Source organism: Akebia trifoliata, chromosome 13 (assembly GCF_017979445.1).
Source record: "Akebia trifoliata isolate Shusen 1 chromosome 13, ASM1797944v1, whole genome shotgun sequence".
NCBI lineage: Eukaryota > Viridiplantae > Streptophyta > Magnoliopsida > Ranunculales > Lardizabalaceae > Akebia > Akebia trifoliata.
This window is the reverse complement of record NC_141387.1, coordinates 17656348-17728436: the sequence shown is the minus strand read 5'-3', so window position 1 is coordinate 17728436 and position 72089 is coordinate 17656348. Positions and strand designations below refer to the sequence as shown.

The window sequence follows — 72089 nt, the reverse complement described above, 5'->3', positions numbered from 1 at the left end:
AACATTGAAAAATGACTTAAAACGTAAAAAATCATATCCGAAGGCAAAACGGTAATTTTACAATTTTAATTATTAAAATTTTTATAATTAATAATTAAAACATTAATTAATGTAAAGTGAAATCCTAATTAAAATCATGTCAATTAAGTGAAACTTAAGTCAAAACCCTAAAATCAAGTCAATCAAGTAAGACTTAAGTCAAAATCCTAAAATCTAGTCAATCTGATAAGAACAGAGTCAAACCCTAAACCTAGTAGAATTCTAATTAAATTCTAAAACTACCTAATAGAATTCTAATTAAACTCTAAAACTATCTAATAGAATTTTAATTATGCACTAACTCTATCTAAAATAATTATCATTAAACACTAACTCTATTCAAAAGAATTCTAATTAAACACTAATTCTATCTAACAAGGAACCTAAAAAATTTCTATAAATAGAGAGCCTACATTACCTAATTTCGTAAGTCAAAATAAATCCTAGAAAAAGTATATCAAAAATCTTCCCTAGCCTCCCCTAAACCCTAATTTTGTAGTCCTAACTCCTAACCTAGCATCCATACCCCAACTTTAGCTCAAAAAACACCTAGAAACCCTTCAAAAATATCGAGAAATTGATAACAAATTAGAAAAATTCAGATATAAGAAGGAGGTACTTCATCGTGGAGATCTAAAGTGAATCCGGTGACAGAACAAAGCGAGGAGTATTGTACGAAGAGCTGTTCTATCAAATCTGAGGGAACAAAACCGTTGCATTCATAAAGGTAAATATTTTTTATTTTTTTATTGGTTAGATTTTTTTAGCAGTGTAGTCTTCTTGAAAAATAGTAGAGACCAGCGTTTGCTGGACAGGATTGGTGCCTAACACCTTCCAATCCCGTAATGTGATCCCCGGACTCAGTATTTTTTTTAGTAGATTAGTAGTTTTCCTTATCTGTTTAGAGTCAATTTTCGGTTCCTAGACCGTAATAACTAGGTGGCGACTCCCAAACCTCAAAGGTCAAAAGCGGATCCGCACACCCCGCGGATCGAAGGCACTTTCACCATCGTTTCTATTCTCTCCATCGACAGACCTCTTACGTACAGACTCGTTTGATTCACAGAAGCTCTCTCGCACCTCTCTCTCTCTCTCTCGGACACCTCTCTTTTTGTCTCACCAGCCTCTCTTTGTTATTTTCCTTCTCTTCTTCGTCTTCAAACATCTCACACTGCTGCGCACAACTGTTCGATCTCGCACTTGAACAAATCCCCCTCTCGCAAAGTTCTCTCTCTCTCTCTCTTCTCAATAGAGCCTCACACAGATCTTGAAGTTGCAGGAGTTTGACCTCTACGTCGCTCTCATTAACCTTTATAGGTCTATATCTCTCTTTCCATCGAATATTATTTTTATTTCTATTTTTTGGTGGATCGAATATTATTTTTCATTTGGGATTTTTGGTTTACAGCATGAGATTTACCTTGTATACCCATCACAATATCGATCTCCAACTCAACCCACTAAGATCTAAAACCCCAAACGAACAATAGATCCAATACATTTATTTTCTTACTTTAAAAACTCAAATCAATCCTTCAAAATCTTTCTCAAACACATTAAAAGAGAATTTTTGTCCATGTTCGTTGTTTTTCCTTCATCTAATCTTGCTTATAATATTCTCAAATCTATCAATGGCCAATTTCCACTGCCAATGTGTTTTTCCATTATAACTTTGTATGTGTATTTCAAATTAGCAATATTAATATTTCTTATTGTTAGTTTCTTTTTTTTTATTCATTCCCAAATTATTATCTTGGATTATATTTTAGGGATAATTATCGAATCAACCAAATTTTGGATCTTTTTATAAAGGGATTGCTTTAGAGATTAGTTCGTGTCATCTTTAATTTCTTGGTTGTTCGTCTAATTTCTTCGTTGATTCCTCCCTATATTTGTTCAACATTTGTGAGATATTTGGGATAAATAAATAATTTGAATATTATATGTTTGATTCCCTTTTTAAATTCAATTTCAAGTCCTCACCCATAAAATCAGAATAAGCTATTGTTCATTGATCATACTTTGTATGGAAGTAGAGAGAAAATAAGATAAAAGAAGATGCTCTATGACAAATGGAAACAAATTACATTTGAATATATTTGGGTTATTTTCCAAATCATATACACGAAGAGATCGAAAACCTATTAAGTCATTAGCTCAAAAATACTCTAAAATGAGAAAGAAGAGATGGTAAATAACTTCACAATAAGTCAATGACTACCAACACTTGATAAATCTTTTTCAACAACCATCACCATTCAATCAATGAGCTCAAAGTTCATATTAAATATTGTAACCAATCACATATTCCTCATTCAAAGTAACATTCGATTTATGGAGAATATAAGAATATATGATATATTATAAAACATAGGTTTTAATGTTGAGAATATTGAACTTTCATAAATGCTTATGTTCTCATTTGATATTCTCACCTATACTATATGATTAATTTGTGTAGGGTTTGGACACTTCAAATCTAGTGTTGGTTATAAATGACAAATTAAAGCTAGTGGGTTTATTGGCTTGTAAAATCCATCTTTTCGTTTTAGTGATCGGTGTCGTAATATATGTGGGTTCTTAGAGCAGTGAGTTCATTTTATCATATTGTTAATATTGATGAAAAATAATAGAAATTCTTTTTAAATTTTTTAAATGGGGGTGAAGGTGCCTTGAACTTTCATTATTGCTTGTTTATATATGGTTCAAAAGCATGTCTATGCCCGACAAGGATAAACCTTGCTTCTTTTGAACTTAATAAGTTTAGACTATTGGACTAGATCTTGAAGGAAAAAACTTTAAAGCAGGCAACCCATTTCTTAGACCAACATATTGGGAATTTAGAGACTAATTTGTGAAACCAAATGTGGAATGATTGTTATAAAACAGTCAGAAGATCGTGTTTCTTTTTAGATAGAAAATATTTAAATCATTGAAAAATTGATAGCAGAATAACATGATTGCTAGGTATGAATATTAATTATTAGAATCCTTATTATTGTGTATGATTACTGGGTACCATATTACTTGAAAGTTGGTAATATGTTTAGACTTATATGTTCTTTCAATGGAGTTGTTTTGTTTTTATAATTTATAAATTTATAAAAATAATTACACACGCAAACACACTCACACACAACAATTATTGTACTTTGTACAGTCAAAGATTGAGAACACAGGGTTCCCTCACCATGGGACTGAGAACTGTGCGTTTTTCCGGCTATCTATATGATAACCTGACATTGCCTCCTGGTTTCTCTCTTTGATTATACAATGTGCAAAAATTATAGGTTGAAATGGTATAAGTAATCAAAAAGTTTACAGTTCTATTTTTTTTTCTTCTATAAATATAGTAGTTTTGGATTATTGTTCAGCCAATGAATCATGTTATTGCCTGTATTTAAATTGTGTAGTCATAATACATGGAGTCATTTTATATTACATGATAAATTGAAATAGAATATGACATGTTCCGTTCTACTGACGTTTCTTGTTATTACCATTATTAGATAGAATATAACAATTCAAAGAGTGCAAAAGCTAACTGGACATCCAAACAACATGAAGTTTGGGTCGAGATCTGCTATGAATTAGTTAAGAAGGGGAGGAGACTGCATAAAATGTTTGACAAGACCGATTATGATTTCTTGGTCAAGGAGTTTAATAAAAGAACTAATGTTTATTACGATAGAGGGCAAATGAAGAACAAATTGGATAAACAAAAAGGCATTTAGGGACGTTAGAATAAGATTTACATGAATACTGACGTCTCTTATGATATTGATAACGACATATTAGATGCAAGTGATGAGTGGTAGGATGGGTGGTTAGAGGTACATTTTTTTGTTAATTTGTTATTTTATTTATTTTAAGATTTTTGTCTATTTATGTAAATTAGGGTTTTTTATTTTTTTTATAACATCATCCAATAGATGCAATCTTTTGAAAGCAATCTTTGAAGTTTGCGAAATAATTGAATTTCATCTTTGGAGGTACATATGCCACTGGTAGCTGGATGTGGTCGTTGGCATCTGGTACAATGTCATTTGTATCAGCACCTCAGGATGAAAATCTTGATGCGGATGATCTAGATGATGTCATGTCGACCCGGCATCTAGAGTCTCGGACACCACTAGACTTTACTCCTGATGATGCTGATGAGTTTAAGGATGATGCTACCCCTACTGTACCCCCACCCATATATCCCACTCGACGTAGAAATGGAGATATTCTACCACTTCAAAGTCGTAGGCAGAAGATGACTACTGCTATGTGAATTGGCCAGTCATAGGAAAAGTTCACAGATGCAGTTCACAGTCAGACATCTGCATGTAGGCATCCCACTCATGTTAAGAAAGACAGTATTCAAAAGTCGATTGAACTCTTAGACCATCTACTAGATGTACCTACCAACAGTGCTCTTTATCGTTATGCGTTGAAGATGTTTATGAAGAACAAACAATTCAAAGAGATTTTTTGTGGGTTACGATCAGCAGAGGTTCGTCTTAAGTGGTTGGAGGGTGAGATGTCAGATTTTATGGTTAGAAGAGACTTTTAGACATGTTTTATAAGTTACTATAATATTCATATTGTAAAATCCCGAGTTTTCAATTCGTATCTCGAGAAAAAATAAATAATGAAATTTTGAGAAAATCTTGAAAGTGGGACTTAGGGGTAAAACTTTAGGATGTTTCTGATCATTTTTAATGAAATTCGACCTCACCATTGGATTCAAAATGATCGAAAAAATATAGTTTAGCCTATAAGCACGCTTAAGTATGAGTCCGAATAGAAAAGTTACAAAATTCTCGATTATCGAGTCGAACTAGGCTAAAATAGTGACTTTTTACTAGAGAAATAATTATTAAGATTTGATTATATCATTGGGTTTGCAATGAAAAATTATTAAATATGGACTATTTACATGTCATTTTTGGAGATCAGGGAGTCGAATTATCGTCAAAAATGAAAATGACGTCAATTTTATGGGTCACCTCAGGTCAAAAATGTAAACTTTTGTTAGAGAAAGAATTTGTAGAAATTGATTATACCATTAGATTCGGAATAAAAAATTATGCGAGATAGAATATTCATTCGTCACTTTTGTAGTCTGGTCGATCAAGTTATTGTCGATCAAAACAATAGACGAAATACCGATTTTGTCCCAAATTTTATATAAATAAAATTTTAATTTTGTTTATTTCTTCGTCTTCTCCAACCCATCCAAACACAGCCAACGTTTTTTTTTTAATTTTATTTTTTTTAAAACTTCCACCTCAGATCCCTCGCAAACGGCTCGTCGTCGATGACTGACGCAGAAGGGAGAAACGTCTGCGCCTCATTCTCTACAAAACCTACCCAATATTTTTTCGTTTCACTTTCTTTTTCACCCGATATCGTCAAAAATCAACCGTATTTATATACGAGGATTTCGTAACTTCGACCTCGGATTTCATCTGTTTCAAGGTCGAATCGTCCTATGCCGCAGAAGGGAGAAAGAACGACGACATCGAGATTTTCGAAACCACCGGACTAGTTTCAAAAATTAGCTACCTTGAAGTACGAGTCACCTCAATTTTCGCGTCAATCGCCTCGATTTCCATGCACGTGCTTCACTTCTGTCGCTTAAAGATTGTAAGGAACTCTCAATTTCTATTTGTAATTGTAGATTGTGAAAATTGCATTTAAGATTTTATCGAAAATTTTTTGATGTATTTCCAAAATATAGAATTCTTTTGTTATTTCAAAATTCACGCCAGAAATTGCATGTTTGATATGTTTAATTGTATTTTTTAACAAATTATACGTGGGTAGGGTATTTTAATAGGTTATTTCCATCAGTTGGGTCTTGTGTACTACTCGGACCCCATTCTGATATAAAATTTATATTTTTTCAATATTATTGATAAAAAGAAATTCTATAGTTGGAAAATATGATTTAATATTCAATGAACTCATATTGAGTTGATGAATATTAGAAAATGGATATTTTATTGAAGAGATTGAAAACTGTAAAAAATCAAAAAAAGGGTATGAAATAGTAAAATGTCAGAATCACACCCGAGGGGTGATGTCTGCACTTTACATTGTTGTGTGGTGTGTAGGTTAGTGAACGGATATCCAGGGATAACGTTACTGGTTGCATGTTTATTTAAATTTCTGTTAGCGCGAGGCGCTGCTTACTTTTCCATTCTGTTATTTATTTTAGGCTGATTGACCACAGTTGCATGGTAGAAAACTAGATATCCATTCTCAATCTTGTATTGTTAATTTCTCTTTTATTTTTAAATGAAAATAATATATACATGTAACTATTTTGTGAGTTGTTAAAGAGTCTGTGAATGCTTGAAGGGATAGTGTGTCATATCATCCAGAGTAGTGTACTATCCTGGGATGTATGGTAGGGACCACCAAGCTCATACGTGGTATGGGAAGCGTATGTGAGTGGAGTCATAACTGGAATCTGGGTTTACTCCTCTCTATCTTTACCAGTGAACTTGTAATGTAAAGGTGGTCGTACACGAATGGTTTGTATATTTGGGAATCACATGCACGCCTGATAGGCATAAACGAAGATGATTAGTCAGCGATCAATAACAATCTATAGTAGTCGAACGTTCTGACACATTGAAAAGAGACCGATTGATTACGATCACGTCAAACGGCTAGTCTGAACCGGATAAATGGCCAACCAGTGTGGTAAGTGCAGCGACTAGCCACAAAATCATGAACTAAAAGCTAGAGAAGAATTGTAACATCATGTCCCAACTAAGAGCGATCTAATCGTAAATCCCAACTCTATAATTTAAATACTCCACCATTGTATATTATGTATATGTTGTCTTATTTTGATATATAAAATGAAATGCATGTTTAATGTTTCCATTTGATCAATTAGATTTGTATAAAAAGATAATGTTATAGTGAGTACTGCTGATTGATGTAATGTGAGTTTTAAAATATTTAGTTACTCATCTCTGGCTATATGTACCAGTTAATCGTAGTTTTTTTGTAAAATTTTGCATATTTTAAAATGATTCAGTATGTTTATTCGTTAATGTTAGGAGAGGTTATTGGCAGAAATTGTTTGCTTCCTTACTAGATAACCATTGTTACTCACCATTTCCTTCTTCATTTTTTAGTTTCAGATCCGGAGCTTGGCAAAGCAGGTGTAGAACACGAGTGAGGACTATCTAGTAGGTCAGATAGATGACCAGAGTCCGTTACTTGGTGAGTATTTGAGCTATACTCCCCTAGTGGTGTCAGTTCATCCAGGTAGTCTTATTGATTTTATCCTGAGCTTTAGGACTTTTGTTAGAGTGAAGAGTTTTGTATAATCTTATATATTAATTCCTTCTTCCGCACTCTGATCTATCGTACGATATTAGATGTATATAGGCTTCTACTAGTATTATAATTTGTTTATTTATATGCAAGATTGCATGTCATTTATCACGTACAGGTTGAACGCCTTGGAATGCTAACATAAATAGAGGAGACCATGCCGAAATTTTGAGGTGCCACCTAGTACATCGAGATCTGACATGGGATTTTGTGTTAGCATTTGGCGGAGTGCCACACATATGAGTCTTATGATGCATATATATGGTGCAATATACATTAGTTACTTTTTGCACTATTATGGTACAATATACTCTGAAGTTTGGATAATTTATTTTCTGTTTGATGGATATCTGATTTTCTATTGGATGTATATTATATTTTCTATTAGATCGATATTTGATTTGTTGATAGATGGATATTATGATTAATATTTTCTGTTAGATGAATATTTTATTTGTTATTAGATAGATGGGAAATGTTCAGCACCCTAAGTTTTACCACACATTTTAACAAACGTTTTTTGTCCTACATGGGTTATAAGTTTTGGAATGGGCTGATTTTTGGTGAGGATGATCTCTATGATTAGAAGATCATCCTCCCCAAAAATCAGCCCATTCCGAAATGTTTAGCCCCATGTTTACACGTTGAAAAATCGTGGACCGTCCATTTTTGTAAATCATTTTTGATGGGGTTAGAAGTTTTGGAATGAGCTGATTTTTGGTGAGGATGATCTCCTCACCATAGAGATCATCCTCACCAAAAATCAGCCCATTCCAAAACTTCTAACTCATGTAAGACAAAACACGTTTGTTAAAGTGTGTGGTAAAACTTAGGGTGCTGAACGGGACCCTAGATAGATATATACCACTAATATGGATTCATAAGCAGGTCATATGAATTCAGATGTTGATATCACGAATACTATCGATTCAGCTGATATGATTGATACCATCGATTCAAATAGTGATGCCACTAATACTGTCAACTCAAGTGTTTTAAGTATGGTCACTACATGAGGCGTCCTAGGTTCCTTATTTTATTACAAGAATTTCTTATATAGGGAGCCACATAATAATAGTCAGTTAAAGGGGATTGACTTTGTGCGGGAAACACTAGATGACAATCGTGCGACATGTCATGCATTATTTAGAATAGAACGACACGTATTTATGAATTTATGTAGTATTTTGAAAGTTCGAGGTCTACTGAAGATGGAACGTTACATTACTATTCAAGAACAACTAGCGATGTTCTTATTGATAATAGGATATAATCAAGGACAAAGATTAATTGCAAATAATTGTGATCACTCAATTCAATCGATTAGTAAGTATTTCAATATAGTTTTTTTGACTATAGTAAATTTGTCAATATTCTTAATTATACCTCCCGACCTCAATAAAGTCTTTTCGCACATCCGTAACAATCTTCATTTTTTGTCATATTTTAATATATATATATGAAAAATATTTGTTTCATTAATGTTTATATATTAATATACCTTAAAAATATGTAGGATTGTATTGGAGCAATAGACGAGATGCATGTTAGTGCATTTGTACTAATAGCAAAACAAATACGATATTGAGGATATAAGGGACTCACACAAAATATAATGATAACATGTTCGTTTGACATGTTGTTTACTCATGTGGTGATTGGTTGGGAAGGGTCGACTAATGATTCATGTGTCTTCCTTGAGATAGTGAGCACTCCCAATTTAAAATTTTCATATCCTCCACCAGGTTTGTATTTAAAAGTTTGTCAATTATATCTATTTATATTCAATTTTAGAAATTAATATTTTTTTTTATAATAGGTAAATACTATTTGGTAAACACTGGGTACCCACTCATGGATGGTTATCTCGTACCTTATTAATGTGTTCGATACCATCTACAAGACTATATGAGATCACGGACAAATAGTCAAAATGAACTATTCAATCATTTACATTCTTCACTTCGGAACGTGATCGAACGAACCATTGGGGTTTTGAAAGCAAAATAGGTAATCTTGAAGTTGATGCGTTCATATAATTTGGACAAACAACGAAACATTGTTGTTGTTTGCATGGCATTGCACAATTTTATCAGAAAACATGTGATTGTCGATGAAGAATTTGCTCGATTTGAGAAAGAAGGATCAACGGGAGTGGAAGAAGAGGACATCACTAATCAAGAGTATCCAGTTCCCCATTAGTAAGTCGTCAGAGTCAACAAACAATGAAAATACATAAGGATTTAATAGTTGATGTCATTTTTATTGGCAATCATTGATATATTTTCATATTCTATTTTTTACTTTGTATTTTAATTATAAATACTATAAAACGATGTTGGAATAAAGATTATACTGGTTTTAAGTATATTTTGAAGATTTTATGCTTATTTATTTATTATCTTTGTGTATGATGAATAGCATTGATGGCAAACTATACATATCCACCATCTGGTCGAGTGATGACATTAGTCACAGCTAAAACAAAAGAAAATTATGGATGATGTTTTATAGGTGTCTATCTTGACAAGTAATATGGCATTGATATTCATGTCGAGTGTGTATTTATATTTGTTAATATTGATATTAATTCATGTGTTATTTTACTTTATAGAGACATGCATGGTTTTTTGTGTGGGTAAATGAAATTGACATTATCAATGATAATGTTTTTCAAGATAAAATAACAGAGTCAAATAAGAAGAATGAAAAATATCTTTTGTATGCATTTCTTAGATGTATATTTTTCATGTTTTTATTTATTTCAATTTTACTTATTATATTAAGTATGATTATTATGTTTCAATGATGTCAGAATCTAAATTAGATGTTATGTAGATGTGTTATGTATATACGATGTAATGTGGATGTGTTATATACAATGTAAATTTTGGATTGCATACTATGTAGGTATTTTATTTATCAGGAAAATTTCATATGTCCATTTTTAAGAGGAGATGTTGCCGAAATTTCTATAGAATTTTATTATATTTATATGTATTTAGTGTAATTATATATTTATAGGGGTATTCTGATAATTTTTTATGCATTCTACGTATATTATGTTGGATTGCGTATTATGCAAGTATTTTGTTTATCAGGAAAATTTTATATGTCTATTTTTAAGAAAAGATGCTGCCGAAATTTCTATAGAATTATAAATTTCTCTATATTTTTTTAGAATTATAAATATTTTAAAATTAATACAATTATTTTTTTAATCTTTTATATAATTTTATTATATATATATATAGGGTAGCGTTCAATGGCAAACTTTTTGGTAAAACATTTTTCAAAACATGAGTTAGAAGTTTTGGAATGGGCTGATTTTTGGTGAGGATGATTTCTACGGTGAGGAGATCATCCTCACCAAAAATCAGCCCATTCCAAAACTTCTAACCCATGTTTACAAGCTGAAAAATCGTTGACCGTCCATTTTTTGTAAACTATTTTTGATGGGGTTAGAAGTTTTGGAATGGGCTGATTTTTGGTGATGATGATCTCCTCATCGTAGAGATCATCCTCACCAAAAATCAGCCCATTCCAAAACCTCTAACTCATGTTTTGAAAAATGTTTTGCCAAAAAGTTAGCCATTGCACGCCCCCCATATATATATATCGTGTAATAATATATTTATAGGGGTATTCTAGTAATTTTTAATGTATTCTGGGTGCACTATCAACCTTAAGGGTATTTAGTCATTCTATCATAATACAGCAGATTCTTAAAGTTGTATCAAACAGTAATTACCAGATTCTGGTCAACAGCACAACACTTTTACAAAGCTCTACCAAACAAGTTTTTTAATGTTTCAGCTTCTGATAGCAGACGCTGACAACAGATTCAGGCAGCTGAATCAATCAGGGCCTAAGTTTTTTCGAAAAGACACAACCTGTAAACACCCCAATTTGAATAGGCCCCCACTTGAAATGACTCAAAAATATCATTTTTTCCAATAAAATTTTTCAATGGGTCTAAAAAGATCAAATCGTCAAAAAGTGGGATTTGATCAATTCAAATGCCCCCAAGACCCCTAAAAGTCTAACAGACCCACAAATGACCCACAAATGAGACTTGGCATATCCCTCACTTTCTTATCTTTCACCGTTCCGTTCTTGAGTCCGAAATTACCCCAAGCCTACCAACCCTCAATTCCTTAAATCAATAATTTTTCACCTTACCCAATTTAGCCTAACCCTAACCCCATATAACTCAAATCCTAAAACTCACCCACCTTTTTAAACCCATTAAACCCCACCATAAATAAACAAAATCCAACAACCTAAACATTTCCAAAATCTTAAGCCCAACATATTAAAGCCCATAATCCACAACCCTAGTCCACAAATCATTATTCACTTCAACTAATCAACCTTTGATCATCAAATGGACAGTTTTTCTCAACACAACTCACCTCTCAAAAATCATTCTACCCAACCTAACTCATCACTTTCCTTTAACAAAATCACCCCCATACTCCATGTTATGTACCTAATCTATCACCTTTTTCTAATACAACTACCAACCCACACTTTCTTTCATCATTTATTTTAAATTCATTCTCATAAGCCATCCTACACCCTTTCTTTCCAATCAACTCACATAAATAATCCATCTCCATAACTTTTTGACACTTGTCACCGTCCCCTTCACCCTCTCAAAAGCTAATCACCTAACTCCTCACACAACTCATTTTCTTAACCAAACACCACACCCCTCATCCTATCTAACACCCAATCCCAAACACCACATCATTTCATCTCACCAAATACTCAACCCAAATGGGTTAGGGAGGATCCAAACCATTTGGATAAAAAATCATCCATTTACCTTTATTCCACAAATACTCTCATTCCAACTTTAAATTTCACACCACTCGCCCTTAAATCCCATGCTATTATCTACTCTTTTACTTTTTCACCCCACCCTACCTTCAAAAGTAACATTCCATCCTTATAAATACCCCCCTCACATCCTAAAAATGGGTACCAAGTCTAAGTCTAAAAAAGAAAATTAATTATATCAACTCTCTACTCTACTCACTTCATCTACTCTAAGAAAATCTCCATTCTCACAATTCTACTAAGGACCTACGAAGAAGAAGAAGATAAGAAGAAAAAAAATAAGAAAGGAAAGGCCCGACCCTCAAGGTAGGGTGAACATAAATATTGCATCCCCCTCTCCACTTCCCTCTTCTACCTCACCCATCACCTCTTTAATTTTTTTTTTAGAAAGACCGCTAAGATGTGATGTTCCCCTTCCCCTATCTCCAGTAGATTGGACTTTAATCCAATTGAAAGTATACGGGTTATAACCCCCTTAAAAAGAAAATGTTTTAATCCCGCCAACTTGTTTTGAGGCAATTGATATTCAGGTCCTTCTCAACTCATGAGAATGTACCACAACTATTAGCCAACACTTTTTCAAAACAAATATATATTATTTTCAAGGCTAGATTTATATAAAGATCATCTCCTTCAATGAGATAATCTCTATAATCTAAGACGATAACAAATGGTACAAGTTGTCCACTATTCGACTATTTTCTTTTTTATTTATTTCATCCAAAAATAACCAAGTTATTTTGAGGTTACCACCAATAGGTGGAGAGAAAGGGGTGCTTAACACCTTTCTTTTCCTCTAATTGAATCGTTTACCTAAATTTTAGGCGGATTGGTGTTTTATCTGTATGAGAGTTACTAAACACTAAAAACGACACTTTTTCTAAAAACGTATTTCAGGTGACCTATTCACACCATTTTACAAAAATGAATGGTGGCGACTCCAAACCTTCGTAAAAGTGATATTTGGAAATCGAAAATCATGCATCTACACAACCGATAAAAGTACATGAATTATTTGAAGATGTAAATGCCTCCTTTTTCTTGGGTTGTTTCATATCTTTATTCGACCACTAGAAGTCCCCATATGTTTGTCATTTCAAAAATTTGCAGGTAAAACTATGAGGTTGTTTTGATGTCAAATTTTTTTGAACTCCTTCACAACAACGAATTTTATAAGATTCCCCAATCCAAGGGCATTCTCTGAACTAGTGGTTAGAATCTCCACTTGCAAAACACTGATAACAAAAATAGAAAAAAACATTGAAAAGTAAGAAATTCAAAATTTTTTTTATACCCTCCTATAAATATGTATATTAGTTTTACCCCTCGTGCATTAAAGAATGAAACATGTTTTTTTCTTCATTTTTTTCATGCAAACCTAATTCTTACGTCATAATAGTTAAAAAAAAAAAAAACTCACCACAAACTCCAAATCTCCACCCATTACACGATATATGAGATCTTTGAGTAGATTTAACTCAAAATCGAGGAACAAGATACCGATGGTTTAACACTCATGAAAATAATGAAGATGCAATTAATTAGGGTGCTATTTAGTGTGATAATGATGATAGGGGTTGTGATAATAATGGTAATGGCGAAACCGATATTTCGTCTGCTAATGAAGTTGAAGTAGAGTTTATTTAGCTTTCAATCGAACAATTAAAACGTCTTTAATCGAACGGTGGAGAAAAGTTTAGATAATTAAAGTTTATTGAGTAATTGAATGGCATTTTGATAATTTAAATATAACAAGTTTAATTTCGATACTCAAACTTATGTCCATAAATAAAACAGACATCATTAACGGTTTTAACCAAGTCAATGACAGTCAAGGGGATAGACATCATATTGTATTTGGCGGGGTATCATCAATTCCTCCAATTTTATAAGGGTAAGATTAAATTAAAATTTTCAAATACTTATTAGTAAATTTACTTTACTTTAAGCTAAAATAATTATTTTTGACCAACCCTCAGATTTTCTCTCTCTCCCTCTCAACAATTATTACTTTAATCTAAGTATGTTTTGTTATTTAAATTTAGATCAGAATTCAGAGACGTATTTATATATAATTTTATTTCCTCCAAACGCTCTCCTACACCGTCCCGAGATTGCAGGAAGTGTGGTCTCTCTCTCTCTGAGCCCCTCGATTCAAAATCTCTGTATATCCATCCATCCACCATTAACATCTCTCTCTCTCTCTCTCTCTCTGTTTCTTTTGATAAGTAAAATTACCGTAAGTTTTTCTGACCCCTCGATCATTTTCTTCATCAGATTTGCTGCATCTAGGGTTTCATTGTCTTATCTGGTATTTATTTTATTCTATATAGGTTTCAGGAGGTTTTTTGGTGATTCAGATTCCCAGATCTGAATTTTTAAGATTTCTGAAGGCGTTTTCGTTTTTACAACTCTGCCTTTTCAAGATGTTTTGGCGTATGGCAGGATTATCCACTGCGTCTCCTGTAAGTTGACATTCTTCATTCTATTTTTTTTGTTTAAATAAATTTATCAAGATTCGATTGTGAATTTAGGGCAAAAGTTTGGGTAATGTGTGGAATTGTTGATTCTGTAAAAGTTTTGTTCGATGGATGGATTTATAAAATTCCATTTTATGTGTTTTTCTTGGGTGTTTTTCGGTTAATTCATGATTTTGTGTCTAAGCATCAGATTGGAATTATGGCACTAAGAATTGAACTTAATCGCCAATTTGAGCCTAGTTTTTTAGGAATTAGTTTTCGGTGTCAATGGAATTTTAATCCAACGAGAGATAAGAATACAACACATTGGGGGCGGGAGACATTAAAAGGATGGGAAAAAAAAAGAAAAAATCTTTCGGCTCGCAGGGCTTCATAATTGTCAACTGGCTTGTTTTGGTCCAAAGGGTTGTGTTGTTTGAATCCCTTATTGGGTTCTTGTCCAATTATTAGTTGAACATTCTATTTTTTGTTTGAGATAATTTGGTACTCTTTTTTTCTTTTTTGTGCCATGTTCTGTCTGAACTCTCCCATTTTCTTTTTCATTTTTTGATTGATGTATTTTTCGACTTTCTTGTCTGGTCAACCTTTTCTTCCTTCTTAGGATGGATTATATTCATTTGATTATTGGCAGGGAACTATTTTACAGAAATTGAAAAGAGTTACTTGTTTTGATAAGAAGTAAATCAGGATAAGGGAACTTTTTATCAGAGTCAATTTCCCCTTTCTTAGAAAAGTATCTTGCTTTCCACAATCCTAAACGCTTCCCCAAATAGAAGAAAACTCTTGTACAGAAGGAGCCCTCTCCTAGGGGACTAACCTAATGTGCTATTACTTGGGGCATTTGGAAAGAAAGAAATAATATAATTTTCAAGAAGGTTCAATCCTCTCAAGACATTATCTCAGCGGTTCTCGGGTTGTTATTTTTCCTAAGCAAGATATTCAAAGAATTCAAAGGGGTGTTCTTCAAGGACTTTCTTGTCCGGTGGGCTAGCATTTGTATTTTAGAGTAGTAGTTTGTGGTTTTTTGTTTTGTTTTTTTTTTTTGGGTTGGTCATCTCGACCTTCCCTTGATTTAGTTTTTTTTTTGGTTTCAATTTATCAATAAAAAAAAAAAAAAATTCCTCAATATTATCAACCATCCCAATGCCATATACTTTACTCTTTTAGAGAGATTCGGAACTAATCCAAATATGGCTTCAAGACATCAAAACAAACCAACAAGAAATCTAGCTTGATATGGATACCCCTTCATTAGTACCAATGTGTCATTTACAAGGAGACCTAAATATAATATGCTCACTCAAAAGCTATTTTTCGATTGCTCTAGTATTACTTGAAATCTTATCACATCATATTTAGTAGTAAGCTTTTCAATCTATCATACTTTTGTGGTGTTTGCTGTTCTCCCAGGTGGAGACTATTCTGGATAAGGAAAATTATACATTGGAGGAACTCCTTGACGAGGATGAAATAATTCAGGAATGCAAAGCTCTCAATGGCCGACTTATCAATTTGTAAGAGTCTCACCATTTTTTTCTTCTTCTTTTGCTTCAGTCTTCTGATGTTGCTACTTGTTTCCTTCATTTGCTTGGTCAATTTGTTTTGAGTGCATTTTTTCTTTTACGTGGTTGTTGTAGCTTGGCTATGCACTTCTTATACATTATTTTATATAATGTGGCTCAGAATTAGTGGTATAAAATACATGAAAAAGAAGAGAAGAAAAAATATAAAGTAAAAGTAACTGCCTCCCAGTCAAAAATTCGATATGAGAATGGTTCAGGTATAATTCGACTTCAATACTCTAAAACACTTTCAATTTGAAAAGGTTCAAAAAGTCGAGAGTTTTTAATAGGAATTGAATTGGACAAAAGTTTTAATTGTTTTGTGTATCATTCGAAAAATTCGGGTATAATTTGCAAATTATGACCTGTCTAAACTTTACAGCTGGCGAGCTCTCTCTCTAGCTCTCTCTCTCTTTGTTGCTTTTCAGAGCCATATATTTTCCATTCCCCAAATTGGTAGCTATGGGTCAGATGTGAGATCTGCTTGTTTGCTACCTGTTTTATTAGGAGATTGAAGTGTGAGAAAAGAGAAAAAAAGACCACTGTCTTCTTTTCTCATAATAAATCCTTGAATCCACAAGGCAAAACAAGGGAAGAATTCTATAGATGAGTTGAATTTCAATTGAAAATCTGAATATTAATGAAGCAAAACTCTTCTTACAATAGCTTAAATAGAAAATCAGACTGACCTTATTGCCTATTAAAGGCCCTATGATCCAAACTAGTAAATATCCAAAAAGTAGTAAAGACCAAGAAATTTATCTAAGTACGTAAATAACTCTAAGAAATAGTATATTCCTAACTGAACAAGACCTTCAAAACCCTAAAAATGACAAAGCATAAGACAAGAATTTACTAAAAATAGTAAAGGTCAAACTCATGCCAAAATTTTACATATGAAATGACCTTTTCTTCAGATGTGTATTAGAGAAAATATTGTAGGTCTTGTTGTTGGCTTTCCAAATTGGTAGTATAATAGTGATTTTGATTACCACTTGCAACATTATGTCTGTTAGAAGTAGTGTGCGTGGAGGCATTGCTATTTGCTCTTTTGGCTTTGTTTCTTCTGATCCTACCCAACATCAGTCCCCTTCACTTGAAAAATACTCATCCTCAAGTTGTTTGCTTGTTGTGTTAATAGCACGTGATCCAATGTGTGTTTAGGAGCACAACCATATATAATCTTGAATGAAGGATCGCTTCTTGATTGATTCATCATCTTGTTGAAAGTCATTTTTATCTTTGTCTTCCTTTCTAATCTTACATTATTTCCTTTTTTTCCTCTCTCTCTCTTGATGGGTAAGTTAGACTTGAACCCACGACCTCAAAGTTGCTTTGCAATGTGTCAAACCAACTGAGCTGTTGGTCTAAGCCTTAAATTTGTCATTTTTAATAGGTAATGCACCCCTTGTGAAGCTTTTGATTGTCTCTGTACTCGCTTAGGGGCAAGGTTAATTCTTCTTTCTTTTTTCTTAAAACATAAATATTGTACTTGCCTCTTGTGTAGCATCAACATCATATTGCCTTATTTGCCAAGTAACATGTAGCAAGCTTCCTTGTCAATGGTGCAGGGAGAAGGGTGTCTTTTTGTCTTCAACTACAATTTTTCACCATGGCCTTGGACATAATGTTCGTGTTACTGCCTCAATTTATGATTAATCACAGATCCATTTGAGTATACACTTTTTTCAAAAGATGTTGAGTTGTCGTGGATCTGTTTTATGATTATGGATGTACATCAATTTTGGACAATAAGGGAATACAATTTTATTTGATCTGTTTTAGTGGTTAATGGAGGTGAATGTGGGTTCAACGAGATTTGAAACTAGATCATAGGATCAACTCTCCTCAAGCTTTTACCACTTAGCTAAGGGGCACCTTTCCCTATCATCTTCTAGAAAATTTTACTTCTAGGTTTAGCATCCCATCAAATTAGCCATCCGACGTTGGGCTTATTGATTGGATTATTGCCTAGACTGTCTTTTTATTACGAGGAGCTCCAGGAAGTGGGAGTGTCATTCAAAATTGAGAAATTAACCTATTTTACGTTTCAAAGTAGGAGCAAGCTTATGAAGCGGGAGTGGCATTCTATGTAGAAGCTTCTTGTTACTATGGGCTATTTGCATCGATAACCCTTGGGTTATTTGGTATAGTGTACACGTTCCTATTATAATCCCGAGCATTGACTATTGATCCTTGTGGCTTGGTAAACATGTTGAGGATGGCGAGAAGAGGTAAAACGATGGTGTTACCGGCACCTGCGAGACCAAACTTGGACAAGTTGATCAGAAGACTTTCGAACTGGGAGTAGAGAGCATTCAACTTTTGGGAAAGAGGTAGGAAGGGTGAGTCGACTCTAGTTTTCTTGCTGAAAGAGATTATTTGGTTGGTAGAGCTGTTGTTGGAGAAAGCAATGAGCTTCGTCACTTTTTAAGGATTTCACATTGTGATGAAGCTTTATGGAATCTCCTTGAGAATTCTTGAAGGAGTTGGAGGTGAAGGTTGGAGAAACCTATCATCAAAGTTGGAAGCTCATATTGAGTCTTGGGAAGGTGTGTTGAGAGCTAAACCTTTGGACCTAAATGGCATGGGAAAAACCACCAAGAGGGCAAGGAATAGGTGGACTTTGTCGACTCTGCTGGGAAGGAAACAAATGTTCCCAAGGTTCAACAACTGAAGCAAGTCAATTGTTGGGGGGCCTACAGGTGGTCCAAAGGGAGAGGATTCCTTCTGGCTTAAAGAGGGTCTAGTGGGGCCAAGAGAATGGTCATGTGACATAAAGGAAGTTGGCAAAAAGGGTTCAAGGTTTTTGGAGGTTGGAGCCTAGAATTGACTTCGGTAAGTGGAAGTGGGCTTTAATTTGTGAGGCAATGAATCTGGAACTTATCTGGGGAGATGTGGAGAATTGTTTATCTCAGGAATTCCTTGGGAATGAGGGTTTTACTTTGATCCCCTTCGAAACAAGTAGAGCTATGTTATTCGTAGGCTTGTTAAATTGTTATAGGCTTTTGTTGAAGAAAGGGTCCTTATTGGTGAAGAACCAACAAGTGTTATTTTACTCTTGGTTTGCTTTTTTGCAATGCCTATGTTATTAAAGAGAATGTCGGTCCCTGTTGGCTGTAAGTGCAAGGATTACCTTTCCACCTTTAGAAAGAATCGATGTTTAAGGAAATTGGAGATCAGTTTGGAGGCTTAATTGAAGTGGACTCGAAAACGTTGTTGCACCTAAATCTAAGGAGGGAGGAAATCAAAGTGGGAGGAGGCTTCTTCAGCTTCCCATGTTGGTTGAAAGTCGTGGGTAGGAAATTCTTGTATCTGGCGTGTCTTTGTTATCACGCCCCAAAAACTCGACCCGAAACCCCATGATTCCGAAGTTGAATCCAGAGGCATGATATTTAACCCATAACATGATAATCATATATAAGACACAAATGATATTTAAATATCATAATAAAAATCGTACTTGATTATTACTCAACAAAATTTAGAAATATCCTCAAACCTCGACTCACTTAGACATATTTACATATCAGAGTAACAACACATACTGTGTCATAGATACAAGAGAAAACAACATTGGAAGACTTTTAAACCTATCTCTTTTCAGTAACTCAATAATAATACCTATAATCCTCCCCCGAAAGTTTGGACTGATAATCTATGTAGCGTTGGACCTGAGCTTCCTTTGAAGGATCATCTAAACCAGATGTGCCTGAAATTTGTGTTGTCGTAGGGGTGAGTAACAGGGAAGTTACCTAGTACGAGAATCTTACAATTCTAAATAATAGTATCTTACATGTAGTTTAAACATTCTAGGAATTTGTAAATCATGCATGTTTGATATTCAGCACATAATTGAAAATAATTGAACACCGATATCAGAAAACCTAGTAGGAAATTAAAACACAATTAAAAATCTGAAAAACAATTGTTCATAATACAATATCAAATAATAAAGTACTATAATAGAGAGTTGAAGGTCACGGTTGATGTAAACATCTTAGTTAAGATACAATTATTCCAATATTTCACCAGTGTGGAACCCTATCGTTAGTTCTTGATTTTATGGCTAGCCTCTGCCACATTTGGGTAATCATTTTCTATCTCAGGTTAGCCGTTGACCAAGGCCTTAAGGAACGAGTCAAATCAAGTAGGTCATTCTTTCTTTACTATTCTAGACTATTAATGATCATTAACAAGCCATCTTCATCTATGTTAATCTAGCGTATATGTGATTCTCGATAATCTTTATCAATTATACAACTATCTACATCTCTATTAAAGATAGAAAGAAAATTCTCGGATTCCTGTTGTGATGTGTTCTTATACATCCCATAATACTTAAGAACTCAAATAACGCAACTATTATCCTAGAATAACTCATCGTTCCAGAAATGTCACAACACATTATTTTTTATAGGTTTTCACAATCTCTTTAATAAATCACTTAAATACTACATATAGGTACTTGTTTTCTTTTCAAAATGTATTGAAAGTAAGACATACACATGTCTTAAACACCTAGTCTACTCTTAAATGTGAAGCCTCATCTCTTTTTTCCTTTTATTTCGTTGTCTTACACGACATACGCCGAAACAAATCTCTCATCGTGACTTATACAGTCTAATGACTGAAGCATTTCTCCTCTTCGTATATTACATGACAATTAGTCGAAGCATCTTACCAACTAGGAATTTGAAAAACACGACAATCAATTGAGAACTCGTTCTCATATTTTATTTTAAATAAAATACTTTTTTCTTACCCAACTTTTTAATTTGAAAATTACAACATCTAAAATCAGCAAATTAAAATTTGTAAATAAAATTCTATACATGTATTTGAAATATTAGAATATATGTAAAGTATATAAAATAAAAACAAAACAACAAGTTTATAAAGAAATGAAAACATACTCTATACATGTATTTAGAACTACTAGAGCACATATAAAGTATGTACAAAATATGCAAGTTGTATGTGAAAACCACTTGTAAAGTTGCTGAATTTTCTTTTTGGTATGTACCAAATACATATGAAATACGTATAAAGTATGTAGAAAAATAAGTGGAGTACAGAAAAACAACATGCTTTAATAAATAAAAATTAAAGGAACATATGTAATACATAAGAAAAAAAATCAGCAACTTTTAATTCTAAATATATGTAATACATATCTAATTCTATACATTCTTTTTAACAACTAAAACATATATTAGACATTAAAAAAAAATCAATGAAATACATATGTATATTTTGACAACCAATTCACTGCTTTAGTTTAAAAGATCTTGAAGAAAAGCCTAAGCTATTATAAAAATGTAAGGGCCTACCTCAAATCAGTATCTTCCTTTCCTTACTTTCTCTTAGTGAATGGGGAGAAGATGAAACACAAATATCAGATTTCTCTAATTAGAAGGATGATGGGCTGGATTTTAAACTTATTTTGTTAAAGGATTTAGGTGCTGTTTGTTAAACTGAAAAAAATAAGTGCTGAATAGCATTAAGCTCTGAATTTAAGTGCTGAAAAAGTTGTTTGTTTAGAGGCTGAATCATGTTTGTTACACATTGCTGAAACTGGTAAATTGTCTTTTTTACCCTTACAATCATATTATACATTGTTGGCATGTTTCAAATGCCTATTTCTTATCAAACGCAATAAAATATATTTTCTTATAAAATTAAAGTACAATTCCTTTTAAATAATAAGTAATACTCAAATTTTCAATTTATAAATAATAATTTCTATTTCTAAAAGTCCACAAATTTCAAAATAATAATGTCATACAAGTCACCAAAATTTGAAATAAACATTAAAAGAACTTAATTTTGGATGAACAATTTTCGATGGAAATGAAGGATGTGTAATTATAAAAGCACCCTATGAATTAATGAGGGCAACCCACACCATAGCCAATTTTTTTTTTTTGTCTTATATGGGTTAAAGGTTTTGGAATGAGTAGATTTTTTTGAGGATGATCTATATGGTCTAGAGATCATCCTCACCAAAAATCAGCCCATTTTGAAACTTCTAATCACGTCAAAAATGGTTTCAAAAAAAAAGAAGGGACAATTTACGATTCTTGAACTTGTTTTGATAGGGTTAGAAGTTTCAGGATGGGCTGATTTTTGGTGAGGATGATCTCCTCATTGTAGAGATCATCCTCACCAAAAATCAACTCATTCCAAAATTTTTAACCCATATAAAACAAAATAATTTAGCCATGGTGTGGGTTTATTAGTTTGTAGGGTGCTTATATACTTATCCATAGGATATAAGAGATAATATCCTTTTAAGTATAAGGGTATACTTGTCCGTGTCCAAAAAAACGAAGGGCATACTTGTCCGTGCTGAAAAAAACGAAGTGCTTACCGCTTCAACACTTTTTTTCAGCATCAAAATAGTGCTGAATTTTTTTCACTTATTTTCAGCAATAAGCATTGAAAATATAGAGTAAACAAATGCGCTATTTTGACAAAAAGTGCCGAATTTTTTTTTTCCAGCAATAAGTGCTGAAAAATAGTGCAAACAAACATCGCCTTACTTAGATACTCAAAGTTTTTGATGTAAAAGTTAGACATCAAAACTTCACCCATATAAATGAAAAAAAAAAAAAAAATCTAACTCTATTAGAATCTTCTAAGTATATAGACTTTGGTTAGTTTGACTTAGTCAAAATTGGTTGACTAATGCTTGACCAGGTTGACTTGACATGAGTCACACAATGGTTGACTGGTATCAGAGCGTAGCATTAGTCTGTATGGGACATAAGCATGTTCAGTCTCAGGAGTTCAAATAAAAAACCCCAGTGAAATACATATGTAATTGTTGACAATCAATTCACTACTTTAATTTAAAAGATCTTGAAAAAAAGTCTAAGCTATTATAAAAATGTAAGGGCCTACCTCAAATCAGTATCTTCATTCTTTTCCTTTCTCTTTGTGAATGGGAAGAAGATGAAACACATATCTCATATTTCTCTAATGAGAAGGATAATGGGTTGTATTTTAAGCTTATTTTCTTAAAGGATTTACTTAGATACCCAAAGTTTTTGATGTAAAAGTTAGACATCAAAACTTCACCCCATATAAATAAAAAATAAAAAATATCTAGATATTTACCAAAATAACCAAAATATCTAACTTATTAGAATCTTCTAACTATATAGACTTTGGTCAGTTTGGCTTAGTCAAAATTGGTTGACCAACACTTGACCAGGTCAACTTGATTTGAGTCAACAATGGTTTAGTAATTTTCAAAACTGATTTACTTAGATACCCATCGTTTGGTTTTTCTTTTTTTTTGAAGCGGCGTTTCAAGAGTTGAAGACTTGTTTGACTACTGCGCCAGTATTGATAGCACCAGTTCTAGGAGAAAGCTTAGTGATAAATGTAGAAGCTTCAAGCATAGGTTTGGGTTGTATTTTAATGTAAAATAGGGAGGTAATCGCTTATGCTTCAAAAAAGTTGAAAACACGTGAGAAGACTTATTCAGCTCGCGATCTTGAGCTGGCATCCATTGTTTTTGCCTTGAAGATATTGAGACATTACTTATATGGTGAGAAGTTTGAGCTCTATTCCGAACATAAGAGTTTCAAATAAATATTCTCCCAAAAAGAGTTGAATATGTAGCAAAGACATTGGATGGAGTATCTAAAAGACTACGATTTTACGCTACATTACCACCTTGGTAAAGCGAATGTAGTAGCAGATGCACTAAGTCGTAGAAAAGAGAATATTCTCACTCAGATGATGTTGAGTGAATGACACATGTTGGAGTCAGTTATAGAGTTTGTATTTGATTGCCCAACGGATGAAGATGGACAACACAGTTATTTGGCACCATTGAGACTTCATAATATATTAACATAGAGAATTGTAGAGACTTAGAGTTCGGATGCAGATTTTGTAGAGTATTCTTTGAAAGCAAGAGATCCAGAGAACCAAGATTGGAGTATTCATGCAAATAGCAGTATCAATTTCCAAAACAGATTGTGGATACCGACAAATGAACAGTTAAGGAAAGACATATTGTATGTGCTATTGGAAGTAGCGCTATAAAGATAAGCAAAGGTGTTCTTTTGCTTTTAGGAAGTCATGTTTACCTGGTAAGAAGAAGAAGGTTGTGTGGAATTGCCAATTTGTTAGGTGCAGCTTTGTTGGCTGCCCTAGATGCTAGCCAAGCGAGGTTAGAGAATGAGTTACAAGTTCTATTGCTAGAGGGTGGGATGAGTGGAAGCAAAAAAGAAAAACAATAAGCATTTGAAGGAGATTGTAATTGAGGAGGAGCTGGGGGGGGGGGTTTGTTTTGTCCAGGAATGTGGTAGATGATTTTACGTGGGTTTTTACGGGTGTGTATGGACCAACAAGTGATCGGGAGAGGCAATGTTTTTGGGAAGAGTTAGATGATGTGTGGGGTTACTGGTGTAAGCCGTGGTGTATATAAGGGGAGATTTTAATGTTATTAGATTTACTTTTGAAAAGCTTGGGGGATAATTAGGAGAATGAGGAATTTTGAGGATTTAGTTAATAGGAATGAGTTACCGGATATTCCTTTTTGTGGGGCAAAATTTACTTGGTCCAATCATCAGAAGAGGCCTATAATGAATAGGTTGGATAGATTTTTGGTATCTACAGATTGGGAGGAACACTTCAGGGATATGATTCATGAATACTTATATCAAAAAATTTGATTCATAAATCTATCTTGAATTCAGGATCTGATCATTGTCCGATATCTTTGCAAGTAAGGGTTGTAAAAAGAGGTCCTTCTCCATTTTGGTTTGAAAACATGTGACTACTGAAAATATCGAGCTTCATATCGTGTCTAGTCTTAGAGGGGAGCTGAATAGGATAATTAAATTTTTTTTCGATTTATCCAATTTTAACTTAGATTGATAATTTGACTATGTATTCTAAGTCATTCACCTAACCTCAATTTTACATTCATGTCTCTAATTTTCATTTAATGCAAATATACTTAAAATAAAAGCATTCTTTTTGTTGTGTCATTGAATGGTTCATTCATACAAGATTTACCTATTCGGCATTCATGTTATCTCATGACATTCAAGGCATTCAAGTGTAAATTGTGGAATCATAAAACATGCATGAGACATAAGACTATAATTGTTCGGCCATGTGCCTACATCCATTCTCATGACTTATTTTTAGTTTGCAATGCAATTGAGGTAAATATTCATGGTATGTCATATATAGCATAATATCCATTCATGACATGCATTCATCTAAGTATAAGGTATTTTCACAAACACAAGACAAACAATTTTATAGTGGTTCAGCAACGTGCCTACATCCATTCCCAAGGTCACCTTTGCAAAGCTCTTGGTGTTCACTAATCAATGAGGTTTATGGTTCACTTCGAACCGTACATATAATTTTATACCTAGGCTAAATTCTAAAACTTTAAGATAAAAAAAAATGCATCCTTTCGAAATGTTGTGAATTTTGTACTTCGGAAACTCACGAACCTCTACCTTGTCAAGTAATCACATACAAGGTTTTTGAGGGTTGAACCAAGTAACCACATACAAGGTTTTGAAAATACAAAACAAAGTAAACAAGGATTCACTTTACACTTTAAGGTTTGCCAATGACGATATTGAGTTCTTCAAATCCTTGAGCTCACGAGTACGTCTTGATGGTTGGATCTTCCAATCAAACTTTCGAGTTCGTCAGTTCTTTGTGATTACTCCTTCCATCTTCTTCTTTTGCTCCTTGTTCCATGAATGTACCAATGTGTGTGCAAGGAAAGGTTTCATGGTTGAAGTGGGATCAAATGAGAGATCAAGATAGGTTTAGGGAAGGCTCACCTAATGCTAAACTCTTATGGAGGTTGCTTGAGTTGAGGGTGCATTCAACTAAGACATGATCCTCTAATGTTGTAGAGAATGCTCTCTAATAAGGGAAAGGGGAGAGCACAAGTTCTCTAGGGATTGATCCCAACCCACAAATGAACCCAAGAGATGAATTTTAAAGGCGTTTGGAAAACAAAAATTACCTTATGGTGGTGTCGGTGGCTCCAACAGTCATATTTTTGAATTTTCGGACTGTTGGAGTGATTCACCCGGTGGCCCTGGTGAAAGCTGAAGCTTGCTGTCAGGGGCCCTGGTCATTTTACCTGGTGGCGTCGGGTAAATTACCAAAATACAATTTTAGACCATTTTGGCTATTTCTTGCTCTTGGAAGCTCCAATGAACAAACTTTGCGGGGATTTTGTAGATCTTACTAAATAAAAGGTCCCCAAACTTTCACCAAGGGGTGGACCATGGCCTATGTGCGTAAAATTACCAAAATACCCTTTTAGCCATTTCGGGCCAAATTGAGCTCTCAGGAAGTTTGTTGGTTAAACAATTCGGGGATTTAATAGATCTTGCCTATATAAGATCCCCAAACACTCATTAAGGGTGGGTGATAGTCTAAGGGTGGTCAAATTACCAAAATACTCTTTATGACCATTTAAGACTCCCAAAAGCTCCAATGAATGAATGGGTCGAGGTATAAGATTTCCTTATCAATATGAGCCGACCTAATAATCATTTAGGTGTTGGGGAATGGTCTAGGTGGTCTCATTACCATTTAGGTTTTATGCATACATATTAGGAGCGTTTGTCAATGTGGTTGAGGTTGAGCGGTTTTATTGGGGTTTTTACATGTCTTCAATTGTAAATCAGTTCGACATACAACTTAAGTCTCGGGATTGACAAAATGTGAAACTAACAGCTCCAACATCATAATTTCAAGGAGATGATTCAAGGTTGGTGGAGCGAATTAGTATTCTTGGGCTGAAACTGAAAGAAAAGTAAGGAAAGGTTAAAGAAGTGGAATGTTGAAATGTCTGGGAGGGTGGAGTTGAGGAAGAAAGACCTTCTCAGGAAGATTGCGATTATTGACTTGAAGGAAGAGAGTACCTTTTTGACAGGGGAAGAGAGGATGAGAAGAGTTGACTTTAGGACAAGCTTTCAGAGGTTGGTGTTGATGGAAAAGATAAGCTGGAGTAGAAATCAAGGGTGGAATGGTTGATGAGGTGGACAACAATACAAAATTCTTTCATAGGATGGCAAGTCAACATAAGCAAAGAAATCAAATCTCAAAGATACAGTGTAATGGAGTTTGGGTGGAGGGGGGAGGAGAATGTGGTACAAGTAGTAAATTATTACAATAATCTCTATTCAGAAGTGTATTGGTGATGACCAAGAGTGTATGGACTTGAGTTTGATCATATTTCAATTGTGCGGAGGGAGTGGTTAAGAAGAGGTGTTTGGAGTGATTTTGAGTTGTGGTGATAAAGCATCGGGCCCATATGGTTTTTCTATGGTTGTTTTTTAAGAATTGTTGGGAGATAGTAAAAGGAGACTTGATGGAAGTACTACTTGACTTTCACAGCAATGTATTCCTAGACTTCGGTTCAAATTGTACGTTCGTCACATTGATTCTGAAGAATGAAGGAGTTGAGGACATTGCGGATTTGAGGCCAATTAGTTTGGTTGGATCAATATACAAGATAATTGCGAAGGTTTTGGCTTCGAGACTCAAGTTGGTGCTTTCTTGGAATATCAACTCAACCCCAAGTGCTTTCATCAAGGCGAGACAAATTATGGACAGTGTTCTTGTGGTAAAGGAATGCGTAAACTTTTCTTTTTTTCTTTTGAGTTTCGAGAGTGAGAGAGTGATTTAAGTTGAGCCTTGAACTTTGAGAGTAATAGTGTAAAGTAGAGATTAGAGAATATTTATAATTATGTGAGAATGTATTAGAAACTGTAATGAGATTTAATAGTTGGAGGCTTTGTGAGGGTAAGAAAGAGATTAGAAGGTAGAAGAGATGTTGTAAAAGGAGTATGGGGTAGAAGTGAGATATTTATAAGAGAAAAATGACTTTATGCTTAAAAAAGAAGGAAATCTGTGTCCAAAAAGTATGCCATCGCATACTACAATATACCATCACATATTGTAGTATGCCATCACAAACAAAAGTATGCCATCGGATATTGTGTAGATAGCATACTCTTGTATATGAGATGGTAGCATATGCAAAAAATAGTTTGGAAATGGCATATGCGATCGCATTTGACAACATTGGTTTCGAGGCGACTTTAGGTTTGGCTATGAACTTTTGTAAGAGTAAGGTGTATGTGGTTGCGGAGGTGCCAAGAGCTCAATGGTTGGTGGCTTGCTTGAGTTGTTAGTTGGGGTCATTTCCTTCTAATGACTTGGGTTTGCCGTTGGGAGCTTGGTATCAGAGTGAAGCAGTGTGGGATCCAATGGTGGAAAAAGTAAGCAGAAGACTCCTTTCTTAGTAGTCTAGGTACTTACCAAAAGGGGGGAAAGCTGACTCTCATAAAGAATGTGCTGGCAAGTATTCTTGTATTTTCTTTCACTCTTCACTATGACTAGAAATGTGGAGCAGCTTTTTCGTGACTTCCTTTAGCATGATAAGACTTGGCAAAAGAAGTTCCATTTGGTGAGTTGGAAAAAAGTTTGTTGTTCAAAGATAAATGTGGTCTTGGAGTTGGAATGTTGAGGACGATGAATCAAGCCTTGTTAGGAAAGTGGTTGTGGAGGTTCAGGTTAGAGGTGAATAGTTTATGGAAGAAGGTGGTGGAAGCAAAGTTTGGGGAAAATTATTTTTGGTGGGAAACAAAGGGTACTCGACTTTCTTTTGGGTGTGGAGTTTGGAAGGGTATTCTTAAAGTTTTGTTGGAATTCCGTAAGAGAATCAAGTTTGTGGTGGGTTCAGGTGGGAGGGTCTGTTTTTGAGAAAACATTTGGTGTGGGGACATTTCTTTCGTGGAGAGATTTCCCCAATTATTTTTGTTATCCACAAAGAAGGGGCTGCCAGTGGTCGGCTTTATGAATCAAGAAAGGGGAGTAGTAAGTTGGAATCTGGGTTTTAGAAGGAACATTAATGACTGGGAGTTAGAGAGAGTAGCTCTATTGTTGCATTGTTTGGAAGGTGTGAGGGTCTCCAATGAGGAAAGAGATGGGAGACGTTGGGGGAGGTAACTGTTTAGGAGTTTTTACTATTAGTTTGTTCTATGAGTCTTTGGAGGGCAATGACTCTTGTTATCCTAAAAAAGGGGTATGGAGTCGGAAAATCCATTCGAAAATGACTTTTTTTTTATTTGGTGTGCCACCTTGAGGAAAACCCTCACCATGGATCAATTGATGAGAGGTGGAGTGCAGGGACGGAATATATGTTTGCCATGCTTAGAGAATGAGGAATCCATTGATCATCTTCTTTTGCATTGTTCATTTTCGAGAAGTATTTGTTATGTTTTCTTTGAAAGATTTGGTATGCAGGTTGTCTTCCAACGAATGTTTTGCCCTTGTTCCAAAATGGCAGGAGTGGGGTACCACATTTCTTGATGGGAAGAGAGTGCTTTCGAATTTGGCACCGTTCGCTATTTGTTGGACCATTTGGAAGGAAAGGGATGGTAGGTGCTTTGATGACACGGGGCGTGATGCATCAGATGTGATTGTGATGACTCTTGCTTGTATTTTCTTTCGGTACAAGGTGATTAATGAGTTTAAGGGAGTTTTTTTCGATGATTTGTGGCTAGATGGGATTGGGTTTATACAGTTCCTTTTACTTTATTATGTAGTTTTACCTTTGTAGGGTAGTAACAATACACCAATAGCCTAATTGGATGTACAAACCCTAATGTAGGGTAGTAACACAATACTGAAAAACTATCGCAGCATGTGATCAAATCCCTATCGCAACATGTGATAAAGGGAATAAGAAACAAAAGACCCCCAAAGAGGAGAAGGTCTGACAAAGCTGCTCTAGGTTTGGTATTAGGGTTTAGTGAATAAAGAGAAGAAGAAAACGAGGAAGGAGGGGTGACAAACGAAGAGGGGAACCAAGGAGAGGGAATGAAATTCTTTGGTTCTGATACTAAGAAGAATTGAGAAGAATAATTGTTAAGTCTCTTTTTGAGAGCTTGACAGGAATTTATATTAATAAAAGAGAAAGAAGGCAAAAATGCCCTTACACATAAGAAGCAGAAAAATAAAAGTTGTTACTAAAAACAGCTAGGACTAAAATAACTAGATGTCTGATGTCTAACAATCCGCATAATCATATACCCAACTGCATCTGTAGACAACTCATCCATAGACTCATAGTGAGAGAGTTCCTCCCAGCGAGACTGAAGGAATCCAAAGTAGTCAGCTATACTCTGAGTCCCTTAGGTAGCTTGGGCGATGTCTCGATAAAGCTCGTAGATCTCGGGTTATTCCGAGCATGCGTATATGTCTGAGTGAGGGCTGACCACAACGAGGAAACAGTCTCATGATACATGAACATTGTGAAGATGCGCTACTCCATGGAGTTAGAAAGCCATCCAAGGATAGTGCAGTTGTCAATATCCTATTGTTCAATTTTGGGATCAATTAGGGGTAGTTTATTAATGATGCCCAAAAGCCATCCAGATTTCCCTTTACTCCCCAAATAAAACTAATTGATCGATACCAGGATTGAAAATTCTGACCATCTAATAGGGCACTGGTAATGTGTTGGGCTGAGAGGTTTGCTCCAAGAATGGTGTTGTAGTCTTTCCTTGGTCTCTTGATGCGATGTTATTGTTTAATACGAACAAAGTAGTTGAAACTTTGGTTTTAAAGGAGGTCACTATGTTCCCAGAAACACACAAAATTGTTTTAGTCGCAAAATCACCAAACGGCCAAGTAGAAGTCACCACAAAACAACTCCCTTGTTGCTGTTGTGGGTCAGAAAAGGTACCTAGCTACTATCGCATTCACTTACATATCACCTTATTGCTGTCGTAGGTCAGAAAGTGGACTTGGCTGCTGTCGCAGAGCTTCACGTAACCCTTGTTGATGTCGCAATCACTAAAACGGTAGTCTGCTGCTGGCGTAGGTCTCCAAATCAAGTTTGTTGTTGTCGTAGGGCTTCACGTAGCCCCCAGTTGATGTTGCAGACACCTACACAACAATCTGCTACTGTCTTAGATGCCACAGAACCCTCTTACTTGCTGTCGTAGGTCAGAAAGGGGACTTGGCTATTGTCGTAGGGCGTCACGTAGCCCCCAGTTGATGTTGCAGACACCTACACAACAATCTATTGCTGTCGTAGATTAAAAACACAGCAATCTACTGTTGTCGTAGGTTAAGAACACCTTCTCGGTGACTGTTGCTGTTGCACTCACCTACACAACACATTGTGGTTGTCGTAGGTCACCAAAGAACTCCGTAGAACAGTAGCAAGGGTAGGAAAAAGAATCCTATCGAAGGGCAGAAAAAGCATAGTGCAGAATAAGAAAAGCCTTATCGCAACATGCGATAAAGGGAATATAAATAAAAAATGAAAGAGCCCCCGAAGGAGAGACCTTCTAGGGAAGTTGCGGTTTGGTTATTAGGTCTCAAGATCCAGAGATGTCGAGAAGGGAGGAAAAGAGAAGAGTGATGAGAGAAGAGAGGAGAGAACCCAAAAAAGGGTGGGACGTCCTCCAGGGCTCTGATACCAAGAAGAACTATAGAAAGTAATTGTCGAGTCTCATAAAGAGAGCTTGACAAATAAATATATTAACTAAAGTGTGAATGGACATAAATGCTATTACATAGAATTAATAATAAGAAACTACATTATTTCCAATAACACAATGGCGAAGTAAAGTAATTATTAATGACAAATTTTCAGATCCAATCTAGATTTTTGTTTTGTATTTTGGTAAGTAAAAATTTTCAATAAAAAACAAATCACAGGCGGTTGAGGGGACCAACACACAAAATGATACAAACAAAACTCAAAATCTCGAACAATGGGACTAATCAAGGACTAAATTAAAAACCCAATCCTATTTCACCAGTGTCTTTGAAGGACTAAATTACATACCTGATTCTTTCTAGATCCAGTAGCAGATGTAGGATCATAGATCATGTATCAGAAACCGATCAACATACTTTAATGCCTCACTTTAGCTCTCATGACACTTTTAGTTTCATTAATAATTATTCTCTCCTTTGCATCAAGGATTCAAATCTTGTACTTTTTGACGCTTGATATTGTGTTTCCCTTCTGTACATTTTTTTTCCTTTCACAGTCTACGAGAAAGAGCTCAGGTGGAACTACTTCTTCGATACATTGTCGAAGAAGCTCCTGAAGATGCTGAAAAGAGACGCACTTTCAAGTAATTATTCATGTATTCTTTATTTTTTTGTTTTTCTTATCTTTTTTGCTTCTAGAAACAACTTGATGCATTTTTTGTGTTGTGTTATTGTTATATAGGTTTCCGTTTATTGCGTGTGAGATATTCACTTGTGAGGTTGATATCATACTCAGAACCTTGGTAGAAGATGAGGAGGTCAGTAGTTATATTGTTCATCGCCAGTTCTTTGATTATTGAAGTTATGTTTATGCTGTGTTAAGACCTTCCAGAATTCTATAATTGCTTCTTTACCGAGCTTCATGGACTTTCCCTCAGTTGTACTTGTATGTTGTGGTTGTTCATCTTCTGTAGTTGATGAATTTGTTGTTCTCATTCTTGGAGCCGAATCACTCCCATAGTACGCTATTGGCTGGGTACTTCAGCAAGGTATCACATCCTTGATAATAATCTTCTATGTTAATTGAATTGATTAGAAACTTGCTTTGTTCTCATGAAATGAAGAAAATTCCATCTAAAATTTTATATTTTTTATATGTTCCTTCTTGTTTCACTCGGAAATTAAGCATATTGATTTGTTTTTGCAAGGTTGTCATATGCTTAATGATGCGGAAGACGGTCCCTTTCATGAATTTTGTTCAAGTAAGTCAAGTACTTATTTTTCTTATCCGATGACAGGTTTTCTTTTCCATTTCAGCGGGTTTTAAATGATTGGACGTGCCTTTTCCTATATGACTTATTGCTAATAAAATATAAAATCTAATCGAACTCACTTTTCCCTTTTAAGTACGCATCACTCAAATTTTAACCTGCATTTAAACACCTCCTTTGAGAATTTTTTTTATGAGCTCTTATTTATTACTGCATGAATCTGTTCTTTAATATTCACTAACAAATCCTAATCAGGGTTAAATGAAATGATACTTATAGGTAGGGTATAGCGATGAGTACCTCCACTGAAATACAAGAAATGCGCAACACCTAAATATGAATAATTGCACACTAAATGAAGAAAATAGTTGGTTCCCTAACTAAATGCATGAAGAATTTTCATAATTGTATGCTACATAATTACCTACCAACACGACCTTTTAGTTAGAGAACAAAAACTAGTAGTTGTTGATCGCCCAAGAGCTAATTGTGGGTATAGAAGGATAGTGACCCCTCCTAACTGCTTAGATTGTTCAGGTTCTGCCCAACAAGAGCAGGCCCTTGAAAGAGGAGGAAGCACTAACAACACCTTAGCATTTCGATAAAAGAACCAATAACTCTTCATTCGAGTAAGAGTAGCCCCCACGCCTCACATAAAATCTTTCTGACGCACTTCGGCTCAGCAAACCTCCTCCTTTATTATTTTTTTGATAAGTAAAGGGAATTATTAATAGGGAAGAAAAGAGAATGTACAAAGAAAATGGGGGACGAGATATCCAGCCCAAAAAGAGAGAGTAGATACAAAGAAAACCATACCTATCGGACTAATCCGCCAAGTTACAAATCCTATCCCATCTTACAAGAAAATTTTCAAAAAATACAACTCTAAATACCTTAAAAGAGTTTCCCCTAATAGAACAAAAGAGCTAACACCTAGTGCACCACACTATTTACATCTCATTCTACCCCTGTGAAAATCCTTCTATTTCATTCTTTCCAAACGGCCCAAAAAATCGTGAAATGGGTAATGCTCCACAAGATCCTCTTTGTCCTGCGAAAAGGGTAGCCCCAGTGTGCCCAAAACTCAAACAAATAGCTTATCGAGTTAGGGAGGCAGTTGTAGGTGCCAAACAACGAGAGAAAGTGATCCCAAATATGTTGAGTGAACTTGCAATGTAGGAGAATATGGCTAGAGGACTCCCCATCCACTTTGCACAAGACACAAAATTTTGGAGTGATCATACCTCTCATAATGAGTTGATCCAAAGCAGGAAGACGCCCCAAGGGAGCTAGCCAAATAAAGATAGAGATCTTTGTAGGAACTTTAGTGCCCCAAATAGCTTTGGTTGGAGAAAAAATCTGCACGACTTGAACCCTCATCGAATAAAAGAACGAGCTGAAAAGGCCCCATCTTTGGACGCCACCCAAAGCCTTTTGTCCTCATCATGAGGACTATGATGAAGCCCCTCTAAACAGCCAAATAAGCTTCCCAACTCTTCCATTTCCCAATCATTAAAGTGTCTCCTAAAATCTAGATCCCAATTAATCAAATCTTCTTTTCCTTGTCAAAAGCAAGAAATTGTTTTTCCTTCTTCGTAGAAATTGTGTAAAGAGAAGGGAACCTTTCCATAAGCGTGTCCGCACTGCACCAATGGTCTACCCAATAGCGCACTCGGTTACCTCTTCCCACCTTGAAATCTACAAACTTTCTAAAGGTAGGTAAACCTTTAAGAATACCTTTCCAAACCCCGCACCCATAGGGATCTTTTGCATCTTTGCTTTCCCACCCATGCTCCTCACCATATTTGCTACATATAACTTTTCTCCACAATTTATTATTCTCCTCCCCAAACCTCCACAACCATTTACCAAGGAAAGTGGAGTTCGTTTCGCCAAAGCTTCTCAACCCAAGACCACCTTGCTTTTTTGGCTTTCAAATCTTTTTCCAACCAAGCATATGGAGTTTCTTTGAGCCATCTTTGTCATTCCAAAAGAAGTTTCTGCAAGTCTGGTCAAGTTTCTTTTCCACGTTATGGGGTTAAGAGAATAAAGAAAGGAAATAATTTGGAATGAGCCCAAAGAACTCTTAATTAGTGTCAATATGGGCGTGAATTCTCTTCCTTCCAATGCCCCAATAAATAATGAAGGGGCAATACCCCACAAGAGTCTTTTGAGTGCATCAAATCCAACTCTAAGAAACAATCAACTCTCAATCAAAGTCCGCAAAAACCAAAGCATTCACACAATTATTCCAAACGAAGACAAGTAGCTCTAAATTTCATTAGTCAATAACGTATGTATGAAAAAGCGTTCCATTGACTTCCCATCCTTCTTGCATATAAAATTAGCAGTAATGGCACCTCTTCGAATGATGTTGTCCCTAATGAAATTTTCCTTCAAATAACAAACCAAATGAAGAATTCTTAGGGTCTTCATCTCCAAGGGTTTTCTTACCTTTCTCCTTCTCAAGGATGTTGAGAACTATGCCTTGAACATGGGACTTCAACTTGGCCATAATTTTGTTGATGATTCTTTTTTCAAACTTCTCAAATTGAGCTTCTAGATAAGATTGCGAAAACATCACTTGCACCAATCATCTTTTGTGGATCGTAGCAAGAGCTCTGATACCATTTGACGTAGCGTAAGTATACGAATCAATAAATTCAAAAGGAATTAAGAGATTTTGTTCAATGGAACATACATACAGAGGTCAACTAACTTTTTATTCACTTTCACTTCCTAACGAGATCAACACCTAATTTAAAAGTCAAGAGAGAAACAACTTTAAGAGACTTCTTCACTCATTGGGTTTAATAGAACTGAATATGAATTAGCTAAAGATACTCATAAATATTCTTCTAAAATATCCCTTTGGATCAACTAACTTAAACATCAAATCAAGCTAACACAAAACTATGTTTCTTGATAGATCTAAATCATCTAATAATACATGATGGACTGATAAAACTATTCCATCACAATTATGATCAATAATCATCAAATTTTATAAAAATTATTCCTTGAGGGACATAATAAAATTTTCTTGGCATTATAGATGAGTAAAAGATCCTCTCCAAGTCTCGTAAGTTTCACTTGGTAAAGAGTGTTCCAACATTTAAAAATCCAAACTGTAACCTCATTTAAGCATGGCTCAACATTTAGAAATCATCCAACTAAGCTATGATTAAGAACACCTGTTGCTCTTTCACACCACAATCTAAGAAAGAATAGCGACTATGTTGTTAATTACTTCTCTTGAAGTGCCAACTTAGCTAAGTGGTAAGATGTGTGGAGTGTTGTTCCCACGTCTTGGGTTCAAAGGTTCAACCCCTCTTGAACCCAATTCATTTGCTAACCACTAACCCTATGCCTATTAAAAAAGAAAAAAAAAGAAAAAGAGAAAAAGAGAAAAAGAATAGCGAGTGGAGCTGTCCAAGAAATGTTGATCGAAGTTCCACCACCTTGCAACATCTTTGTAGGAGTGCTTAGCAGATGGAACATCTTTATCCCTAGGATATTAAACCTAGGAAAACTTCTAATGAATAGCAGGTAATCTCTCACTAAGATCATGAATCATGTCTTAGTTACATTCATCAGCAGAATTTAATCCGATAGCATGAAATTGATCTGTATAAGTTGCGTTATAGCCAATGACAAGCCTGTCCAACATGAGCATGGAATTGATCTACGTAAGTTGGGTTACAGCTAATGATGAGCCTTGTCCAAATGATAGCATAAAATTGATAATCAAAATTTTTATTGGTGGAGTAATTTGTCTGTCTTGATATCAGGTCTTTGTTAATGCTTGCTTACATTTGCTAATGATATTGAACTGACTTTTTCTTAATCTAATCTAGGCACATCAGGAAATTTTTCATCAGCTGGTTGATCTTATTGGAATTACATCCATCATGGAGGTTAGTAGTGGACCAAATCTCGGTATATTACATTTTTAATTTACATGCTAACACTATGCATAGCTTTATATTTTCTAAATATGAAAAGATATTCAATTGGCCATTCCTCTTTCTTATATTAACCCCTATCCTTCTCTCCTTTCCTTCAAACATGTTTTGTTCTTTATTTCTGCACATTAAATTGGTCTAAGGAAAACTGCACATAGTTTGAATTCTTGGGTATTATCAACTCTTTTTTCTCATGGTTTCTGGATTTGAAAGCTATAGTTGATACTTGGGAGTTGTGTTTGAAAAGACATTTGGGTTGAACACTTGAAGGTCCGCCCCAAGGTGAGGTTCCAAGAGAAGGCCTCAAGGCATACCCCAAAAGTATATTAGCAGAGCCACAGATCTCAAGCAGGGAGGTGCTCATGAAGGACACCCCTCATATGTCGAGGCGTGTTCTTATAGGAAAAAAATGAGAAACTTGAATTAAATTTCATCTTCAATGCCATCCAACAAAAACCAAAAAAGTTCAAACTCCAAACAGAAATTTTAAGGAGAAAATCAAAATTAGAATTTTATTTTTAGTAAGTTAAAAATTTATTAAAAAAGGGGACGAGATAGCCCCGAAGAACCAACGTATCGAAAAGTATCCATCACGATTAATAAGAGAAAAATCAGTTGATAAAGAAGAAAAGGCAGTGTTTGAGGGATGGTGAGTATTTATATTTTGGTGACAATTCTGTGTGGGTCTTAGATAGAGTTTGCTGCACAGATGTCAGGATCGGATTGGTGGCATTATAGGTGGCAGTGGAGGTGTCCCCACTGTTGTTCATCTTAATCAGAGGTGAGCTTCAGTTCTGGACATTTGTGTGAGGATTTCAGCCTTTAGGGACATCACTTTCTATATGTTTCACCACTCTAATGTCTTTGCCACCGTGTATTGTGGCTTTGCTCCTCTGACCACCATCATCATTGATGTTGTAGTAGAAGAAACGTTTCAAGAGTGTAGCAAAGAAAAAATAGTGGAGCAACAAAACGAAAAAAAAAAAAGCGTTAGTGTTTTTAATTTTATTTTAGAGTCCCCGTTGCACAACCTAACTTGGACAAAGTGTTAAATCTTTTTATGGATATAAATCTGTCATGTTTTTCATTATAAATTTGTTTTAGACCATTCCTGTTCATGTTCACCACTGAAAAATGGAGCTGAGTAGGCAATCTTATACTTGATTTATAGTGACCAAGTTTTGTTCTTTGGCTAAATTGTTTAGATTGTTCAGTTTTTAATGGTTTCTTTTTTCATCTTTTTATTTTTCGATCTTATGTATTTCTATTGGTTGCAAGACCCCCATTGCTAATATTTTTCTTTTGTAAGCAGGTTTTAATTCGTCTAATTGGTGCTGATGAACATATGTATACCAATTACATGGATGCTATGCAGTGGTTAGAAGATACGAATGTCCTTGAGATGATTGTGGATAAGTTCAGTTCGTCGGTAAGCATCAAGAATGACCTTCCCCTTGTCTGATAATATTGTATCCCCGCCACAAACATGTCTTATTCACTTTGAATGGACTGCACAACACACTTTTCTGGCTTCTTGGACCTGACTTATAAACCTTAGTGCAATTTTATTTATGTGCATGTTTCTGTGTAGCAAAGCAGTACTAGGATGTTAAAATATAAGGTTATTCTAACAAGGTTATTATGTTAGAATATAGGGTTAAACCTATTAACGTAATTACCCTATGTTCTAACACGGAAGTGAAGTTTTAATGCACCATTCGATGGCTCACTCTGGGATTCCTTAGAAAAATGTCAACCTGTGAGTTGTTCAATGGCTTAATTCTGAAATAGATGCCATAATTTTTCTTTGTCTAAGATGATGGGATTAACAGTAGAGGAAGAGAGGATGGCTTCTTCAACACTCTCCCTCCCTAGTTTACCATATAAATACACATGTAGCTGTTCTCCAATATTACAATCATGTGCATTTTTTCATTTCCACAGTTGTAATCTGGACACTGTAAGTAAAATTTTGTTGGGAAAACTATTACAGGATTGTCCTGAAGTTCATGCAAATGCAGCAGAAACACTTTGTGCTATAACTCGATATGCTCCTCCTGGACTTGCAACCAAAATTTCCAGCCCAAGGTATTTTTTCCATTTTATCCTCACGTCTTGGTTGGAGATCTGTATGATGCAATCAGTTTCTTCTCCTTTTATTTTTCCTACTTATGCAGATAACATGAAATAAATCATTTTTTTAAAAACATATAATGTGATAAATCATAATTTTTTTACTTAGTTTTCTCTTTCAGTTTTGTAGGAAGATTATTTCGTCATGCATTGGAGGATTCAAGACCTACATCTGTTTTGGTTCACTCATTGTCTGTATGCATATCTCTGTTAGACCCTAAGAGGTTAACATCAGGTCCATACCACACATACAGAGGCCAGCTAACTCAAGGTTCATCAATAAGTGCTAATCCAGAGACAGTAGAGGGCATGTTGGGGAGCCTTGGTAATAAAGTTAGCTCTTTTTATTATTTTTTTCTTTGTTTTTTCCTTTTTTCCTTTTATGATTATGATTTCTGTCCTATATCTGATATTGTTATTATTCTTGTGAACTTCAGAAGCAACTTGCATTTGATTGAAATTCTATCATCTACTTTGTTTATCTTATAGCTTAAAGATGTTGCCTCCAAACCCTTTTTCTTGCATCTAGTGGTAACTGAAATCTAATCAACTGGTAGTAATAGCACCCTAATATCTATAGCATGGTAACCGGAGTGGAAAAATGAAGATTAACATATCATAGAAAGTGTTCTTATCCCAACTGAGAGAACCAATATACATTTTATTTTTTGACAGGCAGTTGATTATGCTCTAATGCACCTAGAGAGTTTATTTTGTGAAAGAAGTCCCAAATGGATGTATTGCCATATTTAAGGACATGCATGAGAGAGGAAATGAGTTTTCAATTGCATTTGGTTGCTCATATCTATTTGCTCTACTTATAGATGAACTAATTTCTCATACTCAAGAGCAAGTCACTTGGTGTATGTTATTTGCAGATGATATAGTGTGAGTTGATGAGAAAGAGAGGTGGTAATTCTTACTAGAACATTGGAGAGTTGCTTTGGTGTCCCATGGTGTCAAAATAAGTACAATCCAAACAAGGTATGTGGAATGCTAATGTCGTATCCACACTCGTGGAGAGGTCTATTCGGTGACCAAGAGATCCAGATTATTGGCAGTGAGAATTCTTGTCCGGAACGGAGGCATTAACATGGCTAGGGGGGCCAAAGTGGTGTATGGGCGGTTTACGTACACGATGACTTTTGCAGTGGCTGATTTGTTTTTTCACCTACGATCGATAAGGAAGGAGACAGAAAAAGGAAGGAGGTGGTGGCAAAACTTATGGGCCAGATGGAGGTGATGACGGGGGAAGCCAGAGGGAGAAACGGGTGGTTTGAGGGTGAGTCGTTGGAGCCGCTGAACCTGCCGAAGAAGATAAGTGATAAGGGGCTGGACTCATGCTTGGTTCCCAGCCCACAAACACAAGGACACTTAGAGGTAGATAACGGCCTCTTGGTTCAACCATTAGATAAGGGAAAGGAAAATTTTGGTTACTTAGACCAACAAATAGATCTGGAAGGGTTGGATGCAGAGATTTTTACTGAGGCTATGAGATCAAGGCAATCTTTGGATGTTGAAGGGGAGGTGCAGTGCACAGTTTTTGAGGAGCACCCTCTTCAAACATTAATGATGAAGTGATGTTGAGGCTGTATCAGAAGGAGCTTTTAGAGGCTTTAGAGTTTGGGGGTTGTGTGAATTCGGGTTCAGGAGTTGATTCGGTAGATCAAGGCTTTTTGTCACCTCGATCTGGTGTAGACACCTTTTTGGATTCTGACTTTGATGAATCTTTTGTGAATAATTCCGTTGCTAGTTCTTCGCTGTTGGAGAGAGAACTTTTTACGAATAAGTTTTTGAGTTCTGTAGCAGAGATGGGGTTTCCTTGGGAAAAGTATGTTAGGACAAATGTCAGTAAGACTGGGGCTGTTAGTTTTGTGCATGACAGCTCACATGCAAATAGTTTTGGAAAAGGTTTTTCTATGAGACGTTTAAAGGTGGGTAGTACGTGCCGCGAATTTGGGCTCAAGGAGAACCAATAAGGCGAAGCCCACTAGTATCTCAAGCTGTTCGAATGGGCCATCAGGTAGGGCTTAAAATGGGACTGATTTATTTGAAACTCGAATCCGAATTTAGCGGGTTTGGTTCTGTCAAGGATATCCGAATTAAAATATGGTTCGGATATGGGTTGATGTCCCTTGACCCGAGCCAGATTCAGGTCGGATACGGATCCATCCATATCCGCCAACATTCAAATGATAAAATACTTTGAAAGTTGTATTTTTATATTTTTCAAACAATCTATCATCAACCAACAATGGTTGGGTGTAGCGATCAAGGTTTCTCTTCAAGATGAATAGATCTTGAGTTCAAGTCACCATTTGATCACATTTTAGCAATTTTATTTGAAATAACCTTGAATAATTTGACATTATCTGATCCGATCCGATCGACCCGAATCCATCAATTCGGTTGTATCGAATTCGGATATGGATTTAATGAAAGTAAAATGGGTCGGATATGAATTTAATGAAAATAAAATGGTTCGAATATGGTTTTAGTTAGTAGGATCCGATTCAGATTCAGATATTTATTCGGATAAAAATTAAAATATGGATATAGATATACTTATATCCGGCTTGAACCTGACCCATTTTAAGCCCTACAATTAGTCCTTATTAGTGATGCAGACCTGGATTTATGTCCATCAAAATGACAAACAGGCCGTGAGGAATAAATTCAATGGGAGTATCGGTTTGTGTCACTTATGGTTTTTTGGCGTGAAATGATCGTGGACCCTATGAGGGGTATTTTCGTAATTTTGTCAAATTTTGTGAAAATTGGCGAAATTGTTTATTTGGTTTGAATTTATTATTTTTTGTGTTCGAAAGGGTTTTCCTAAGCGTAATGTAGGCTCTAAGGATGTTTTGATATCGGGGGTATTTTGGTAATTTGATGATTTTTTAGTGATTTTTCTCGTAAAGCTTCTTTTTATCTCAAAATGACGATTTCTATATTTTTGGATTATATTTTCCTAACGTAGCGTGGTTTTGGAGGCCCAAATGGGCTATAACCTTGTATATTGGGTTGCTGAGTACAACATCAAGGGCCATTTAGAAGCTAGTGGGCTGGGGCTATGAAGGATGGATTGGGTCAATCCTACCCAATATAATTCTTTTGAAACACCACTGGTCTCAGGCTTTGAATCAGAAAGGGCTGAAGATTTCTCATCTTCTCTAGATTTAGTAGAGAGTGGAGTTGAGGTGAAGGAGATTGCAGGGGGGTTCTCAGGCTAACTAAATACCATCTTCACATGGAGGTATCCTTAGGGGAGGGTGGGGGAGGCAATTCGAAGGCGAATCTAATGGTTGAGGTTTAATTGTTCTCTTATAGGTATTCCGAAATTTATAGGGTTTAGGTTTAATTGTTCTCATCTGTTTGTGCTTCCGTTGCGGTGCCTTCCAAATTTGGGGACGTGGTATAAATCTAGAAGTTATTCGTCATATGTGATTTGTCTAAAAAAGAGATGGGGTTCCTTGAGGATACATTCGTCTTCTTATTCTAGACCTAATTCAAGGCCTTCCCTTGTGAGTAATCAGGAGGGTAGGGGCAGGAAGGCTTTTGGCTTCGAGGTTCATGTCTTATCTGTGGTTTAGTGTAATAATAAGAATCGGTTTACTGTGGATGGGATTCAGGGGTTATGGCAGCTAGGGGAGAGGAAGAAAGCGACGACAAGAGGAGAGTTTCAGTCAAGTTAATGAATGGGTGGTTCCTGGATCATGTGTTAGATATTGGAGTGGCAGGGGGAAATTCGATAAATTTAGCAGTGTTGAGAATTTGTGAAATTTGTGTTGGGTAGGAAGAAGTTTGGGATGTTTTTTCGCAAGGAAGATATGGTAAAGAGGACCAGTGTGTTTGAGATTAATCAAGACAGCTTGGCCAACTCTCAGATTGCTTCTTTGTCTGGGAGCATAGTCGGCTCCCTTTTGACCGAGTGTCACAGAGGATTTAGCAAAAGTGATTGGATTCAGTCAGAGGGTAGAGAGATCGCAGAAATTACGACACAAATAAGAGGTAGGGGGAGGCAATCCAAGGAAGTGGAAAAAGATGTGACTAAGTTTCCTTTGAAATCGGGAGGGAGTAGGAGAAGAGCTAGGGGTTAATCAGCTGTGAATGATAGTTAAGATCTTGTCGTGAAATGTTAGGGGTTTGGGAAATGGTCATAAAAGGGTTTCGTGAAGTAAATTGTTCGCTTCCAAAATCCTCATATTGTGATTTTTCAAGAGTTTATAAGTTGGAAGGGGTTTGCTACTCTCTTATCGCTAATGTGTGGGGGAGGGGAAGCCGTGAGGTAGGTTGCCCCTTCCGGCAATAGGAACGGTGGGGGGCATTATTGTCATATGGGATTTTCGATTTGTGGAAGATAAGGAGCATTTGATAGGGGCCTTCCCTATGTCTCTCTTGTGTAGTGGCGTGGGCCCCCCAGAGACTTGGGTCTTAATTGGTGTTTATGGTCCGACTAAATCGTGGGAACGTGATCAATTTTGGGAGGAATTGGATGATGTGGCCATTTATTGGGATAAACCTTGGTGCGTTGGAGGCGATTTTGACGCCATCCGTTTGCTTGTGAAAAGAAAGGAGGTTATAGTTGCGTTTTTACTATGGGGAAGTTTGACGAGTTTGTGAATAGGAATGAGTTGGTTGTTTTATCTTGGGGGCCTCACTTTACGTGGTCTAATAATCAAGAGATTCCTACTTTATCTAGATTGGAGAGGTTTTAGGTGAGTATTAGTTGGGAGGACCTCTTTTGCTCTATTATTCAGTGGGTTATCCCTAGGCCGATGTCGGACTACTCCCCCATTTTATTTATTGGAGGGAGGGACATACTTGAGATGCCAAACCCCTTTCCGTTTTGAGAATATGTGGTTGAAACATGATGGTTTCGTGGAATTGGTCAATGACTGGTGGAATAGTTTAGAAGGGAGTGGGAGACAGGGAACGGTTTTTAGGATGAAGTTGAAGGAGAAATTGAAAGTTTGGAATTTAGAGTGTGATTGGAGACTTGAAAGAAAGCTTTGTTGGTAGATATCAATTTTTTGGATAGAGAAAAGAAGGGTGATTTTTTGGATGGGGGGAAAAGAATGACCCGTTTTAATTCTATAATTGAGTTTCAAAAAGTCGTATTGTTGGAAGAAATCAGTTGGAAACAAAACTCCAAGGTGAAATGGCTAAAGAAGGAATTTCATTGGAAGATTTGTAGTCGAGGATAGGGTGCTTGAGGATGAAGAGAGCATCAGGGTCTCCACTGCGGATTTCTATCAGAAACTTTACTCGAAGGATTGTGAAGAGACATTTTTTGAATGATCTTGTTTTTGACACTATCACGGCAACCGATAAGGCTGGGTTGGAAATGCCTTTTCCTAAGGAAGAGGTGTATCAAGCAATCATATGCATGTGTAGCGACAAGGTGTCGGGTCGCGGCGATTTTATGATGGGGTTCTATAAGCTTTGTTGGGAGGTGGTTAAGGAGGATTTGATGTTGGCTATGAGGGATTTCTATGAAGAGTGCTTTCTTGATCACGGGTCCAATTTTACGTTCATAACTCCTATTCCTAAAAAGGATGGGGCCGAAGAGCTAAGGGATTTTAGGCCAAACAATTTGGTGACTTTTGCCTATAAGATTTTAGCTAAGGTTCTTGCCTTGAGGCTGAAAGCACTGATACTTAAGATTATTGGCAATGAGCAAGGGGCTTTCATTAGAGGGAGGCAAATTCTAGACGGTGTTTTGGTGGCTAATGAGTATATAGATTCTAAAATCAAGTCGGGGAAAGCTGGTTTAGTTTGTAAAGTGGATATCGAGAAGGCTTACAATCATGTTAATTGGAATTTCCTTTGGTATCCAATATATAGGATGGGCTTTGGGGGGAAATGGATTCATTGGATGAATAAATGTGTGTCCGCAGCTTCCTTTTCTATTTTGGTTAGTTGGAATTTCCTTTGGTATCTCATGTCTAGGATGGGCTTTGGGGGGAAATGGATTCATTGGATGAGTAAATGTGTGTCCCCAGCTTCCTTTTTTATTTTGGTCAATTGTACCCCTATCGAATTTTTTAGAAGTTCAAGATGGTTAAGGTAGGGTGACCCTCTCTCCCTCTTCTTTTTCAACATTTTGGTGGATGCCTTGGGTAGGATGTTTTTTCGAGTGACCTCTATGGGTGCCTTGACTGGGTTCAAAGTGTCTCAGATAGGGCCTAGAGTTATGCACCTACAATTTGCAGATGATACGCTAGTCTTTTTCGGCGCTACTCCAAGTGAGGTTTGTTTTCTTAGAAATAGCCTTTGCTTATTCAAGACTGTGTCTAGGCTTCCTATTTACTTGAAGAAGAGCAAGATTTTTTGCCATTGGTGAAGTTTTCGATCTCGAGGCTTGGGCTGATTTTTTGGGTTGAGAAGTTGATTCCTTGCCAAGCTTTTACCTAGGTCTCCCTTTGGGAATGACTTATAAGTCTTATTCGGTGTGGTGGGAGATGGTGATGGATAGAGTTAGGAGGAGGCTTAGTTCTTGGAAAGTTAAGTATCTATCTAAGGGAGGGAGGTTGACCTTGATTAGGAGCACCTTGTTGAGTATTTCGATGCACTTCTTATCGTTATTCACTATTCCAAGTAGGATTGATGCTTAATTGGAGGAGTTGGTGAGAGACTTTTTATGGAATGCCAGGAATGGAAATCACAAGTTTCATTTGGTGAATTGGAAATTAGTGTGTCCTAGGAAACTAGGTGGTCTTGGAATTAGAAGATTCAAGGTCATCAACAAAGCATTATTGGGCAAGTGGCTATGGAGGTTTGGTAACGAAAATGAACTTTGGAGGAAAATAGTGGCTGATTAGTTTGGAGAAGATTCACTTGGTTTGGAGTCCCGACCTAGTTTGGTTGTGGTGTGTGGAGAAGTATCTCTGCTTTGGGAGAGGTTTTGGGGGTGCATATTAGATTCGAAGTAGGTGGTGGGGATTGCATTTGCGTCTGGGAGGATAAGTGGTGTAGTGATACTGTTTTACAGTTTCTGTTTCCCGAGTTGTATGCGTTATCCTTAAGGAAAAGAATGCATGTCTCTACCTTTTTGATTTTTAACGAGAGGGGTGAGTCTTGGGATCTTGGTCTTAGAAGAAGACTGAACGATTAGGAGATTCATGATACTATCTCTATCCCAGATTTACTAGCCTCCATGAGTCTTTCATTGGATAGAGCAGATCGTCGGATTTGGAAAGGCAGTGGTGATGTTCGCTACTTGGTTAGATCTCTTTACTCACTTATTGAAGATTATACCAAGGTTTGTTTTCTTTCTTCCTTGATTTGGGCAGCCAAGGTTCCTTCTAAAGTATTTTTTTTTTGTGTGTGTGTGTGTGGTTGCTGGCCTTGAATAAGTCAACAACGATTAATACTCTTAGACGTAAGCACCTCGTTTTGATTGAATTTTTTTGCTTGTGCAAGTCCATCGGGGAGTCGGTGGATCATATTCTTATACATTGTGAAGTGGCCTACGACATTTGGTCTTTCTTTCTTTCTTTGTGTGAGGTTTCGTGGTGTCTTTCGAGTTCGGTTGTCCCTCTTCTTTTTAGTTGGAAAGTCTATTCTTTTTCTGGCGGGAGGAAGATTCTGTGGAAGTTCATTCCCTTTGCAATTTGTTGGGGCTTGTAGAAAGAGAGGAACTTACATATGTTTGAGGAGAAGAAAAACACCATGCAAGAGATTATTTCAAGGTTTATTATTTTTTTGGTGCAAGCAATTTAAGTAGTTTAGGGGTTTCTTTTTCGAAGATTTTCTGTTTAGGTGGAATAATGTAATTAGGGAGTGATCGCTTTGTTTTTTTCTTTTTTCTTTCTTTATTTTCCTTGAGGACTTGTTGTCATCTTTTTAATAAATTTAACTTATCAAAAGAGAAAAAATGGATAATCAAGAAATACCCGAAAGTGATCATTTTTGTTACCTCGGGAGGTTGAGGAGGATGTTGCTCATAGAATTGGAGCTGGATGCGTGCTAGGTGGGTGACACATCCCAATTTAATTAACAAAAATGCTTTTGAAGATGACAGTTAGACCGCCTTTGCTTTATGGGGCTAAACGTAGGGTGGTCAAGAAGCAATATGTTGATAGATTGAGATGTATAAGTATAAATAGGAAAATGTAGTAGCCCCAATGCCCACAAAACAAGAGAAAGTCAATTGATATAGTTTGGTCATGTGCAATAGAGGCCTACTACCCTAATTAGAAGGAATGAGCAAGTCAAAGGATCGAACGAGTTATAGGAACACCAAAAGACTGTATATTAAGACATGAGAGCGAATATGAACTCACTTGCATTAGTATAAGACATGGATTTAGATATAATTGAATAGATAGGCAAGATTTGTCCTGCCAACCAAAATTTTGAGATAAGGCGTCAATGATGATGATAAGCATATTGGTGAAGGCAGGGTCAGTATATATATGTGTGTGCCCTCCATGGTCCAATTAAAATGCATCCAACTTAGGCATTACACCATATGCTCTTTCAAGATAAAGCTATTTATGTAAATGAAAATGTTCTAATTCAAGAGCCTACAATGAAGTATACAGTTCCTTGTTATGACCTCCTTGGTGGAGGATAAGGTACAAGGGCTTACCAGACTTGCTCAACTTTCAGATATTTGAGTTCGGCATCCTTCAAAGTGCAATTTCCATAGTACATATATCGTTTGGTCTTGTGTTCTTGTGCTAAAAGTGTGCCAATGGCTTGCTTGACATTAGCCAAATAGAGTAATAGTTGTTTTCTTGGCAACAACGCCATCATCATAGGCGTGTCAGCCAGAGACTACTATATTCTTCTAAATGTTTTTTCGTGTTTTGGTGTCCAATAAAGGGTCGTCTTCTTATTTAAGGATGAGGTGAACAAGAGAGTTGCCGACCCAATCCTAAAACTTAAGTGTTGACAACCATTTACCCCAAAAGACCTATCTGTTAGAGAAGGGGAGAACTATCAATATAAGAGGGGGTCACGGGGCTTAACTGGGGTATGACACACCTGAGAGTGGAGGAAAATATACACTCATCACTCCCCCTCACTTGTAAGGGTGGAAAAATTCGAACCGGTGACCTATACGAACCTAGCGCTTTGATACCATGTTGACAACCATTTACCCTAAAAGACCGATCTGTTAGAGAAGGGGAGAACTATGACTATAATAGGGTCACGGGGCTTAACTGGGGTATGACACACCCGAGAGCGGAGGAAAATATACACTCAACAGTAAGGCAATTGCAACTCTTTTTTTCATGAAAAAAATATTTTTAGAAGAGGCCCATGCGTCTCATATACTAATTAGAAAGTTATCGAGCACAATTATGTGTGTATAGTCTTTCTTCTCATAAGTGTACTTGTATCATTTATGTTATTGGGTAGTTCTTATGACGTGGTTACTTTGACTTTTATATACTTGTTATTTTTTTCAAAATTCTAGTATATTTATAAATAAAGTTGTATAATACATGTGTACAAATTAGCAAAACATAGAGTTCGCAGGGTTTTCCTTTGATGATTTTATTTTTAGATGGGACTCTTTATGTAATCAGTGATATTATTGGATAGTTCTTATGACGTGGTTACTTTGACTTTTACATACTTGTTATTTTTCTCAAAATTCTAGTATATTTATAAATAAAGTAGTGTAATACATGTGTACAAATTAGCAAAACATAGAGTTCGCAGGGTTTTCTTTTGATGATTTTATTTTTAGATGGGACTCTTTATATAATCAGTGATATTGTTTACTTCTTTTCCTTGTTGTTCTTTGGGAGGCCTTCTCGGCCTCCTTTTATTCTGTTTTTCTCTTTGCAATATATTATACTTATCAAAAAAAAAAAAAAAAAAAAAAATACATGTGTACAAACATGTCTGTGATTTTATTCTGAAAGGCATTCTTTCAGGTATCAACATGCAGTTTTTTTTTGTATCAAGTCAACTCGTCAATGCTAAGGGTCAAGTAGTCTGATCTAAGTGCGACTTTGGACTGGTTTGGCAATGGTTTATCCTGTAACTCGGTTTTTTTATGTTAGTTTTGGACTTGGATATTCAGATCTGAGCTGTCTAGATGTTCTAGCTGGCTTGGAATTGACCCCAAATGATCTAGACTTCTAAACTGAATTTCAAAACTACAAACACAACCTGATGTAGGGTAGAACACACGATCCTAGAGTTAATGTTAAAAATCTGGGTTCTAGGGTGAAATCCCAAGAACTAGGAGTAATCAAAAATCTCTATGTCGAGCAAAACAGACTAAAAACTTCAATCTGGGTTTGAGATTGATTTCCATCAATCTCAACACTAAAATTAAGAATCAATATCAAGTTCTTATGCTCAAAAAGAAAATAATAAAGAAAGGCAAAAAAAATCTCTTCTTTTTCTTTTATTAATCAATCTTCAAAAAAACGAAGTCATTAAATTTATTTATTGGAGCTCCTTATATAGATAACTCCTTAATAACTACTTAGAAATCTTCTAAAGTACTAAAAAATAACTTCTTAATATATCTATAACATATTATTAACCTTCTAATCCTATTATAACTCCATTTGGACATTTGAAAAGACTTCTAATTTTAACCTAAAGAATAAAAACATAAAACAAATTAAAAACTAATTAGGAAAAGAAACTTTTTAAAATTGAAATAGAAACTAACTAGGACTTCTTAAGCATCTTAAAAAATAGAAACTCAATAAAAGATAGAGTCCTATGAGAAGTTGGACTAGCTCTTGATGACCGGTCAAAGATTGGATCAAGTTGACTCGATCAAAGATTTGACTCAGTCAATGTTGCTGATTTCTTTCTTTGACAGTTCTCAATTCGATGATAGACATTGAGATAAGTGTCGGCAAGCCTATCTACATCACAACCCTTGTTAGATATGTTGGATTTATTTCTCACATACAACGAAAGAGTAATATCGACAAAAATGAGGAATGCTTTGGTCGAAGGCACTTTAAAACGGTGAAGGGAAGGCCAAATTGTATGCGAATTGAGGTGGTGAAAAAGAAACAATTTAAAATAAAATATAGCTGTAGATTGAATGCTATGGTATAAATGTCATGTATAGCTGGTCCCAAATAGTTGGGATTGGATAATACTTGATGATTGATAATGGTGACAATGATAATGTCTGTGCTTCTAGTATGTGTGGGTTTGACTTCCATGTACAAAAATAATTAGTAATGATTGTGAAAAACAGGACTTATCCCGGGGAAGATCAAGATGCCATTTTATCTCTTGATGGAAGTCTTTAAGTTCCATGAAGTGAGACATCTTTATGAAGATACAATCACAAATATGGATGGGAAAGATGTGATGAGTACGTAAATATGGGAGTTTGTATGCAGTAGAAGAATATGGTACCAAAGTAAATGGTTGAATGGGTATTTTAAATTGGATATGGGGATGTTGCTAAGATAACATCCATTGTGTGGTTGGCTTGTGGTACAATTTGAAGTTTGGGGATATGCATGTGCATCGAAACAATTATATGTTGAAGTTGTTAGTTGCTAAATCTTTGTAGATGGTGCTGGTTCACATGTGTACCATGTGAACCAATCATGAGTGAGGTTGAAAAACACAATCAATGTGGGGTGACAAAGGTGACGTAGGTTTGGAGGCCAACAGATTGTCCTAATCTTCTCATTCAACCGTTCAACACCTTTATTTAAGTGGGGTCTATGAGGGACATTTCAATCATTTCATGCCCCTTTGCTTATAAATAAGCTATTTGGGAAACAAAAGAGAGGGATCATTTTCTAATCAAACCCACATCTTTTCTTTCACATGGGGCTTCCTTTTCTCCCACTCATCTACTTATCTCCCCCTTCTTATCTTGGAAACAAATCTCAATACTCTTCCATCAATGGGCAAAAGGACTCCTGGATATCCATTTTCTCGGTTTAGGTATGGTGTTTGATCCACCTCTCCTAAAACTATATATATTTTATATTGTTTTATTATATATATATTTTTAAATTGTTGGTTTATTGCTTTGTGGGAAGCTTTGCACATGAGCAATCGGGTGGGTTGAGCATGTGTAGACCTAAAGTTTGTAGTCATCAGGGCCAAAACAGAAGATGCAATATATTTAATTAAGAACATTTATCTAAATTAAATGTTATAACAGGGGAAACATTATAACTATGATGATTATTATGCAACGATACCACAATAAAAGGGGGGAAAAAAAAACGTCACATCCTCATAAGGTGCACACCTTAGCTAACAGGCACTAAAATGGTGTGCTTGTCGCACACCATGAGGTGTAATCTTTTTCAACGTCTCTTTGTGTACAGCATAAGCCTATGGGGGACAAGTGTCTTTCTTCAGAGCTCCAATGCGATTTATGAGAGCCCCAGCCTGAGGTGAGCCACAAGGTGTAAGCCTCCAGTGCAAAACCGTTGGTAGTGAAAGCATGATTGAAAGGATGGGTTTTTGGAGCAATGATGTATTGATGAATTCCTTTGACAGGCTATCTTCTTTTCATTTTATCATTACAATTGAATATGCATCATTTTTTCCTTTTCCAGGTGATTTACTCAAGCTTTTGGACGTTTCATCTGCTGAAAACATGTTACCAACTACGTATGGAAAGTTGCATCCACCTCTTGGAAAGCATCGTCTGAAGGTGTACTTCATTTTCCTGTTTTTAGTTAACTTTCATATATTGCACTAAATAATTATGCTTCTTTCAGAATGGCTTAAGTGGTATGGCTATTTCCATGATATTACTTGTTTAATTTATGTTAGGAGAAGAAATCAAGGGCCTGTGCATAAGCCATAAGCGCCATGTAAACAATATCTTGCATTCACTATAACTATGTTTGGAGTGTTCGCTATGAATTTTGTAGCCATCCAACATAATGCAATAGATTGGGTGGTTATGAACACTTGATTGGATTGTGTGTTGTAGTAGATCTCCCAGGTGGCACTCATGGAATGCTGGGCCCACTCTCGGCAAGTGTATCACGTGTATCACTATCATATTTTTTTACTGTCATTCTAGGTTGCTTGCTGGCTGATTAATACCTATGATGTTCTCTTAATAATTTTGCTTAGGATTTTGAGGAGTTTTATTTATTTATTTATTTAAGAAAAGTGAAAACAGTATTTACTAATACTAGCTCAAAATTGAAATGTCAGATAGTGGAGTTCATCTCCATTTTACTTTCGATTGGTAGTGAAGCTGCTGAGACGGAATTGATTCAGTTAGGAGCCATCCAGCGTATACTTGATTTGTTCTTTGAGTAAGTTTCACATCCTTGGAAGATTTTGTAAATATAAATAGAATTTGGTCCAATTCCAAGGAGTTACTCTCTGTTTGTCATGATTACTGTAGGTACCCTTTCAATAACTTTCTCCATCACCATGTGGAGAACATTGTAATAACATGCTTGGAGAGCAAGAAGACTACACTTACCGAACATCTTCTTCACAATTGTAATCTTGTTGAGAAAATGCTTGGTGCAGAAAAGCATTTCACATTGGCAACTGATCCAGAAAAGGTAGCCCATCTGTACATCCACAACATTGGTTGTGCTAATATTTTGAATATATATTCTCTTAGCTTCTATGTAGGTTTTGTATCATTCTGTCTATGTTACTTATTTCTTATTGATTGGCATACGTGGGTTACATACCTTGGAACTAACTAGAAATGCTAAGCCTCTTCTGTCTTTCCCTTTCAGCCAACAATCCCTGCTGCGGAACGATCACCACCCAGGATAGGGAGCATTGGACACATCACACGAATATCTAACAAGCTTGTTCATTTGGGGAATAATAACAGCCAAATTCAGGCATATCTTCAGGTTTATTTCCAATACTCTATATCTTTTTTGCCTGATTCCATTGCATAGAACTTGGATTTCAAGATTAATGCAACTGAAGCACTTTGTAGTAGCTTAGTTTCAATTTTAACATTTAAAGTGGAAACAGAAAGAAACCTGTTAACAGAATGAATCAAATGCATCACTTGTCTGTCGTAAAGTTTACTAATTGAGTACAGCACACTTTTTCTTGTGTTATTGTTATGGACTTATCATGTTCAGGTACTTATTATTTGTACGTATCTTACCCTTCAAAAGCAAGAGAACCCATACTTTGGGTTTTACGTGCTAGGAATAGATTCTGTAAGAATGGTTTCTTTCAGCAGAAAGAAACCTGAAAGTTTCAGTTTCCTGACAGATTTGACTACTATTGGTCTTTGTTGTGTGCCCTTCGTTTTTTTTTTGTCCAATCAAGAAATACGTGGAAATCATTGTTAATATTCTATCATTATTCTTAATTTTTTTTTTTTTGTTATCAAACAAAGTTATTATTTGATCGGTTTTGTTACCAAATAAAGTTGATTTAGTATTTTTATTTTTTATTTTTACAGGAAAATGCTGAATGGATGGATTGGCATGCAAATGTCCTACTTAAACGAAATTCTGTGGAAAACGTCTACCAGTGGGCTTGTGGGTATGTATGTTTGTACATTCTGTTGCAATTGCTTGATGACATGCTTCAATTTTGTTGTTGTTGTTTTTGCATATGAGGAAGGCTTCCAGTTGCTTGTAGATTAATTGCTTATATGGTATTTACAATGGAAGAATTGAATGCGGTAAAAGCTCAAACGAATGGAGCTTTTCAAAGAGTTTCGTGGTTAGTGTAGTAGATTTTTATCCAGAAATGATAGGTATACTCGTGAAGAGTACCTTATCAAGCATTCCAATATATTTCTTATCTCAATTCTCTATTCCCACGCTGTTGATTAACAACTTGATGGTTTACTTCAAGATTTCTTGTAGCACGACAAGGATGTATCTATTCAAATTCCACTTGATAGATTGGGTTGTGGTGTGCTCCTCTAAGAGGAGAGGTGGGTTGGGATTTTGCAAGCTTAAAGTCGTGCATTAATTTACTGTGGAGATTAGGTTCTGAGCCTACTAATCTTTGGAGAAAGGTTACCCATGAAAAATTTGGTAGGAGAGTGGTCATTACATGCCCCTATAGCCCCTATAGATGTGGAGCATATTAAGGTATTCAAAACGTCTTGAATGACTTTCGGAAAGGAGTGACCTTTTGTGTAAGGGAAAGGCAACATGGTTCTCTTCTGAGAGGATTGTTGGTGCAGTGATTCAGCTCTTCACCTTCAATTTTTATACACCTCTATTTTATCTTTAGCAAGGAAAAATGCCGATTTATGACTTCTTCGTTGTTCCTGAAGGCGATATATTCTGGGACTTACGGTTCAAGAGAATTTTTTATGATTGGGAGGTGCATTCTTTAGTTAGCTTTCTTATACTTGCATTTCCCGCACCCCAAATCCTTCAAATGAGGGCAGTTGTGCATGGAAGAGAAGTCATGATGGGGTACTTCTATGTAAATTTTTTTTTACCAATCAATCGTATCTTAGGACCCCTAGGTTTCCAACTTCTATCATTTGGGATTCTAAACTTTCATCTAATTTTTTTTTGTTTGGTCTACTGCCTTGGATAAAATCTTCTATTGTAGACTACCTTATCTCGTGGTCTCACCATAGTTGATGTGTGTCTCCTTTGCATGGTTTCAAAACTCCGTCTGACGTCTCGTCTTATAGACAAGATAAACCATGTAACTCAACTTATAATTATTTATTCATATATATATATATATATATATATATATATATATATATTGATACGAAAATAATTATAATTCTGTTACAAAATTACGTAGATTAGAAAATGTTTAATCATAAAATTATATTTTATTTAGATAATCAGTATTTAAATTAAAAAAATATTATTTTAATTAAAATATACAAAATCCCGGTTGACTAGGACGAGTTTATTTACTCGCCCGACATCTTATTTGCCAAGCAATATTTTGCAAATGTGAGATGCCTTTTCTATCTGTCTTGTTCATAGACGATACTGAGATGACTCATGCGAGTTATCTCGGTCTCGGACAAGTCATCTTGTTCTTAGACGAGATTTAAAGCCATGCTCCTTTGTATAAAGAGTGGCAAGTCTGCTATATGCATGGTGACATTTTCTATTTTGTTTGGTGCCACTTTTCAATCTTTTTGATAGTAGTTGGATCTTTCCCTAATATTTAATAGTTGGTATTCGTTTCCTTTTAACTTCCAATAAAAAATTCTTTGGAGATGGCTCCTTCCATGATCTGTTGGGGCCTAGAGAAAGAAAGGAATGCGGGAAATCTTGGAAGGCAAGATTCTGGTATGCACAAATCATCCTTGGGATTAAGTTTGTCATTTTCTTTTCTTCTAATCTCTTCAAAGAATTTTGTGGCCTATAATTTTAGGGCTTTATGTTTGGATGGGGCTTGTGACTTGCATTGATTGTAATGTTATTATTTCCATTTTGCTTGTCTTCGATTCTTTTGTCTAGCTTTTCCCTGGCAGAAAAAGTTTTTTTTTACAAACAACATAGCCGCTACCTCTTTTTAACCCTTAAAAGTTTATGACCAGCACTTGTTGCGCCCATCTTTCCCCAAAATGTACCCTACTTATAAAAAAACACATTCATGTCCTTTCCTTTCCCCAAAAGCAGCCCCTTCTTCTTCTTCTTCTCCTTCACCACCTCCACATCACCACACCACCCATCCCCACCCCCCTTGCTCTCAAATTCTCATCTTTTTTTATCCTCTTCTGTTTTTGTCCTTCATTGCCACCACCACCCCTCACTACTGGGTTTAGGGTTTAAGGAGAAGGAGGTTGAGGTGAAAAAGAAGAAGAAGAAGAGGTGATAGAGAGGGATGGTGGAGGGTGGCAACAATGGTGGAGAAGAAGAAGAAGAAAAAGAAGAGGAAGAGGGAGGAAAGATGCAGACAGTGGAGGTGATGGACACACCATTGGTAGAGGGGGTAGAGAAAGAGGGTGTGGGGGCGTGGGCGGGTGCATTTTGGGGAAAAGGAGAGGGGGTATATTTGGGTTTCTTTCGGTAATTGGGGTACCTTTTAGGAAAGGTGGGGTGCAACGAGTGCTAGTCAAAGTTTGTGCCTACTGCTACAACAACAACAACAATGACAACATATTAATATTTTAGAGGGTCGTTGGTTCTTTTTTCTACCAAGAACACCTTGTGTTGCATCACTATGATGTATGGTATAAATATAATGGCATGATCACCACACATTGTGCAGTAAATTGAGTTTCTTTAGCATTCCTAACAATGTCACGCCCTAATCCCCGAGAATAGCAACCCGACCCACCATCCGTGCTTCAGGTCCGAAAGCATGAACTAAATGAAATATGACTTTTATTTATAAAATTATCTAATATATGACATTCAATGCTATTCATATGCATGTCAAAAAATTTCAGCAATATGGACTACGATGCACATTTTTTTCCCAAAATCTGGAATTTTTTTGGGGAAAGTATGATAGAAATTTTGATCATTTTTCTCCCAAAAAAAAAAAACCTAAATGTGGCTTTGGTTTCTTCGTCGAAGTTCTAAATCTAAGTGGTCTTTCCTATGAGCCCAAGTTTGACTCGATCCGATATCAGAGTAAAAAATTGTGCCCATTTTATGAATGAAGTGTAGGGCCCTAAATTATTATTTTTGGGATAAGAAAAGGGAATTTTATTGAAGGAACAAGGGAAGGTCGAGATGACCAATCCAAAACAAATCGAATAAGATTACAAGATTGAGATACTACGCATTGTATCCTACCTCAACAAGAAGTCCTCAAAGAAGATTCCTTTGAATTCTACATAGACCTTACACAAAAAATAAGTAAAAGCCCAAGTACCAAAAGGAACAAGTCGTTACTATTTTTCTCCTTTCCTTCAAAAACTTTTGCATTCCTCCCCCTCCAAATACTCCAAATCAATCTCCTAGACTCACAAAAGCTCACCCCAACTGACTTCATTCCACAAAGATCTCCCTTAGAGTCGTCGACGAACAAAATTCCATACCAAATAAAGCCAAAAGGTGATCCCACACCCCTTTAGCCGCCACACAATGCACAAGCAAATGGGGCACGGATTCCTCCTCTGACATTCCCTTTCTATTATTGTCCCACCACCTCACATGATCTCTATTAATGTCTTGGGAAAATCTAACTCTTTATTCCTTTAATATCTTATCATTCATTTTTATAAGATTTAAATTCAAAAATGCCTTTGAAGACTTTATGCGAGCCAATTGTGAGGTCACTTTCTAAATCTGTTCAATGTTTTTGGGTTTCCACATTTGGTAGAGTTGTTCTTTTAAATGTGGGCTAGGTGGGGAAAGGCCTTTTCTATTAGGTTTTTTTTATGGAAATCCTAAAGAATCTTGGAAGACCTGTTATAGAAGGAAGAAGACTAGTAAGATAGTATGGATGTGGTATGAAGATAGGACTTGTGATGTCTATTGAATTTTTATGAGTTTGGTCTTTTATAGCTGTCAAGGGTATTTTGATCTTTTGATATTTTAGTTGTGAGGGTCCAACAATTATTATTTTTTTTTTTGAGTCTTATTCTTTATTCCTTTAAAGTTTCAAGTCGTTTGGTCAAGTTGTTAGGGAGTTATGGGTCTTTTTTTGTTGTTTTTGATCATTTTATGAGCCAAGGTGATGCAGGTCCGTGAATGTTACCCTAGGATGATAAATCTGAGATTAGTCTGAATTAACATTAGCAATGCAACATAAATCATTAGCAAATATATTCATGGATATACAAGAAAATCCAAGTGATAATCAAAATAGTCCTAAGGTTCGTCGCAATCCCACAATAATAGCTATTCAAGTACTAACGATAAGTTCCAATGGAAGACAAGTCTTCCTCTAGCTTAGGGTTTCAGTTAGATATTCAGAACATATTCTAGACTCAATTTTAATGCAAAAAAATAGCAAAATAAGTGGTGCTGATTTATGGGGGCAGCAAGTTAACAATGTTTGGAGAAATTGTAGGCTTAAAAAAAGGTGATTAGGGTTTTAGGTGGCAAGGAATGATGGGTATTAGGGCTATGTTTCAACGGAGAAAAGAATGTCGATGGGGTTTTGGTTTATAGAATGGATTAGGTAGGTTTTATGGATATTTTAGAGGTTCAAAACAGAAATTTAATAGAGAAAGTGGGAAATAAGATATTAAGAAAAAAAGTAAATACCTACCTTAATAGAGAGAACAAATGTTACCTTGGACTCATTCCAAAATAGCCTCACACCACACCATTAATGGAAATATCAAAGCCCCAATCTCAATTTTATTCATCATTGAAGAAAATTATAGCAAGAAGCAAGTATTTATACTGTTCTCTAAACCCTAAATCTAATTTCAACCATCCAATTAAAATAAGGAGATCCAATGGTTGTAGATAAAACTTAAAACAACTTAAATAAAAAAAAAAGCAGAAATACTATCTATGTCCTTGAATTTTCAGCCTATGAAAACTCATTAAAAAATCAATATAAAGTTACCAAATTGCCCCTAAACACCTATACTAACACCATAAGCTAATAAAACATGAAAATAACCTTTATTACTCATCCTAAACACTAAAATAGACTAATAAACATAAACGAAATAAAAACATGAAATATGATGACCCAATAAGGATCCAATGGTGCTTGTCCATAAACTTTATGTACATACTTCGTCCATCCATAATGAATCTAAGTGTTTTTTCTACCTTTGGAGCACTCTGAATAGTATGCTTGTGATGTCCTCATCACAAGGGCAAATTTGTAATTTTGCCCCTTAAAGTATGGACGTCCTAATTATAAGTCCTTGTAAATAATCTCTTTTATTATTTTTTTGGAGGCTAATGAATAAAATCTGATTTGTCGCCTAAGCAACCTTGGTAAGTGATTCCCAAACCCTCAAAGTGATTTCTAGGAACCCTAGAGTGATTCTAGGGCTTTTTTCTCTATTTTCCCTTTCTTTATTATTGGTGAGAGATTTGTTGTTGGCTGATTTGTTGCTAAATAAAATCAAACTAAACACTTTCCATAGTCGATCTTGAAAAGGTCAAAGCTATTCAAGAATGGCCAATTCTTACTAACCTCCATGAAGTGTGTAGTTTCCATAGCCTTGGTACTTTCTACAAGAGGTTCATAAGAAATTTCAGCAGTATCATGGCTCCTATCACTGAGTTAACGAGGAAATGACAATTTAATTGGTAAGGGGTAGCAACTAGAGTTTTTGAGCTTATTGAAAATATGATAGAAACGTCGCATTTGCAATTACCAAACTTTTCCAAGGTTTTTGAAGTGCCTTGTGATGCTTCTAATCTCAGGATTAGAGGTGTATTTATGCAAGATGGTCACCCTCTTACCACAGTGAAAAGCTTAATGAGCCAAAATAGAAAATTTTCACTTATGATAAAAAACTCTATGTAGTTGTTCAGGTCCTTCGTCATTGGAGACACAATTTGGTGTCTAAGGAGTTTGTTTTGTATTCAAATCATCAAGCACTCTAATATCTAAATTCACAGAAAAAAGCTAAGCCATCGTCGTGGGAAGTGGGTCACATTTCTTCAAGAATACACTTCTTTTCTCAAGCACAAGGCTGGTGTTGAGAACAAGGCAGCGCTTAGTCGAGTTGTTTATATTTTGCACTCTATGGCTATATAGGTGGTTGGGTTTGATAAGCTGAAGTAACGTTATTCTTCTTAGAAGGATTTTGGCATTATTTATGATGCTTTAGTGGTTGGGCAACATGCTGATTATCCTTCATTTTTATTACATGGGGGTTATCTTTTCAGATATACATGTCTTTGTCTTCCAGATACTTCTCTGAGAGATCATGTAGTTTGGGAGTTACATGTAGGTGGTGTAGAAGGTCATTTTGGACGTGGCAAAACTATTGCTATGGTGGAAGATAGATTTTATTGGCTCAGCCTTTAGGCAAATGTCACTAGGATCATCAAACAATGTCGTATATGTTAGCTTGCAAAGGGGCGAAAGCAGAATGCAGGACTCTACACTCCACTACCAATCCCACACGAATCTTGACAATATCTCTCAATGGACTTTGTACTTGGTTTGTCAAAGACTATTAGAGGCCATGATTATGTAGTAATGGATCGATTTTCTAAGATGACGCACTTTATTCCATGTAGCAAGACTTCTGATGCTTCACATGTGGCCACTTTTTTCTTCAGAGAGATAACACGATTACATGGAGTTCCATTGACTATAGCGTCTGACAAAGATGTGAAGTTCATTAGCTACTTTTGAAAGACTTTATGGAAATTGTTAAATACCAAGTTAAATACCAGATTGAGGTGGTTAATTGGAGCTTGGGTGATCTACTAAGATGATTGATTAGTGAGCATGTTTCTAAGTGGGATTTTAATCTTACCTATTGTTGAATTTGCTTATAACAATTCAGTCAATAGATCTATAGGTAGAAGTCCATTTGAAGTGGTTACAGGCATGCAACCTAGACAACCTATCGACTTCATTCCTTTACCATTAGATGCACGAGTCAGCATTGAGGCAGAGGGGTTTGTTGGGCACTAACATGATAAACATGATGATGTTCATAGGAGTATCGCCCTTAGCAACGATGCTTACAAGGCTAAGGCAGATTTGCATTGCCATTTGGTTGACTTTTAGGAAGGTGATATGGTTATGGTGTGTATTAGGCCTGAAAGATTTCCCACGGGAACTTATAAAAAACTTCATTCCAAGAGCGTTGGCCCTTTCAAAATTCTTAAGAGGATTAGCTCTAACGCTTATGTTCTAGAATTTCTAGAAGACATGAGTCTCAACCCTATCTTTAATGTGGAAGATCTCACTGCTTACCATCGTCAATGTCCGCTCCTAATTTGCCTCCAACTCCTACAACATTTGATGTTATAGAAGATGTTTTGGATGAGAAGGTGATTTCTACTGCAAGTGGTGGTTATCAGAAGTTCCTAGTGAAGTAAAAAGGTCGTCCATTGTCAGAATGTACTTGGATTACAAATAAAGAATTTCAGCAACTTAACTAGGATATGTATGAAGAATGTCATGTCTTTAACTCGACGGAGTCAAGTTCTTTTAAGCTAGGGAGAGATGATGGGAATCCTAAAGAATCTTGGAAGACCTAGTATAGAAGGAAGAATACTAGTAAGCAAGCATTGATGTGGCATGGAGATGGGTTTTGTGATGTTTATTGAGTTTTTATGAATTTTGTCTTTTATAGCAGCCAAGGGTATTTTGTTCTTTTGACATTTTATTTGGAGGGTCTAACAATTATTTTATGTTTTTTGAGTCTGATTCTTTGTTCTTGTAAAGTTTTAATGCGTTAGGTCAAGTCGTTAGGGAGTTATGGGTTTTTTGTCATTTTAGGAGTTAAGGGAAAATCTATAAGTTTGGTCCTTAAGTATGGACGTATTAGTTATAAATCCTTATAAATAATTTCTTTTTGGAAGCTAATGGATAAAATCTTATTTGTGGCTGTCTAAGCAACCTTGGCTAGTGATTCCCAAACCCTAAAAGTGATTTCTAGAAACCCTAAAGTGATTTTATGGTTTTTCTCTCTAGTTTCCCTTTTTCTATCATTGGTGAGAGATTTGTTGCTAAATAAATCAGATTAACCAATTTTCATAGTTGGTCCTGCATCGTTTTTTCTTTTTTTTGCTAAATGATTCTTCTAACAGGTTTTTATGGAGTTTAACCTCGTTTTCCATATGTTGGGGGATTTAGAATGAACGAAATTGTTGGGCTTTTGATGGAGAGTGTGAGTCAGTTCAAGAATCTACCATATCAATCTTGATGCTCTCGTCCTTTTGGAGTAAGGTCTTTCGGGAGTTTAGAGGTCTCTTTGAAAACTTTGTGGGCCATTGGAAGAGGGTTTGTAGAATTGGTTAGGTTCAATGAGTTGTTTGCGGGTGCTGTGTTGTTTCCTTTTCGGTTGTATATTGTTTGGTAACCTTGTCCATCTTTTTTAATGAATTTTCTTATACTTAACAAAAAATACAACATAAGAAGGAATTTAAATGGGTAATTAAATATTAAGTTATTTTAACAAAAGCAACTTAGAAGTTATTGCATTAACTTCCTGAATCCCATTACATCCAGAAGATTAAATACTACTGCTACTAATAATAATAAATCTATAGCCTATGCATGCAATAACCTAATAAATCCATAGCCTATGCAATAACGAAACCTGTTTTGATACTCTCTCTGATCATCAATGATGAAAAATTCTCAAGTTTCATATGAAAAATATTTGAACACCATGTGCTAATAGGCTAATTTTCATTTAACCTTCCTATACATGAAATTCATAGAAGTTAATATAAACTTACCTTATTAAATGCAATTAAACCAATCAATGATTAGTAATACAACTTCCCAGGTCGATTTTCCCATTTCTTATCCCACACACCTCCTTCCAAGATCTTCTCCAAAGGGTTTAAGGATTTCCAACTCATTAACTTCCATCCAATTTTATCTATCATTCCCAACCTCATCATTTCATCACCGAAATATCAATCAAATCACAATGTCGGTCTTAATAATTCATGGTAGAAAAATCATGATCATGCTCAATGACCAAAATAGTATTATCTATATTTTCTTCACATTAAATACATACAACAATGAAGGATTAACCTTCTTCAAGTGTAGACCATTGGATTTACGCGACGCTTACATATGTTGATCTAAGCCTTTTGTGCTCTTTGATTCACTAATCCGATCGATTTCTTTAAAATCTTGATGAAGCTCCAAGAATGCAATAATGGAGTTCTCACCTCAAGCCTTCTCCAATGGTGGAGGGAGAGATGAAAGATATGAAGAAATGATGAAAAATATTGGGGTTTTATGGATCCCCAAAAGTCATCCACATTTTCTTTTATGGGAGAGCCTCCATGGCCCCAACGCCCTTGGATTTTGCATTTGATTTGTGGTTCACGTGTGGAATCCTCCACTTGATTGATTAATTGAAGATACACTTCTATCCCTCTAATCTTTGTACATCCTTTCATTTAAAAAGAATTTGGTACCACACCATGACTTGATCCTAGTCTTTGACCAATTGACCAATAAGATAAGGACACTTGTACTTTATAGGATTCATTTAAAATTGGGAGACAAGACCTATCCAATATGAAGAGAAGTAGAAAATATAGATTGTTATCGAAATTAGAATTTATGGGTGGACCAATAGGATTTTGGCATTTATTGAGTAGTTACCCTCCATTTTCTCACATTGAAATGGGTCAAAAACATGGGTGAGATGGCAAATCACCCTATTGTGAGAGATTGAGTTTTTGTTCAAAATTATTTATTAGGTTATTCAAAATCCCTTTTAGATGAAGAAGGCCCACATCTTTGGTGATCGAATTTGTTTTTTTGGGAAGATTGTTGGTGTAGTGATACTTATTTGCAGATTTTGTACCTTGGGCTGTATTATTTGTCCTTGAGGAAAAATGCTTGTTTCTGCTTTTTTGTTCCGAGTGAGAGTGGTTTTTCTTGAGACCTCAGTCTTAGAAGAAGACTAAATGATTGGGAGATTGGAGATGTAACCACCCTTATTGACTTGATAGCCTTCCAAGGACCCTTCAATAGACATGGCGGATCGACGGGTTTGGAAAGGTAGTAGAGATGGGAGCTTCTCGGTAAAGTCTTTCTACTCTATCCTCCTTTGTTTGGAATTCCCACGTGTAGACCAAAGTTTCTTTTTTCATTTGGTTGGCAGCTATGGATAAACTTCCTACGATCAATCTTCTAAGGCATAAGGGTCTTGTTTTGGTGGATTTCTGTTGTATGTGTAAAGTGAGTGGGGAATCGGTGGCTAACCTTCCTATCCATTGTGAGTTGGCCTTAGGTGGGTGGCTTTTTTTCTCTCTTTATTCTAGGTTTCTTGGTGTCATCTGAATTCAATTTTATCTCTTTTGGATAGTTGGAAGTCTACTTTCTTTTTTGGCTGGTTGAAGATCCTTCGGAAATTCGCGCCTTTTGTGATTTGTGGAAGGAGAGGTATGCCCCTACTTTTGATGGGAAAGGGAGTTCTTTCCAGAGCTCATTTTTAATATTCTTGGTTTGTTCTTTCAGTGTAAGCAATTTAAAAATTTTAGAGTTGTTTTTTGAAGATTTCTTGGTTGTGTGGGATATCATTAGTGGCGAGAGTTAGTTTCTTGTATTTTTATGGAGGACACCTTGTCCTCTCGTCAGTAAAAATTTCACTTACAAAAAAAAAATGAAGTTTGAATATTTTTTTATATAGTGAAAGGGTTAGTAGTTACCAAGGTGAAAAAGGTGAAATTCGGTTCAAGGGGGTTTGAACCTAGGACCCAATTGAATAGTTCTTGTCTCCCAATTTTTAATGAATCATGTGAAGTACAAGTGCCCATTTTTTTATTGGTTAATTAATGCGAGACTAGGATTAAGTCATAGTGTGATGCCCGAAGTCTTTTTAAATGAAATGTTGAGATTATCTTCTATAAAACACAAAAGATTAGAGGGTTTGGATTGAGTCTTCATTTAATCAAGCAAGTGGTGTGATGCCACATGTCAATCACATATCAAACGATCAGGGGTATGATGCCAAAATTCAAGGACGTTGAGGCCATGGTGGCCCTTCTATAGGAGAAAATGCAGATGGCTAGGAGAGGTGGGGGGGGGGGGGGGGGGGGGTTGGTCCAGAAGTCCATGGGTTGGAAGTCTTTAGTCTAGAGATCTTAGAATGAGATGTTGTGCAGGATAGATGATAGAGAATCTGCCCGGAAAGTTGCATTATTATTGATTACTGGCATTGTATATCATACGGTGTACATTTATATTGTTTTCTATATATTTGATGAATAGAAAGGTTAAATGAAAATTAACCTTGGAAGCCATGGCTATTGTTTCGGTAAACACCTCGTACATTGCCCGTGTTATGTCTAGTATGGCTTTCTACATTAGTGCCCTCTCCCCTAATCAGCTACAACGTTTATCTGATTAACCATGAATTTTCTAAGATCGATCTTTAACCGTACCATACCCGGAAACATTCTTGCTTTTCCTTGGCATGCAACTTGATTATACTGTGTACCTTATCCCAAATATATGGTCTCAGCCACCCCATGAACATTTTAAGTTAGGTTTTTGTTCTACCAAGCTCATGTCCTGACAGCATATGTTTCCTCAAATTATTAATAATATTTAGTATTTTTGTTTTTCTGAATTTAGTGTGTTTTGACTCTTCATGTCCTCTTTTCTAATATTGGCTTGCTATGTAGTATATTTTGTGGATGGCTAAACTTGTCAAGCTTTATGCAACTGACATTGCAACAATAGTATTCTATTTTCTATGAGGTGAGAAATTGTGGGCTGCTAATTATTGCAGAAGACCAACTGCCTTACAAGATCGAACACGGGATAGTGATGAAGATGATTTCCGAGATAGAGATTATGATGTAGCAGCACTTGCAAGTAATTTGAGCCAGGCCTTTCGATATGGCATTTACAGTAATGATGATGTTGATGAGGTATGCTTTGAGAAATTTTGGCACAGTTCTGTTAATTCATTTGTCCCTACCACTCTTTCTCATACAAGTAAAAGGCATAATACCATGGTTATAACCTGTCCAAATATATATATATATGTATATATGTATGTATTAATGAACAAAATGTCCTTTACTGAACATTATGACTCAGACCTCTTGATATGCTGTGGCCTGATGGTTTCCGTAGACTTAACTGAGCATAACTGGTAATTTTATGGTAAATCTACTTGTTTATCTATATTAGTGAGCTTCTGCGATGGAAAACATATTTATTACTAATGACCTATTAAAACAGAATTACTAATGGCCTTGTAAAAAATGTCATAGTGCTTTGGGAACTTCCCAAACACTAAAACCTTATGGGAAAAGAAAATCTACTAAAGGATTGAAAGACTCTACACTTTTAATATTCACATCCCCAATGAAAGAAAAACAGTTTGATTGACAATCTAGTTAAGAGAGAATACAGTTTGTGTTCTGTTTCTTGTAGTGACTGTCGACACCCATTCTCTTAAGCTAGTCAAATCTTCTCATATTGGTTATCACTTCGGGGTCAACTTGTATGCCGAACAATTTGAAATATGTCGTTTGATGATTTAACCTGTAAAGTTCACAATGTTATTGTCATTGGTTTGGTTATTTTTCATGGTGGTTGTTGGTTACATTTGTTGTTGATGATGCATGTTGTTGTTGTTGTCGTTGTCATTGGCAGTGTTGTCAAATGCGATCGCATATGCTATTTTCTATGAGTAAATCACACATGATCACATATGCATGATGGCATATGCGATTTAGGGTTTTTAGTTTATTATGCCATGGCATACAAAAGTATGTGATGGCATATGCGATGACATATACAGTATGCGATCTCATATTACTCCAATGGGCAATGATTGGACTATTGGAGACTTTAATTCAAGGTTTTTTTTAAATCTATCTTCTCGTACAACTACCCTATTTCCACCCCTTATTCATGCATTATTCTAAGCTATTTCTTTTATTCTTTCACTCACATGTATTCTCTTTAAATCTTATTTTTTACTTTATTTTTTCAAAATATTGAGTTTATGCATAAGATCATAGTATCCAATGATTAAACTATTAAAGCAGAATCCACTTTAATTATCTAGAACTAGAACTAGAATTTGAACTTGACAATTAAAGTAGGCCACCTTCGTATCATGAATTGTTTATATATTATTGACTATTTAGCTTATTGAGTTCTTTTATTCTTGTTATTAAATGACTAAATGTTTATTCAATTTGAAAAATGAGTGCTATCCAAAATCCAAATATATTGTTATAGGTTTGTTTTTATTTTCTTATAATTTTCTGGTTTTTTAAACATTTTCCCCATTTTTTTTCTTTTTTTTTACTATTTTTATTTATTGTTTTGAAATAAAAAAATATTTTGTGCAATATGCTACTGCATATGCCATATGCGATTTTGCATATACGCACAGCATATGCTGGTCACAAATGGTCGCATATGCTATTTGATAACATTGATCTTTGTTGTATTAATCTAGTTTACAATTTGCTGTCGATGCATGCAGGCTCATGGTTCACTCGAGCGAGATGATGAGGTATACTTAATGTGAAGTTTTTGCGGCTTCAATGCTGTTGCAAGTAACATGATACAAGAAATGTTTTCTTTTAGTTTAGCAATTGATTTAGAGAGATTTTATTGCCACACCAATTTTTGCTGATGCCACCCCAATTCATATGTAAATCATCAAAGAATTAGCTCACGTCTTGGGGTGGCGTTAGCAAAAGTTGTTGTGGCAATAGAAAACGTAAATAGGTTATACAGATTGAGGATACACGATATTTGTCATAGAATGCGCAAAAACTTCCCGTTTGGACTTAATTTAGTGGAGATCTCGGTAAATAGGCTTTCTTTCGTCATATGTCAACCTGAGCTTTATGATGATATTATTATTACAAGAACCATTCTATTACTACTGCTTTTGCAATAATAATAATAATAATAATAATAATAATAATAATACTCTATATGGTTGGAGAAAAAAGTTGTTCTCAGCGAGGGTTGTATGGCAGGATGTCTATTTCGATGATGAATCTGCAGAAGTTGTCATATCTTCCCTTCGTTTGGGTGATGAGCAAGACAGGTAGTTTGCCTTCTGAACTTGTTTTCTTTTATCTTTTCCTTAAGATTTTTGGGATGGTAATGAGAAGTATTTGCATTGGGACACTAGATGAAGCCACTGAACTTCCCGACTGGCACACATTGATGGACTGAAGCTGGAAAATCTCAACCTTTGATATAGGCCTGATCAGATGATTCTAACCATCATATTATATACATTTTTCTCTGGATTGTTCATTGTAAATTTGCTGATCATTCGAGGAATGAAATCAGCCTGATGGTTAGAAAATCGGTCTTATTAGGTTTATAATTTATTATTGGTTTAAAAGGGGAAGTGTGTGTGAGAGGGGGGGGGGGGGGGGACCATCAAGTTCATGGTATGTGCCTAGTTAGGCTTCTATGTGCCACCTAATGCAAGTATTCCGCATGTGTATAACCCAATTGTTTGACCAAATTTTTTGGTACACATCTGTGCTTTTCAGTGGCTCTCTCTTTACAAACTCCAACTGGTTTGCTTTTGAGGATCAAAGAATTGCCAATGAGCGTTCAGCTGGCTCACTTGCTTCACCATCACTGAATGCAGCAGAGGAGACTGGTTTTATCGGTACTAGTAGCGAGAATGAGGTTATCCTTAGCGAAGAAGATGATGACTTGGATGACAAGGCATTGTCTTCTCAAATACCTGAACCAAGCTCTCCCAACACAGAGAATCCCGGAACTGCAGTTGTGGAGAGTAGTCCTCCGCTTGAGGAACCGAAAGAAGACACAAGACCTATAATTACTCCTAGTGAAGGTGGGGATAAATTGCCAGAATGGGTCCAATGGAGAGAGACATCAGAATCCAGTGATCCATCATTTGATGCAGGACAACTTCCGGCTGAACCAAATGGTGAGCTTCAAGTGGATTCTAACGATCAGACTGTTGGTGGTGGTATTGACACTGATTTAACTGAACGATCATCGTCATCTGTTGAGGCAGTGGTAGTAGATGGTCCCGGAGGATCACAAAATTCCACCGATGAGAACCCAAGTTCCATCCCATCTGAACCATCAGCAGAACCAGATGACAAGAACCCAAGTTCCAAACCTAAAACTGAAGAAGACATGGAGATGGTAGGAACAGAAGGCTCCGGTGAGGCTGCAGAACCTGAGAAGAAACTAGAAGATGAAGCCAGGAATTGATGAAGAAAGCTTGCCTAGAAATTATTTTAGTGGGATGGTGTTTTTCCCAAGTCTGAGGAACTGAACTGACGGGGAAAGAAAAAAGGGTTCTGGAGGACATACCGACCACCTGATAATATGATCGGTCAACATATCTATCGAGAGCCTTTCCCCTTTGTAAACCTCTCTGAAGAAGGGCTTTGTATATGAGTGCTCTCTGTCTAACCTCCAGGAGAAGAAAAAGAGAAGGTTCTCAATTTATTTTCATTTTAAAGTTTATATTTCCGCAACTGCCTCTTGGAAAAGTGATTCTTGGTGATCCAACCCCACCGCGGATAGTTTGAACGGTAATGGTCGCCAGTTTATTAGCTGTTTGATCTCTGTTTCATTTTCATACAATCATAAATGGGCAATTGTCCTGCATCATCTGTTACTGAACTGATAGTTGTCAATGCCCTTTTTATCTTAAAACAAGTTGATTTTCATGGAGTGACTAATTGTTATTGAAACATGTTGTGCTGTCATAATACTCCATATAAAAAATCCTTCTGCATCTACCACCACTTCAGCCAATCTCATGGTAATCTCTTGCTGTTGCTGTGCTTTTCGGTGATAATATTCTTTACAATGATTGATCTGAAAATTGGTGGATAATTTATATCTTGTTTGGATTTCTTATTTACGGTTGGTTCATTTTAAATCATGCGTGTTTAGGTGTTTAATTCTATATATTTACTTCTATTCAAATTAAATAAATTGATTTTGCATTACCTTACAAGTTTTAGAGAAGAAAATAGGATAAAACAAGTTTTGAGAAAGTTCTTGGGAAAAATCCAAGAAGAAATCCTAAAAAATGCATGTTTCACCCCTCCGATGGTTATAATGATCTGGTGTTATGATATAGTGATCTTCGATTGTTATAATAATGACTTTGGATCGTAATTTTATGTCTAGACACTTTTTAACAGTGTCAAAACACATTCCAGCATAGTGTCAAACATATCCAGTAATTTATTTTCATTAAAAGGGAATCTGTCTATTTAATAATAATGGAAATAGTTTAAAAATCAAAATTTCAAAGAATTAAATCTAATTCTTCGATTCAAGAACAAAACGCGGACTTTGGTGTTTTTGTTAGATTTGTAATCCCCGTTTTCTCTTACCTCTCTTTCCAATTAAATTCCAAAAATTATATGATATAAAATCTCGTATTTAAGACTTTCATTTTTTTAAATCCATTTGTTTTGAAGAATTTTGAATAATCACATTTTTTGACATTTGATTAAATTTTTACAACTTTAATTATTTATTATTATATCACATTTTTCCAGTATTTTCTACTCAACCAAGACCATTATATAGATTTGGTTGATATTATAGAATTACAAATATTTTTAAAAAAATGTACTTTAATAGATATTTAAACAAATGAATGATTGATCGACTAATTGATGGATGGATAGAAAAAATATTTCTTTACTATTTGATGGGCAAATGACTCTAGCATGCTCAATGGCTAGGCTATGTGAGATATGATTGATTGGTAAATGGATGGAACCGATATCTCACATTCTCACGACCATATATATTAATGGATGGGTGGACAAATGGATGCACACAATATAACGTTTGTTAAAGATCACTATCATTATTTGTATTTTTGGAAGAAAGAAATTATATATATGTACTCAAACAAAATTATTTTATTTATCGAAAAAATGTCGTAAATAGCTTAGAAAGAGTGATGTATTGCTATATTTCCAAAAGCGATGGGTCAATCTAGAATAACACTTATGATTTTATGCTCCTTGGTAGTTTGGGATATTTTGGAGAATAGTACAACTTGGGAATATCACTTATTCTTTCCTGATAAACTATTGTGTGTAAAAGCCGTTTTTGTACAGTGGAGAGACAGTCGAGATTCTCATATATTGCCTATTGATAGGTTTAGATGTGAGGAGTCTCTCCTAGACTAATTAGTGATTGTTAAGAGTCTATAATCATCAAATGATCGTTCTCAATATTGGGTTTTTAATCAATGATTAATCTAAGCTGGATAAATTATAACCCAACTGTGGTATGTTAGATCGGCCACAAAATTAGATGTGAGATTCCATACCAAAGATTAAGTATTATAATATTAATTTATTATAGTCGAGGTGGTTATATTGACTTGTCCCTCAAAGCTCTTATCAACTACATTGTCGTGTTTGTATTATGTATTTTTCTTTATTTTGTGATGCAACATTAATAAATACTATACTTGAAAAATCCTGAAGCATGATAGAATATTTTGACAATAGAACTAATAGATAGATGATTATTAAAAATGTTTATTGTTCTTCATTTAATCTTTATTCGAATGTTATGTTATAATAAAACATGCATTCATTTAAATATTCAGCTTGATTTTACATTGTATCTTGTGACTAAATATTAGAACAGTATATTGCCTAGTGAGTAATTTTTTTGTCACTCACTTAACACTATTTCAAATTACTAGACTCTGGAAGAGTTAATTTATGAAAAATAGTATTATGAAGAGGTTCCTGAGAAGGAGTATATTGACAAGCAACAACCTCCTACAGTTTAAGATGTAGTAGAGTTCTAAGATTTTTTTGTTTTGATTTTTTGAAACTTATGTCTAGGCATCGTGTGCCAACATATTCAGTATTATTACTTATTTTGTCCTTATGTAGTTGGAAAGATTATGTCTTTTGAATTTTGTTTATGAATATGATTGGCGTAATTTCTGCAAACTCTTATTATTATTTATTAGTTATAGATTTCCGCTACGTTGTATCCATTAAACAAGAACTGTTATTTACTTATTATATGTTAAAATGTGTTGAAATTATTAATCACACTTGAAGATTCTAACACTTTATCATGGGAATGCGTGTTAGATTTTGTAGCATGAGAATATAAGCACCTGTCTTATCAACGTCGCTTGCATCTGAAATGAATCTATCGCAAGAAAACAACCAACATGTTCTCCCAAATCTTTCTCATTCTTCCTCACTAAATTTTGAAAAATACTTTTTTAATTTCTCTACCAAAGACCTAGATGTTATTATAAATTTTCTTGTAGTTTTCTTCTTGCCCACTCTATACTAGTGTTTAAATGATTGAATAATACCATAAATTAGTCAACAAAAGGTTTAAATGTGACATATACAACAAACTTAATAGGTAATTTTACATGAATGATACCTATAAAACATGAAATTGTCAACAGTATACTAAAGA

General features: G+C 35.5%; 1 protein-coding gene across 3 annotated transcripts; it reads left to right on the top strand.

Annotated features, from left to right (window-relative positions):
* The first annotated feature begins 14303 nt into the window (after positions 1–14303).
* On the top strand, positions 14304–69397 carry LOC147388039 (SIT4 phosphatase-associated family protein). 3 transcript variants are annotated; one of them, XM_086420079.1, is made up of 20 exons: positions 14304–14467; positions 14569–14693; positions 16119–16222; positions 32356–32442; positions 32541–32616; positions 32773–32847; positions 33007–33060; positions 36927–36986; positions 38347–38463; positions 39028–39122; positions 39290–39492; positions 51695–51792; positions 52308–52411; positions 52504–52669; positions 52853–52975; positions 53545–53627; positions 65407–65548; positions 67126–67155; positions 67631–67701; positions 68159–69397. In XM_086420079.1, exons 2-20 carry the CDS (start codon positions 14655–14657, stop codon positions 68859–68861), a joined length of 2430 nt encoding a protein of 809 aa, XP_086276205.1. In that variant the 5' UTR covers positions 14304–14467; positions 14569–14654; the 3' UTR covers positions 68862–69397. The 3 variants fall into 3 exon arrangements, with proteins under 3 accessions (XP_086276205.1, XP_086276203.1, XP_086276204.1); XM_086420077.1 differs by having other exon boundaries at positions 14562–14693; XM_086420078.1 differs by having other exon boundaries at positions 14305–14467; positions 14562–14693; positions 68162–69397.
* Positions 69398–72089: the final 2692 nt, after the last annotated feature.

Excerpts from the sequence above, each read along its gene's own strand:
- LOC147388039 (XM_086420079.1), top strand. The coding sequence starts at position 14,655 with ATGTTTTGGCGTATGGCAGGATTATCCACTGCGTCTCCT. Across the intron at positions 14,694-16,118 it reads GATTATCCACTGCGTCTCCT|GTGGAGACTATTCTGGATAA; the intron begins GTAAGTTGACAT and ends CTGTTCTCCCAG. Across the intron at positions 36,987-38,346 it reads GAATTACATCCATCATGGAG|GTTTTAATTCGTCTAATTGG; the intron begins GTTAGTAGTGGA and ends TTTTGTAAGCAG.